The following is a 72,089-nucleotide window of genomic DNA, read 5'->3' as shown; positions in this document are numbered from 1 at the left end:
ATATACAGGGAAATAATGCAAATCAACCAAAAAAAGGCAGGGGAGATAGGAAAATGGATGAATTATATGAAAAGACAAGTCACCGAAACAGAATTGTAACTGGCCAAACAAGAACAAGAAGAGATGCACAACCTCTCTGGTAATCAGAAAAATGCAAAGTAAAATAGCGATACACCTTGTCGTCATTTTATTGTCATAAAATATCAAGTGTTTGTGAAGACATGAGGACTCATGGACTACCAGCAGGGATTTAGATGGGTGCAGCTATTGTGGACAAAAATTGTGGTGTTCTAAGTGAAATTACACATATTCCCTACGAAATGGAACTCCCATTCCTTTGTATAGAATGTAGATGTACTCTTGCGCAGATCCATGATGGTAACTGAATAAGCTTGCTCACTGGAGCTTTGTTTGGGAAAACAAGGAGTTGGAGCAACCTAGCTGTTCATCAGTGGTGAAATGGATAAATAAAATGCATGCTATTCTGGAATTAAAAGCAATTGCACTGTGGAAAGATCTTAAAAACACATTCTCAAGTAAGAAAAAGAAATAGATGAGATCTAGGGACTTCCCTGGTGGTCCAGTGGCTAAGACTCTGCACTCCCAATGCAGGGGGCCCAGGTTCGGTCCCTGGTCAGGGAACTAGATCCCACATGCCGCAACTAAGAGTTCGCATGCTGCAATTAAAGATCCTGCATGACGCAACTAATAGATCCCGCGTGCCGCAACGAAGATCCTGCATGCAGCAACTAAGACCCAGAGCAGCCAAATAAACAAATATTAAAAGAAAAAGAAATAGATGAGATCTGTAAGACAATACCATTGTATAAATTTAAAGATACATGGTTTTTAGTTTGCAAAGATGCATATACATCAAAGGAGAGAGAACAAATACACTCAGGTGGGTTTCTGAGAGGAGATGGGGCCACGGGACTAGTGATTGGTAATGAAGAAAAATAAAACAAGAAAGTGACCATGTACCATCCCATGGTGATAGTATTCTGTGGTCTAGGAAATGAAAGAACTCAGATTTCTGTATCTGGAATTAAAAGAAAAGTGATTGTATTTTGTCTGTTTTTGTTATCACCCTTCATTCCCATTGAACCCTTTTATTAGTACTTTTAATTACACATTGTTTTGTCTTAACATTTTAAGCGAACATTCATGTTAATTGAGGTTAACTTTCATTTTGTCACCTCTTTTCATATATAACTTACTTTTCCTGTCTTACTAAATTGCCTTACACTTGCATGATGTTTTATTTTAAAACATTTACATCCTGAGGGAATAAAAATTCCATGCCAAAGAACTCTCTTTTGTGCTCACGGTAAATTCCATTATCACAGGCTCCACAGGGGATGACAGAGTTTTAATTTATAACCTACTATAAGCACGTTAAAACAATGACACACAGTTCATGCTGTTTGTGTGTATTAAATGAGTCTCTGGATCCTCACTAATAGAGTTGCAGAATATTTGAGATTGAAGATATTGTTTGACTGACCTACCTTATCCATTCATTTCACAGAGAAGGAAGCTGAGGTCCAGAGAGGGTAAGAGACCTGCCTGACACACAGCTGTAGTTGTAGAGCTAAGACCAGACCCATGCAATCCTCTTTACATTTATCCTCCTTGATCAGGCAGAAGTACCTTTACCATGAAGCCAGTGAAGCTTAAGCTTCAGGGCCCTAACTTGCAGAAGCTTCTTCCACATCGCTAGTAGTGCCTGAGAAATGTGTTGACAGGGTCATAGGTAAAATTTGCAAAAGCAAGATGTTTGAAATAGAATTAGTTAAGACCACTGTCTCTTTCCATTCTGACTTCCTCTCTGTCACACCTCCCCCTCACGTTAGGGAAGACTGAAGTGGCCAAGAACATTGGATATTTGTAAGTCCGTATTATTTTTCTTAAAGAGTACTCCCACAATACCTGGATCCACCCCAACCTTCATTTATAATGCCAATAATACCTGTTACTGAGTGTTTGTGACCGTCCACGGACATTCTACCCAACCCAGGAATTTGAAAATCACCAACAACTTACTTCTACCCTGTGTTCTGCCCCTATCCCATCCTGCCTCTCTCTCAGAGGGAGTCACTGTATTAATTTTGTGTCTATTGTTCCCTTGTCATTTTGTTTTGTTTTGTTTCATCACATATAGTTATATGCTTTACAATATACAATTGTTTTGACTTGCAATGAACTTTGTGACAGGATCTTGTATTTTACTTAGTCTTCACCCAATGTATTGTTGCAAGCAGCTATGGTTCAATTATTTTCACTTCTGTTTAATGTTCCATTGTACAAATGTATCAAAATTAGTTTACCCATTCTCTTGTCAATGGCATTTGGGTTGTTTCACATTTTTTGCTATTTTGAACAGTGCTGCTATTAAACATTTTTGTACATATTTGTGGATAACCACTTGTAAGTTTCCTTGGGGTATACATCTAGGGGTAGAATTTCTAGTTCATAGAATTTAAGAATATTTAACTTTACAATATAATGTTTTATCATTTTCCAAAGTATTTGGACCAATATATAATGTATGAGAGATGTGTTATACAAGAGATCCATCATTCCACCTCCTTCTCAACACTTGGTATAGCCAGGCTTCCTATTTTTCACAATCATATGTATATAAAATGGAATCTCCTTGCAGTCTTGTCTTCCCATTTCTTGATTACTAGTTAAGTTGTGCATCTCTTCATGTCATTTTCAAATCTTACAACAACTTGTAAGTTAGGGATTATCATCACGATGTCATAGATAGAGAAAATGTGACACAGAGAAGTTAAGTAACGCATCCAAGGTCATCCAGCTACTAAGTGATGGTTCAAGGATTCAAACCCAGGTCTGCCTAATCAAAACCCTCACACTTATCAATCCTGTTATATTAACCACCCTATTTCTTTCCTACAGATTGTGAGGAATAAGAATCTTGGAGAAGTTGCTGTTCTAGGTCTTGTAAGATTGAGAACCCAATCACTGAGAAGGCTTTCTTTCTCAAAGTCTGAATTAGTAGCCATTGACCCAAGAAAGCTAATGTCTGTGCACTTTGGGTATTTGCATTTAACAGAACAAGTCTTTGCAGGCGTGGAATGACCTGCTCTATCTAGCCCTCTGGGTTTGTGAAGCAGGTATATTATTCTGTTTGCTTGGTGATGAACTTTTAGACTAATACTTAATCATTTCATAAACACAGAGTGAGGCTTAGGAACCAGGAAACGCAGAGCTGCGAAAAAGTTGGCTTTTAATTTTTGCTCTCTGAACCATTACTCTGGCAGGAAAGAGGGGATATCATATTTTATAGAGTTGCCAATTACAAAGATGTCTGGAATATGCAATTAATCTACCATAGTTTTTTTGTTTTTGTTTTTTTAATCAGAGCCTCTTTTGCCCTGGGCTCCAGTAACCTCACACAGAATGTCAATGGTGCTAAGACTGAGAAACCTTGCTCACAGATTAAATCTAATTTGTTGCGATCAAAACGGAGGAAATATTCAAATTATATTACTATAAGCACCATGCATATTTTAAGCGCCTTGATTTTGTTTCATGGAGGAAAGGCCCTCAGAGACATGAGCTAGAAGTACATTTTTAAAGTTAACAGGTAATGAACTTGAAATTCAGGATATATCACTGACATCAACATAAGAGATTAGCATAAGATAAATAGCATTAATGGAAATCGGCCTTTGATAGGAAGTAATTAGTTATTTCACACAGAGATTAATCATGGAGAGGTAGCATTTCCTTAAGGGCTGAAAGGAATTAGAAAATTGATCAGATACTTTTTCTCTGCAAAGTGGTAAATACTTAGAATAGCTTTAATAAAGAAATTTTGTTTTAGGTTTCATAGACTTTGTAAAGATATTTAGGATTTTATATTTTTTGTCTAATAGGTGGCTCTCATCTTCTAGAATCCATTGGTATATATGCTCCATGAGGGCAAAGATCGTTTTGTTTTGTATTGCATTGGGTGTTTTGTTTTCTAGTGTTTTCTCATGATCTAGAATAGGAGTCAGCAAACCTTTTCTATAAAGGGTCAGATAAGAGATATTTTCACCTTTGCAGCATATACAGTTCACATCACAACTGCTCAAGTAGGGTCTTCAGTATAACTTGTAACTGGTTATTGTTTATTTGTATGAAAGCTATTGTTTTCTGTATTTGATTTTATCACCAGAAATGTACTAAAATTCCTTATCATTTGTAACAGTTTTTTAGTTTATTCTGTTGGGTTTTCTAGCAATAATATATATATTATTATATATACTATATAATAATATATAAAATTATACATATAATTTTATCCATGAGTAATGTTAAGTTTACCTCCTCCTTCCCAATTTTTATGCCTCTTGATTTATCCTCTAGTCTAATTGTTTTGGTTAAAAATTTTAAAATAATATTAAGAATGGTAATAAAAACTATCCTTGTCTTGTCCTAGTTTTAACGGGAAAAGCTTCTACCATTTTCCCATAAATCGTAATACTGAGTTTTTGGTTAAATTCTATCATGATAAGAAAGTAAATTAATCAATTCCTATTTTATTAATAGTTCATTTAAAATCATGAATAGAGGGAGACGCAAGAGGGAGGAGATATGAGGATATATGTATATGTATAGCTGATTCACTTTGTTATAAAGCAGAAACTAACACACCATTGTAAAGCAATTATACCCCAATAAAGATGTTAAAAAAATAAAATAAAATCATGAATATATGCTGAATTTATCAAATGCCTTCTCTGAGTCTATAAAAAGTATTATGTGTCATTTTCTTTTGATTTGTTAACCTTCCAATCTCCAGCTTACTTAGTCTTTCAAACATGTTTTTACACTCCCACATTTATACGGTAGAGTCAAACGTCATAGTGTCTAAGGAAATAGCTTCCAGCTCCCACTGATGCCTAGTTCCAATCTCAGTTCTAGCTGCCAGCTTAAACAAGATGCCCATGGCCTCTTCCACAGTTCACATCCTCTTGGATAGAGAGTTCCCTGAGAAAGACTCCCAGTGTCATTTTGTCTTTATTTGTCATCCTCTGGGATTATATTCTCTAACATCCACATTCCCAAGGCTACTGCCAGCCTCTCATACTGTCATCCACTAATTTTATGGTGGGAAATGCTTAGCCACAAGTATTTGCTCCTCCTTTGGAAAGCAGGGTATTTGTGGTGTCTTTGTATTGTGCTTCCCATGATTTCTTTCCCTGTACGCTTCCAGGTTGAGGTTGGCCACAGCAGAAAGTTGCATGAGATTGAGAAGTTCAGAAGTTAAGCAGCAGCTATGCTTTAGCAGCTATATTTACAACCCTGCTGTAGAGTACCAGGAGAGTCGCCACCGATCTGCCGGCTCGTCTTGTCAGCCGGGGGCAGCACCTGGACACACAGCTCATCTAGCTCCTGACAGCTTCCCGCCTTAGCTCCTCTGGGACAAGCGCATGTGCAGTGCCATGGCAAAGCCAGCTTGCCCTGAAGCTTACCCACGGCACTGAGGCTGGAGGTTGAGAAAGACAGATGCAGCTTCCGGTTTGTCTTGGCTCTCATGTATGCCCAGCTCACCTCCAATTGCTGGTCTGGCTGAACTTCTGGCTCAACACTAGATGCAGAGAAAATAGCCTTCCATGAACTGCTCCACCATCCCCACAATAAACCCTATAATAAACCCGTTACTCTATGTCACGCATCATGTTTTGGCTTCTCTGTTGAACTGTGATTGATTCAGATTTTCTCCTAGAAATTATTTCACCCCTTCTCATTAATGACTTCAGCAAGTCTGCTGATACAATATTATTTGGTACAGAATCACTGAAATTTTATATACTTTATGTCCTAAGTTACACATCAATATTAAAATGTAATTGAATCAGCTTGAAGAAAATCTCTTTGTTTCTCAAGTGCTAGAGAATTATTTTTTTCTGAGGGAAAATGGTCTCCTGAATGGAAGCCACTGAAATTGCTGGTGATGTATACTGACTCAGCAACTCTAATAATCAGATTTCAGTCAAATTACTACATGGCTGTCCTGGGAGACCCTTGATCAAATTACCTTGTGTGGAAGTTTCAATGGTCCTGGATTGCCCTGACTTAACACTCAATATCTCAATATACAATTAGTGATTTTTTCCACTCTTATGGGAAACAGATAGGACTGGAAATTGGGATTTTTTCTTTTGTACTTAACTAAGTAACACTGTGTGCATGTCCCTAAAGACCGTTTCATGCACTGCAATGAAAGAAACATGTACTGCTTAAATATTTCTGTGAAAGGTTTCTCTCAGCCCAGAGGTGGTGCTAGCCTGCTATAATGTCATATTTTTACATTAGAGAGGGACCTAACAATCAGATGTTCCTCTCATGAGGCAATAGAATTGCATTTGGCTGATGATGTAGCCCATATTTTCTGCCACCTGCACTCTTTAAGGAATTCATCCTCTCACGGGCAAAACTCTCTGGGTTCATCAATTCCCAGCATGTCTCAAGCTCAGCACTACACACATTTGGAGCCAGATAATTCTTGGGGGGGCTGTTTATAACATCCTGGCCTCTACCCACTAGACTCCAGTAGCACCCACCACCCCCGAGTTGTGAAAACCAAAACTGTCTTCAGACTTTGTGCCGTGTGCTCTGGGGGGAAAAATCACTCTGTCTGAGAACCACTGAGCATTTCGATTCAGACACACTCGGACATGGGTGAGGGAGAGAAGAAATCTCATAAGTGGAAGCCTTAAGGCATGGCAGGCACAATATGAATACATTCATCCCTCTGTGTCCTAGGGGGATTGGTTCCAGGACCCCCCGAAGATACCAAAATCCATGGATGCTCAATCCCTCATATGAAATAGCGTAGTATTTGCATATGACCTACACACATCCTCCCATATACTTTAAATCATCTCTAGACTACTCATAATACCTGAAACTACGTAAATACTATGTAAATAGTTGCTGGTGTATGGCTAATTCAAGTTTTACTTTTCTGGAATTGTTTTTTTTTTTCGTTTGTTTGTTTTTAATATTTTCGATCTGCAGTTAGTTGAATCTGCAAATGCAGGACCCAGGGATCCAAAGGGCTGACTGTACCGCTTAACATTGTTTGGGGAAGAGAATAAAGAGGCAGTAGGGATTCTATTGGACCCCTATGCCAAGTCAATGCTGTGATCTTCGTTACTGCCAAATGATGGGGCAGGATGGAGCGCGATACTATCCGTCTTAAGTAGCAGAATATACGTGATTCTCTCTGTGCCTCTGTCTCAGCTTCCCTGGGGAAATACATAAGTTTGAGCCTGAGGGTTGCTAATTATATTCACTGACTTCATGATAGGTGTCACAGTAGAAAAGTAACCAGTTATAAAGTAATCATGCAAAAAATATTGCATCTGGACTTCAGTTTCCAGTAATAGAGTAGGCAAAGATTTCAGATTGACCCTCTTGCTGAAAACAATTTAGAATACTGGATTAATAAAATTATTAAAATAGCTGATGGCAGGCAAGAAAGAAAGGAAAACGTAGGTAATAAACTGATTAAAGATGGAAACCTGGAGAGGTAAGTACTGCACCAAAGCAGTCTTTGACATTGAGAGTGGTGGCCAAACTGATGTGAACTTGAACTTCAGTGTCACACTCCTGTGTGGAACGGATATAGAAGAAACCAAGGGCCTGCCTAAAAGGAAGAGTCTAACAGAAGGCCCAGTCATAACACTGGGAACCCAAAGGGCTATTGTCTCAAGGGACTGCAATGAAAATTGCTCTCTAAATCTTTGCACTGAGAAGAGAGGGAAGAGATGCCCTCAGGAAAATGCAATCATAAGCTGCCCCTTTAGAGCCTAGGCAGCCCAAATTCATATTTCTTATAACACATATGGGTGTTCAACAAAACCTGAAACCAATCAAGTGGTTTAAGACAGGCTTGATAAGTGCCCACAACTGGCAGATGAAAGTAAAAGCCAAGCTGAATCACTTCGCTGTACAGCAAAAGCTAACACAACATTGTGAAGCAATTATACTCCAATAGAAAAAAAAGCAAAAGCCAATTCTCCCTATACTAGGAAGTGTATTCCAAATCTCCAAGGATTCCAGCAAATACAATTTTTAAGGAATACAAGCAAGAGACAAAAGAAATCATAAAAAAAGTCAAGAAAGTATGGTACCACGAGTGAGAAATAGCAGAAAAAAATAACAACAAGGAGTAACAGACTTACAAAGATTTCACACATTAGTCACAGAATATGAAAAAGCTAATGGTTACTATACTTAAATAAATAATGAGTAATTTAAAAAATACATTCAGGGGACAAGAGATTGTGAAAAATGGCCATGCAGATTTGAAATGGAACTTCTAGAAGTTATAAATAAACAACTCAAAAGAGGACCTTAACAGAAATCAGACCCAGTTGCAGAAAAAAACTAATAAACTGGAAGATTTATCTGAAGAAATTAACCAGAATGCATAAGAGAAAGACAAACACGAGGAAAATGTGGAAGAGAGGTTAAAAGATATGGAGAACAGCATAAGAAAACTAATATACAGCTAATCAGGATTATAGATGGCAAAGAGAAAGCAAATAGGCACTGGTAATATTTGAACAAACAGTATAATAAAGTGGAGTCACAGCACATAATTCATTCAACATGAATTCATAATTCACTTTCACAGGACGTGTTCATTCCAGAACATAAATACAAAATATTAAATAAGAAATGTTGAGTTTAATCCAGAAACACAAGACTGTTTTAGTACTCAGAAATCAATCATTAACAAGAAAACGTGAAAATATATGTTAACTCAGTAGATGCAGAAAAAGCATTTGAAAAAACCCAGCACCATTTATAATATCAACATAAAAAATTATCCCAAACCTTTAGAAAACATCAGAATAGGAGGGAACTACTTTAACCTGGTAAGAGCAACTATTATGTTAAAATATATGAAATCACTGTTTTTGTAAATCAAAAATGGTCAAATGTCACTGATTTTTATATTTTTCAATCTAATACAAAAAGCTATAGCAAATATCATAGTCAATGAGGACATTCTAAAAGCCTTCCCACTGACGTTCAGATACAAGGTGAGGGGTTCACTCATCATTTCCATTAAACATTGTGCTGATGTCCTAGTCAGTGCAGTAGGGCATGAAAAACAAACATAAGGTAAATTGGAAAGGAAGAAACAAAATATCATTATTTACAGGGGATGTGATTTATGTTTATAAAAAAGTCTAAACTATGCACATATAAATGAAAATCAATTAAGAGACTTTAATAAGATTACTTAACTATGTATGATATATACATACATATATATCTCTCACATTTCTTTTTATCAATTAAAAAAAATTGGGAGGGAATGAGATTCCCATGTATAATATTGATACCATCAAAAATATATGTGCCTCTAAATCAAACAATGTGGAGTAAATTATAAAGCCTCAATGAAAATTATGAAAGACAAATCATTAGAGAAATATAGCACATTCACGGATTAGAAGACTCAGTATTGTCAGGGTACAAAGTCTCAAACTGATCTATAGTTAAATTCATAGCAATCAAAACTCCAACAATCGGGCTTCCCTGGTGGCACAGTGGTTGAGAGTCCGCCTGCCGATGCAGGGGACGCGGGTTCGTGCCCCGGTCCGGGAAGATCCCACATGCCGCGGAGCGGCTGGGCCCGTGAGCCATGGCCGCTGAGCCTGCGCGTCCGGAGCCTGTGCTCCGCAACGGGAGAGGCCACGGCAGTGAGAGGCCCGCGTACCGCAAAAAAAACCCCCAAAAAACTCCAACAATCTTGGATATTGGCAAGCTGATTCTAAAATTTACGTGGAAGGTCCTGCTTAAAGTGATTCAAAACACCAACAGGATGGGACGCCGGCTTGTAAATCAAGACGCCAGTATCTTGATACCAATGCCCCTGTGTTGTACTACAATCTCTTGGACCACTTTTGGCCTCCGTTTCCTGTTAAAAGAAACAAAAGCAGTGGAACATAGAACATTCAAGAAAATCTTATTAAGGAGATTCCAGTCCAAGACAGTGACATACACACCGCACCTACAGCTACATATGCAACAACTTTCTCTCGAAAACAACCTGAAAACGGGCAGAGCAGCGCCTACGCCTCAGGTGAAGGAGAGAAGGAGACAGGGAGGGGGTAGGAGAGGCTGGACACAGATCGCCATAAACGCCACCCCTGAGCAGCAACTCGCAGTCAGGAGGGAACTCAAACCCCGAGCTTCTCCCTGTGAAGGCTCTGAACTCCCCATGGGGCACCCCCAGCTTTTAAGGCCTGCACCTGAGACATGAGCCCCCCCAAATATCTAACTTTGAAAACCAACAGGGCTCACTTCAGGAGACCCACACTACAGCCATCCGAGAAGCTAACAGTTCTGTAAGGATTGCGCTCAGACTCACCGGCCCAGGGCCCAGTGCCGAAGCTGCCTCCGGACGGTGTGGGAGAGGCTCTGTTTGCTGGTCCTGAAGCATCGGCCTGAGGGGCAGGCGTCTGATTGGACACATTCGGGAGCCTGCTGGGGTTCTCTACGAAGGAGACAGGCGGGCGGCATCTCTGTGCCTTCCTTCCAGGGCCAGGCGCTCCCAGGAGGGAGTTTTCACACATGTCAGATACCCGGTTTTACGTCAGGAGCCCGGTTTTACCTCTGGTGCCCCAGTATACGTCAGGTCCACGGTTTGACATAGGTGCTCGGTTTTATGTCTGGTCCCCCAGCTTTACATCTGGTGCCCCGTTATTACACCAGGTGCCCCTGCTTTACATCAGGTGCCCTGGACTTACGTCAAGTGCCCCAGTTTTAGACTGCTGCCGAGTTTTATGCCACGTACCCGGCTTTACTTCAGGCGCCCGATTTTACGTCAGGTGCCGGCATTACGTCAGGCGCCAGGTTTACGGCAGTCGCCCGGTTTTGCGTCAGGCGCCGGGATTACGTCCGGAGTTGGTTGTGCGTCGATTGCGTGGCTTTACGTCACGTGCCAGCTTTACGTCTGGCGCCCTGTTTTACGTCAGTGCCCGCTTTACGTCAGGTTTCCGGTTTTATGTCAGGCGCCCAGTTTTACGTCAGGTGCTGACTTTACGTCAGGCGCCAGGTTTACGGCAGTCGCCCGGTTTCACGTCAGGCGCCGGGGTTACGTCCGGAGTCGGTTTTGCGTCGATCGCGTGGCTTTACGTCACGTGCCAGCTTTACGTCTGGCGTCCGGTTTTACGTCAGTGCCAGCTTTACGTCAGGCTTCCGTTTTTACGTCAGTCGCCCAGTTTTATGTCAGGTGCCCCTGATTTCGGTCAGGTACCCAGTTTTTGGTTAGGTGCCGGGTTTTACGTCAGGTTCCCCAGGACTTACATCAAGTGCCCCAGTTTTATGTCAGGTCTCAGGTTTACGTCAGGTGTCACGGTTTTACATCCGATACCCGGTTTTAGGTCAGGTGCCAAGTCAGGCGCCGGCTTTACGTCAGTCGTCTGGCTTTACGGCAGGTGCCGGGTTTACGGCAGTCTCCCAGGTTTATGGCAGTCGCTCGGTTTCACGTCAGGCACCGGGGTTACGTCAGGAGTCGGTTTTGCGTCGATCGCGTGGCTTTACATCACGTGCCAGTTTTACGTCTGGCGCCCGGTTTTACGTCAGGTGCCCCAGCTTTACGTCAGGCTTCCGGTTTTAGGTCAGGTGCCCCAGGTTTACGTCAGGTACCCGATTTTAGGTCAGCTGCTGGGTTTTCCGTTAGGTGCCCCGGGGTTTACATCAAATGCCCCAGTTTTATGTCAGGTCCTAGGTTTACGTCAGGTACCCGGTAATACATCAGGCGTCACGGTTTACATCCGGTACCCGGTTTTAGGTCAGGTGCAAAGTTAGGCGCCGGCTTTACGTCAGTCTCCCGACTTTACGGCAGGTGCCGGCTTTACGTCAGTCGCCCAGTTTTACGTCAGGCGCCGGCTTTACGTCAGTCGCCTGTCTTTACGGCAGGTGCCGGGTTTACGGCGGTCTCCCAGGTTTACGGCAGTCGCCCGGTTCACGTCAGGCGCCGGGGTTACGTCAGGAGTCGGTTTTGCGTCGATCGCGTGGCTTTACGTCACGTGCCAGCTTTACGTCTGGCGCCCGGTTTTACGTCAGTGCCAGCTTTACGTCAGGCTTCCGATTTTACGTCAGGCACTTGCTTTACGTCAAGGTCTCTGGTTTTAGGTCAGGTGCCCCAGCTTTACGTCAGGTACCCGATTTTAGGTCAGGTGCTGGGTTTTCGTTAAGTGCCCTGGGGTTTACATCAAGTGCCCCAGTTTTATGTCAGGTCCCAGGTTTACGTCAGGTACCCAGTAATACATCAGATGTCATGGTTTTACATTGGTGCCCAGTTTTACGTCAGGAACCTGGCTTTATGTCAGGTGCCGGGTGTACGTCAGGCGCCGGTTTTACGTCAGTAGTCTGGCTTTACGTCAGTCTCTGGCTTTACGTCAGGCCCTGGGTCTACGGCAGTTGCCCGGTTTTACGTCTGGTGCCCCAGCTTTACACCAGGTACCCGGTTTTCGGTCAGGTGCCCCAGGGTTTACATCAAGTGCCCCAGTTTTATGTCAGGTCCCACATAATACGTCAGATGTTACGGTTTTACATCCGGTACCCGGTTTTAGGTCAGGTGCCAGGTCAGGTTCCGGCTTTATGTCAGTCGCCCGGCTTTACGGCAGGCACTGGGTTTACGGCAGTCACCCAGTTTTACTTCAGGCGCCTGGCTTTACGTCAGGCACCGGGGTTACGTCAGGCGCCGGTTTTACGTCAGTCACCTGGTTTTACGTCAGGTGCCCCAGATTTAGGTCAGGTACCCGGTTTCAGGTTAGGTGCCGGGTTTTACGTCACGTTCCCCAGAGTTTACATCAAGTGCTCCAGTTTTATGTCAGGTCCCAGGTTTACGTCAGGTACCCGGTAATACGTCAGGTGTCACGGTTTTACATCCGGTACCCAGTTTTAGGTCAGGTGCCAGCTTTATGTCAGGCGCCGGCTTTACGTCAGTCGCCTGGCTTTACCTCAGGTGCTGGGTTTCTGTCAGGCGCAGGGTTTACGGCAGTCGCCTGGTTTTACATCAGGCACCCGGTTTTACGTCAGGCACCGGGGTTACGTCAGGTGCCAGTTTTATGTCAGTCGCCCGGTTTTACGTCAGGTGCCCCAGCTTTAATGTCTGGTGCCCCGTTTTTTTGCTTTTTGTTTGTTTTGTTTTTAAGGAAAGTAAAACTTTTATTATTTGCAGTTTATGAGAATATTTAGATTAAAAAAATAGTCAAAAGAATCTACATACAAACCGATAGAACTAGTAAATTATTTTAGTTAGGTAGGTCTCTGGATAGATCAATCAACAAAAATCGTATTTTCATATACCAACAACGAAAAATTTGCAATTCCATTATAGAGTATGAAAAAATATTAAATACCTAAGGAAATAAGTAGATCCCCCTTACCTGTGGGGGATATGTTCTAAGACCTCCAGTGGATGCCTGAAATTGAGGATAGAGCTAAACTCTATGTATAAAGTTTTTCATATACATACGTACCTGTGATAAAGTTTAACTTATAAATTAGCCACGGTAAGAGATTAACAGCAATAACAATAAAACAGAACAGTTATAACAGAATACTGTAATAAAAGTTATATAAATGTGGTCTCTCTCTCTCTCTAAATATTGTGCAAATTTAATGCCTTTTCCATCTCTTAACTAAGCACTTATCACACACTGTGGCCGTATCTTTTGCAGTTTGAGGTGTGACGGCAAAACTAGCACAAATTTCCTTTTTCCTTCTTCACAACTGCATACACAGAACATTTGTTCTTACTATATCTTAGCAACCTCAGCATATGTTTGTATTTTTTTTCCTTTATTAAGTCAAGAGCTTTCACCTTTTCACTTAAAGGAAGAACTTTATTGCTTCTCTTTGGCAACTCCGAATTGCCAGCATCACTACTCTTGCACTTTCGGGCCATTATTAAGTAAAATAAGGGTTTCTTGAACACAAGCACTTCGATGCTCTTGTAACCAAGCAGGACCTATGGGGCCTTCCCAGGCCAGACCCCTCCCCCCAAGTCCTCTGCTGTGGCTCCTCTCGGAAGTACCTAGATAACAGTATGTGATGCAGATTTCCTGAGTTGTTTTACAGATGCTGAAGCCACCACCAAATGGAAGAGGTTAACTACTTGATGACCATAAACACGTACCCCCCAGACTTACTGGAGCCTCGGGATTGATAAAGTTAACCCCTGTGACACCGCCCTCTTACCTCACCATCAGCCTATCACAGAATTGTGCACGAGCTGATCACATACCCTGGGACTCCCCTCCCTCACCTTGCCTTTAAAAATGCCTCCCTGAAACCCATTGGGGAGCTCAGGTGTTTTTGAACATTAGCTGTCCTGGACTCATTGTCTGGTGCCTTACAATAAATGCAGCACTTTCCTTCACCAAAAATATAAATTAAGTAAAAATAAAATTTATGTGGAAGAGTATAAAGGGCCAAGAAGAAAAAAGAAACTTTTGAAGAAGAAGAGTGATATCAAAACCGATATGGGTCATTTCGGGGGACCCCGAGGAGCCCAGTTCTTTATGTCTCAGTGCAAAAGAATTCAGTGAGAGGCAAAGTGATAGCTAAGAAGTGATTTCTTAGAATAGGACGCTCGTGAGGCTTACAAGCAGGCAGGCGGGTGAGAGGGTGCCGTGCCGCCAGAACTTAGGGGGCTACAGTTTTATAATCCAAGGAAAAGTGGGGGTGGGGGTGTGAAAGACCACTTTCTTCTTCACTCTTGAGTAGACGTCATGCTTCCATCATCAGCTCCTCCTCCACGTTGGGCAGGGGAGTTTTTTTGTCCCTACATGGTCAAGCCAGGTCTGTAAAAATTATTTCAGGTCTCTGTACAATGAGCACCTTTCCATAAATTACCGTTTTTTATGTGTACAGAGAGCATGTCCTAGGGATCATTAACTTAGCTCACTGGGCAGGATATAGGTCTCATGCCACCATTGTTTTATTGTTTGGGGGCATGTTTCGTGCTTCTGTCACATGGTTTTGTTGCTAAGCAAGCCTGCTCGGTTTTGTGGTTAAGTAAACCTGTTTTCTTGAGTGATCATTAACTTACAGGGGTCTCCCATACTTTTTTCTTTACTTACAGTACCCTCGTGGGATTAACTATTTAATTACCTAATTTGTCTCTTTACTCTGTCGCTATCAAGATGGAGGGATTTACCCTCCCAGATAGCAAGGCTTACTATAAAGCTATAATGATTAAAACAATGTAGTGTTGGCTCAGGGATAAACAAATAAACCAATTAAAAAACACAGAGCCCTCAAATACACTAATGTGTGGACTCTTAGTGCATGACGGGAGGCACATATCATTGGGGAGAGGATGAATTTTTCAGTAATTGATATTGAATATGGATAAAATAGAAATGTAATACACTTCTCACAACTTTTCCAAAGATTCATGCCAGTTGAATTAAAGAAATAATATGAAAGGCAAAATAACAAAGCTTCAGAAGAATATATGAAAGAATATTTTATCATCTTAAAGTAGGGCAGGATTCCGTAAACAAGAAATAAAAACCACAAAATTGGGCTTCCCTGGTGGCGCAGTGGTTGAGAATCTGCCTGCTAATGCAGGGGACACGGGTTCGAGCCCTGGTCTGGGGGGATCCCACATGCCGCGCAGAAACTAGGCCCGTGAGCCACAACTACTGAGCCTGCGCGTCTGGAGCCTGTGCTCCGCAACAAGAGAGGCCGCGATAGTGAGAGGCCAGCGCACCACGATGAAGAGTGGCTCCCGCTTGCCACAACTAGAGAAAGCCCTCGCACAGAAACGAAGACGCAACACAGCAAAAATAAATTAATTAATTAAAAAAAAAACCCACAAAATTTTAAGGAAGGCATTGATAAATTTGAGAGAAATTCTTAAAATTAAAGACTTCTTTAAAACTCACCATAAAAATTATGAAAAAAACGAAAGTCATGTAGTATGAGATGATATTTACAAAACATATTAACTGTGTGAGGATTATATCCAGAATATGTAAAGAACTCATATAAAAGTCAATAAGGAAATCACCCACCTGAAAAATGAGTACAGAATTTAAACAGATGTTTCACAAGAGAATATCCAAATGGGCAATGAACATCTGGAAAGGCCACCAACCTCATTAGTAAACAGAAATGCAAACTAAAACCCCAATGAGACATCACTACACATCAAATGAACAAAAATTAAAAAGTGGAAAGATACCAAACATTGGTGAAAAATATAGATCAACACATTCTCTCCTACTGTGGTGAAAATGAGTACCACCACTTTGGAAAGAGTTAGGCATCACCTACTGAAGTTAAACTTATGCATGCCCTACGGCCCAGTACTCCACTACTAAATAGGAAACTTAGAAAAACTCTTGTGCAGGTGAACCAGAGGATATCTACAAAAATATTCACAGCAGCATTAAACAACTCAAATATTAACCAAAGTAAAGTGGATAAATACATTATGGTATATTTAGACACGGGAACATGCAGTGTAAGCCCTGACAGTTGGCTTTTGTTTTTGTAATGCAAGGACCTGACTGAAGCTTTGACAGCCCACTTCAAAGAGGGCTATCTTGAATAAACACATCACCAGCCAGAAGACTAGATAAAGAGCCCAGCTGACCACCGACCCCGCCCCCCTCAAGTTTCCTTTGTTTTAGAGATCTTGGTTGATTTCAATAACTGACCATTTGGGCTGCTTTTTGTTTTCTCTTCCTGTGCTTTAAATCCCCCCACTTATGTTTTAAATTCACCAATAAAGAGTGAGCCCTCAAAACCCTAGTGCCCCGACCCCAACAAAAGCAGAACCCCAGTCCTGTGTTCTCTCTCTCTCACCCTCTCTCTCTCTCTCTCCCTCTCTCTCCCTCTCTCTCTCCCCCTCCCTCTACCTATGACCTCGTTGTGTGGCCCCAGGTGTGCTGTGTAATTTCCAGGTCCTGTAAGTAATAAACCTTTATTTTTTCAGTTTCCTGATGGTTATTGCTGAAGGGCATCTTGTCATCATAATAAAAACTAGAAGGGCGAGTCCAACCACAACATTGGTTATTGCTAGGCTGAGACTGGCACAAAACAGAATGCTATACAGCAATGAGGATGAACAAACTAGAAGCACATGCTTCAACACAGGTGACTATCACAAACATAATAGAGAGGAAAGAAAGCGAGTCACAGATGATTACCTACAATGTAGTTCCACTCAAAGTTCAAAAGCAGGTAAAACTGGACAAAGGATTAAATTGTTCAGGAACACATTCAAAGTTGGGAAAAAGAAAAGTAAGAAAACAAGTAACACAAGATTCAAAATAGTGGTTACCTCTGGGGTAGTGTCTTAGCTCCGGCTGCTATAACAAATTACCATAGACTGGGGCGCTTAAACAACAAACATCTATCTCACAATTCTGGAGGCTGCGAGGTCCAAGATCAAGGTGCAAGCAGATTTGGTTCTTCGCTAGGACTCTCTTTCTGGCTTGTTGATGGCTGTCTTCTTGTCATGTCCTCACAAGGTGGAGAGAGGGCTAGCTCTCTTCCTCTTCTTTTAAGGCTACTAATCCCATCATGAGGACTCCACCCTCAAGACCTAATTACTTCCCCAAAGGCTCCACCTCCAAATACCATGACATTCGGGCTTCAACATACGAATTTTGGGGGGCATAATCATTCAATCCATACCAGGTAGGAAGGGATATGCCATTGGGAAAGGACCACTGGGGGTTGCTGAGGTATTGGCAATGTTTTATTTCTTAATGTACAAGTGGGTACATAGGTGTTCACGTAATTATTCTTTAAACTCTACATGCATATTTTATATGCTTTTCTATATGCACTATAGATTTCAGAGTTAAAAAAAAAAAGAGTGATATCAAATCCCTCAATGCACCGATGTCTTGAAATTTCTGACTTTGTTTATTAATCTTAACCCAGAAAAGAAAAGGCGCTCCTGTTTTTCCCTGCTAGTGTTGTGATTAAGGGTTCTCAATCCTTGGAGAGCCTAAAGGCCAAAGAATACTAAGATATTTTATCTACCCTCCACTTTCCTGAGTCTGTGTCCAGCAGACCACGGTCCCCCACCTTTCGGATTCCCCAAGGAGAAAGGGTGAACCACATCCATTCAAGGCTGTGCAGGGCCTCTGAGGGCCCACAGCAGGGGCAGGTCTGTTTGGGACCCCACTGATACGTATCGGGACTCCTCCCTCTGCAGCCTCCAACCAAGGTCCTCACTGCAATGAGTCCTTAGGACATTGGCCGTGGCACATCTGGTTACCCCTGCCTCAGGTCTCCTAAGACCAAGAACAGGGCTGGGACTCTGACAGGCCCCCTGTTTTGGGGAGAAGTCCTTTAGTACTCAGGGCCGTAACTGGGGTACCAATTGGGGCTAAAGCTCCTCCCTCTGCAAAACTGGGGCCCCCCCCCTTATCCCAAGGCCCTCCAATCCCTGTGACTCTCCAGGCAAAAATGAAGGGCTCCTGAGCTGAGCGCTCTGCCGTGGGCGGTCCAGGGATAAGAACAACTGGGACTCTGTGTGAACCTCTCTGCTCGTTGGGGGGGATCCCCTCACAGTGCTCAGACCGCTAACCTTTATTCTTGTTGAACCGCTATAGAACTGCAGCCACCCCACTAAACCAAAGCCCTCCTCTCCCTGTGACCCTCCAGGCCCAAATGAGGATTCTTCCCTGGGCTTCCCCCGGTGCTCAGCTGAGGCGGGAGGGGAGAGACTCGCGGGGCCTCCTATGTCCTGGGGGGTGGCTCCCTCACTCCTCATTCACCATCCTCACCTTGCCCCCGAGCGCTGTGGTGTCAGGCCCGCTCTTGGGATGCCACCCTCAGCTGACCTGGGGCTGCTCGCTTCGGATCAAGACCCTCACCTTTCTGGAACCTCTGAGCTGGCAGTCAGGGTGACCCAGATCCAGCCACGGCTGTTCCAGACCTCCATGGGCGACAGCCAGGGCAGGGCTCTACGGGACCCCGCTGCTCTGAGTCCTTTCCTCATTCTTCATTCCGGGTCCTCACCTCGATGTCTGTCAGAGGCTCACACTCCGCTCTCTGCTGACCTGAGGGCGCCCTCCTTAGCCCGAGGCCCTCCCGGTCCTGCGGGTCCTAAGGGCAAGTGAGGGGATGCTCAGCCTCTCAGGCCTGCCTGGGCCCTGTAGGTCTCGGAGCAGCCGTAGGCTGGGCTCTGTGGGTTGTCTATGTTCTGCGGGGTTGGTCTTTCCAGTTCTCCTACATGGGGGTCCTCATTTTGGCTCCTGTCTCTTTGATTAAAGGCTTCCTGGGAAATGCCACATCCCTGCAAACTTTTAAGCAGTTTCCCTTTCTGTAAATCTGACAGATAATGGTTCCTTGTCCTGGAGTGATGAGCGATGAGGCAGCTGGCCCTCAAGGCAAGAGGCCCAGGGCAGGTGGCACGCTGTGGGAGAAACAGCAAGCTGACCCCTCCCCTCCTTCACCAGCCAGGCTTAGCCTCTTAGGTTACTTCAGTTCGAATATATGAACTTCCACAGTGAAGGGGTAGCACCTCAAGATGTTATGAGCCTCTGTCCTTTCAAGGTGATCTGACATTGCATATATAGATGATCATGTGGTCACTAAATATTATCTTTTTTCTTTACTCATATTTTTCATTTTCTTTGGTATTCTTATTGCTCCGTCTGTGTATTCCAGTCCAGTAGTTTGTACACAGTCTTTCTTCTTACTGCCTGAGATACATTTTGAAGTAGAGAGAAGAAAGGGGAATTAAGAGATACAAGGCTGGGATGACTGGGATAGTGTGAGAGTGGTTTTATTTCAAATAAGCCACTCTCTGGGAGTGTGCGTGAGAAAGTTTACTTTTGTCTTTGCACCTCTTTCACCAGCATATTTCCTAATGGAAATGAACCCCTATGTCTTTGTCCTCACACCCCGCTGCCACCCAAATTCATATGTTGAAATCCTAGCCTCCAAGGTGATGATATTACGAACGGTGGCCTTTGGGACAGGACTAGGTCATGAGAGTAGAGTCCTCGTGAACAGGATTAGTGCCCTTACAGAAAGCAACCTGAGGAAGCTCTCTTACCCCTTCCACTGTGTGAGGACACAGCTAGAAAGCCCCATCTCTGAACCAGGAAGTGGGCTCTTACCAGACACCAAATCCCCAGCACCTTGATTTTGGACTTTCCAGCCGCCAGAGCTGTAAGAAATGAATTTCTGTTGTTTATAAGCTACGCAGTCAATGGTATTTTTGTTACAGTAGCCCGAATGGATTAAGACACCTTATAACAACTTTGACAGAAGCCTCACCTGTCTGTGGTTACAGGCCAGGGAGCCCTGGTTCCTTTCACTCATGTCTGGAGCAGGCATAGTTTTTTTAATAAGGGTGGATTAGGTCAATGTCAGTTGGTTCTGCTAATCAGAGTGCTTTCCTCCAGTCTGGGTTTGTAAACTGGACAGCTGCCTCTTACAGACACTGACTTCTATTCAGATGCCTGCACCTTACTAACCTTCTCAAGGTGCTCTCCAGCCTACAGCACCGTAGAAGGGAGTCCACGTACTGCTGGAAATTAGTCCTGGCATAGGAAATGCATTCTCACTGTCGGTGAGTGATTCTGTGCACTGCAGTTGGAATCATTTGACAGTTCTATAGGGAGTAAGTTAGGTAAATATTAATATTTGCCTAAAAGGCAGAATTGATGAACGCTGACTCTTCCTACTTCACTTTGCCTGCTCGTGCTGGAGGCTGTGGTTGTGAGAGACTGGCCACATAGAGCTCCGCAAAGGGGTTTTTTGGATTTTTTTGAGGAGGAGGGGGAGAGGGGAGGGAGAGGGAAGGAAGGGAGGGAGGGAGGGAGGGAGGAGAAAAGATTGCTGCCCCTAAAGTACTATGTTAGTCTCATGCAGGGGTCAGCAATGACAGCTCTCAGGCCAAAATCTAGCCCACCACCTGTTTTTGCAAATACAGATTACTTAAAACACAGCCACATTCATCCATTACGTATTATCTTTGGCTACTTTTTTTTTTTTTTTTTTTTTTGCAGTACGCGGGCCTCTCACTGCTGTGGCCTCTCCTGTTGCGGAGCACAGGCTCCGGACGTGCAGGCTCAGCGGCCATGGCTCACGGGCCCAGCTGCTCCGCGGCATGTGGGATCTTCCCGGACCGGGGAACGAACCCGTGTCCCCTGCATCGGCAAGCGGACTCTCAACCACTGCGCCACCAGGGAAGCCCTCTGTGGCTACTTTTATGCTACAAGGGCACAGTTGAGTAGTCTTGACAGAGACTGTACGTCCCACAGTGCCTAAAATATTTACTCTCTGGCCCTTTATAGAAAATGACTGTCAGTCCCTGATCTACCAGGAGAGACCAGCATTCACACAAGTAAATATAATTCAAGGCAGGGTATGATAAAAGCTGGGATCCACAGAGGAAGTGCTGTGTGAGCAGAGGAGAGCAGGAGGGCTTCTCGGAGGGAGAACACAGGAGCTGAGCTTTGAGGGATGGGGTGGATTCAGGCCGGCTGAGATCCAAGAGGGCATTGCAGGTGAGGTGGTCCTCAACCTTGCCTGCTCATTGCGATCACTTGAGGAGCTTGGAATAGGGATGCCTGGTTCTTCCCCCAACCCAGAGATTCTGACTCAGTTGTTCTGGGGCAGGGCCTGGGCATCAGGCTTTGTTAAAGCTCCCCAGATGATTCTAAGGGTGGCCCAGGTTGAGAAGCAGTGGGCTATAGAGGTGTCGGGGACCACTCAGGAGCAAAGTGTGGATGGAAGAACTCTCTAGGTGCAGGGGGAAGGGTAGCGCATGGGACACAAGCTTGGGGAGTAGGGAGTTGACATCCAGGCCAGAAACATTGGATTTTGTCTCAGGAAAAGGGACAGTAACAGAATGTGGGCATGAGAGCAACATGATTAGAGGTATACATAAGGAAGCATAATCTAGAAGAAACGTGAAGAATAGATAGAAAATAAGAGCCAGTTAGGGACTATTTGCAAGGGTTTAAGCAAGGAGCATATCTTATCTAGGGCAGTGACATGTGGCTGGGCAGATTCAGGGGTGAGGGTCAAAATTATAACAAGTTGGGCGTGACATGGGTGCCAAGCCATCAGAATGGCCTCCACTATCCAGCCTCAGAGACCCCTGCTCTGGGGACTTACTCCCTTAGCTTGTGGATCATGGAGAAGTGTGGGGCCCTGGAGCAGAAGAAGTATTTTTGAACTGGAAGAACATAGCCTTTGGGAAACGGCTGCTACCCGAGACGTTTTGGATGGTCATTTGCAGGCGTTGGGGGCTAGTTGGATGTGGGTGGTGGTGAATGGATGGAGCCAGAGACGATGGTGAGGTTTTGAACTTAAGTGATTGGGGGAGTTTTGACGGCCCTTAGAAGGCAAAGGGGCCACAAAAAGAGGTGAAGGATCTTGAGAGACAGTGATTTTGGTCGTGAATATAAATAACCAGTTGGCATCAAAGGAGGACTGGCTTTCATTATTAGGCACCTGCACAATTTGGAGTGATCCCTTTTCTCTTAAAATGTGCAACAAGGCAGAAACTTCAAGAGACCTAGAGACCAGTAAGGGGGTGATGCCCCTTCATCCTTGCCACGACATTCAGATAGGACCCAACTGGTTTTAGCCCTTGGCTCGTGAGATGTTTTTCTTTTTCATTTGTTCAAGCAGAACTGCACCCCCTGCTTTAAAGGAACAGCAAAGAAGCTTTTGCCTGCAGTCAGGATTCCACTTCTGAAAAGGCAGGTACACTGGACTTAGAACAACCTCTTTTGACCTAGGTAAAATTGGAAAAGCAACATCTAATCAGGAAAGCAGTACCTTCTTTGAGGTGGGTTTAATGGGCAGATAGCTCTCAGTTCTTTAAAAGAAACATTAAGCAACAAGCAGATACAACTTTTTGTTGTTGCTGTTGTGGTTTTACAAAGGTTTCTCATGGGAACGTGGGAAGCATGACATGTCCCATTAGTTGCTATCAGGTAAAATTAGTCATTCTGAGTAAGGCATGACTTGAGTACAACAGACAACGGCCACTGTTGGTTGACCTCATTTGTGTACCACCCAGAAAGGAAAAACAATTGTGTGGTGAGTTCTAAGATGACTCTAGGTCGATAAGGGCGAGCAGTCCTGCAAGGCTGATGTCCTCAACTCGTATACTCCCAGCTCTCAGAGAGCAGGGATGGGACGCTGGGGGACCTTGCCACTCTGTATGGACAGAGTTTAGGTCCAAATGACTAAGGTGTTGAATTGAACTCAGGCCACATAGGGAAAGGGATTCCAAGGCTCTCCGCCCAGGTGCTTTGGGGAAATGTATAGACGTCACCAGATGGCACAGAAAAAAATATCAAGCCCAGTGTGGACTTCTTCACAGTAGATGATGTCCTCTGCCAGTGACCACAAATTGAATATGCATGGGATTCACTTGGGCATCTGTTAGAATTCTGATGCAATAGGTGTGGGGCCGGGCACAGAGTCTGCATTTTCAACTAGCTACCAGGTGATGGCGACACGGCTGGTCCACTGACCATACTTTTGCAATATCCTGGGAAACTCCTCAAGAGTGGACACACCAACATAGAGTGTTCTAGCAAACAGCACCCTAGCGAGTCAGAGCTAGTCTAGTCCCTCTGAGAGGCACTGAGGTGGGAGGGACACACTGGGTAACACACTGGGTAGGTGTCAAAGTTGACAAGTGATAGGAAGCAAAATGCTTGACCTCCTTAATCTCAGCTCTGGGAAGGGGGCTGTGCTTTTATAAATTCGTTTCTGTAATACTGAGCACAGTTCAGTCCATATTTAAGGGGAAGGACTCCTGCTTTTGTGTCGTTCTCTTGACAACATATTATCCCATTTCTCTTGTTTCTCAATATTGACCCCAGTGAACAGGAAGGTTCTCTGCCTGGTGTGTGATAGGACAGTCCTGCATGATTCACCTTCCCTCTAGCAGAAGGGCCTGGTGACCTCTCCTCATCTAAGTCATCTCCAAGCCAATTAGTTTTCATTTTCCCAAAGCCTGATGACGTGTGGAAACACAAATCATGACACTTTCCTTTAACTTCCTCATTTGTGAGATGTAGGGTTGGGTCTGGGCATTCTCTGGGGTGTCTTTCAAGTTCAATAATCCATGACTCTAAGAGAACATTAAATTCTCAAACTACAATCTGTGCATTAATAAAGCTTTCTTTTCTGACATAGTAGGCAGCATGCTTCAGAGTTTCTAATAGGAAAAATCACCTGTGCTTTGGGTGGAGCTCTGAGCAATTAACATGGATCAATCTTAAATGTCAATTTGGGTTTTTATGCCCTGGGTGCCTCAAAGATTTTAGTCTTCCCATGTAATCCAGAAGAACTAGAGATAGAGTCTACTTCAGGCACAAATATGAATCATCACTTTTAGCTATTTAAAGCGTTGACACTTTCAGAGAGCATTTACAATTTAACCAGGGGGTGTACGTGCTATACTTCACAAGGGTGGGGTGTGTGGCAGGGGAGGTGGTGATATACCTGAGAATAGAGAGCCTTCTCCCAAGATGACCCCATGGTGGTGGTTATACACACCTCCACACGCTGGAGCCCCTGGGCCTGGCTGGCAGTGTGCCCCTCCCGGAATTGGCTGACCGCATCTGATGGGCATGCCTGGTTACCCCTTCTCACCTAGGGCGCAGGGAGCATGGACAGCCCCCATTTGCGGCCAGCTGTTGTGTCGTTTCTTTGCGGCTTTCCTGCTCTCTGATGATTAGGATTATCCCGGAAAGCAGAGGCTCTCAAACTTTGGTATTCAAGCCCTAAAGAGAAAAATTTGGAATAACTGTCAAAAATATTAAGATACATGGTCTTTGGTTCCACAGTTCCCCATTTAGGATTTCTTTTTCCAACACTTGCTCATGCATGAAATTATATATGTGATTCACTGCAACAGTGTTCGTAATAGCAAAATATTGGAAACAACCTAAATGTTCATCAATGGCAGACTGGATAAATAAATTAGGAGATACTCTGTAGGTGTAAGAAAGAATGAGGGGACTTCCCTGGTGGCGCAGTGGTTAGGACTCTGCGCTCCCAACGCAGGGGGCCTGGGTTTGATCCCTGGTCAGGGAACTAGATCCCACACGCGTGCCACAACTAAGAGTTTGCACGCCACAGTTAAGGAGCCCGCGTGCCGCAACTAAGACCCGGTACAACCAAATAAATAAATAAATTTTTTTTTAAAAAAAAGGAAAGAAAGAATGAGGAAGAACTTTATATAATGATATGGAAAGATCGCCAAGATACAGTGTGTAGTGAAGCAAGCAAGAGGCAAAACAATGCATATAATATGCTACCATTTCTGTAAAAGGTAAAACGGTGGTGGGATACAGGAAAACACATATTTGCATTTATTTGCATATGCACAAATAATGTTCAGGGGTATACACATGTAAGGAACTAATAACAATGGCCACCCTTTGGAGGAACGTGGTGACGGATGCCGAGAACTGTGAGGACAGGGGACTGCAGTAGCCTAGTGTCTTTTCACTGAATACCTTTCTGTGTTTTCAATTTTGAATCACGAGAATGGCTTACTTATTCAAAAGTTAAATACGTATTTTAAAAGTTTAATGAAACAAAACTCTCACGTTCTAAGGAACCCCCTAGGGTGCTTTAAAATGCAGATTTTTAGGCCACGCTCTCAGATGTTCCAGAGTCAACAGGGATCGAACTGGGGAATCTGCCTTTTGCAACAAGCAGCCTGGGTGCTTCTGGTGTATTGATAGATGGTTCTGGAACCAAGGAACTATGGGGCATATAGCCACAGACTACATTCATGCAACAGCTATATTTTTATTGAACATTGCATACATGCATCTGTCCATTTCATAAATTATGCTTTATTATATTAAGAAATAAAACACATGTCTTATCTTCTGTGACTTGAATATTCAGCTTACTACGCTGGATTTGACTTAATGTCATACAGACCAGGTACAATGGGATAGCACTGGGAACATTTCTTGAAAAATAAGAGTACAATCAATGAGCACGATTCACAGACAAAATTTTACATGGTCACACAGTTAAGTTTGTACATTTAAAAGGATCTGAATCATCCACATTATTATTGTGAATTTCTTATAAATAATTCATTACTCTAAGGAGTCTGGGCAAATCCAAGCCATGACATTATTTATACTAAGTACCACACCTGGAACTTGTTCCGAGTTATTTAATACAGAGCACATTTTTAATGTAATAAATATTTACAGTTAATAGTAACAAGTACAATTATAATTTACAAAATATGAGTATAATATTTAAAACAAAATGGAAAATGACATTAAAGAAGTTTGTATTTTTACAACTCACTAAATTGACCATTTCAACAAACTTTATTACCCAAACCCCTGCTGACTCGGATGCAAAAAGGTCACGTTTGAATCAGTTAAGCCCAAATTAAAGGAAAAAACATTTTTAAAGAAAATCAGTTTAACTTTCTTAGTGTTGTACATGGTCAATATTGATATATCAACATCAGTAGCTAAAATTGAAGCAAAGTGATGAAAAATTTAGATTCACAACAGGCCCAAATTATATAATGTACTTTGAACACTGAACTCCTGGATTATACCAAAATTTTCAAGCTTGTCTGGGAATTAATGAGGTGTTCAGTGTGTGAGGTTTTACTATCCATTAAAATGATCCTTTTAAAAGACCATAAAATTACGTGAGTCCTTCCATGGCATTATATAGCTCTGGGAATGAAATTTAAATTTGGGTAAAAAAAGGAAAATAATCTTATTTTCTAGAACGTGAGCTCAGAGAGAGCAGAGAGACAGTGATGTCTGGGATTGTAACAGGGCACTTAGGGCTGGGCACTCAGATAGCTATAGGTCCATACCTGAGCCCATGACTTGGCCCCTTAGTCCAGGAGATCGTTTTCTATTCAAGGCTATTCACGTAGCCTGCGTCTCCAGACTCCAGGAAACCATCCACTGTCATATCTTACTCTTTTGAGGGGAAGTGGGTGGTTCCACCTCTTCCTGACACCTCTTCGCCAGCTAATCCTGATTTGAAGGAGGGCGCCTGGACTGATTCCTCTCGCTGGGCTCCTCTCTCTGAACACGGCACTTCACCAAGGCTTTTTTCTCCTCAGTTACTCACATAACCAGGTGGGAAATTCTTCCCAGGGCCTTCGATTGCAACTGAATTGTGTCTCTGGGGCTAACTGAACTAAGGGACCTCCTTGCCCACCTACTTTGTGCTGCATTTCAGCCTCTGCCTGCAGTGAGTCCTTAACTTATATGCTTAGAAACATCTTCGATGCCCTTTGTGCATATTCTTTGACTTTATCACTAGTTCAGGCCTTTGGACAAGATCTAGAGCAGGGAACAGGAGGGTCCATTATGTTCCATGGACTGAGTTTCTCACGTGGGCTGGATTTGGGAAGCAACGCTGAGCGGTGGACTGGACGAGGACGTAAGAGAGATGCAGGCCCAGGTTAATGCTCTGTCATTCAGCTGAGCCATGTGGCCTTGGCATCGTGGAGCGATCTCCGTGAGCCTTGGCTTCATCTTCTGAATGCTCTCCAAGGTGCTGGTTAGGATGAACAGCAACGTGCTCAGCACTGCATGTGGCACGTCCTCGGGGCTTGGGGAAGTTGAGCCCCTTCCTTCCAGCACTTCTAGAGCCACAGGACTCCATTCAGACGCGGAATGCCATTCCCAATAGTATGCCTCTCCTGAGGCAACCATCCACAACTCCATTCACTCCCTCGTGCCAAGTTAAACAGAGTCACTTGCAGGGGCAACAGACTATCCTGTAAACTGGGGTGGTGGCGATCAGCACTGTTCTTCAATAGCACAGAATGGACCATGAGAATGAATGAGATCAGGTTACGCTGAACCATATGAAATCATCTTTTTTAACGTCAATCTGGTCCCATACCCACACTTTCATGCTTCGGCCTCATAGTTCCCTGGGCCTTTTAATCTAATAGTGAATGGTCACTAGTCAATGTCATTTACAAATTTCCACAGTAAAGGATGTAAAGCAGCTCTCTGGTCAGCAGCGAAGGCTTGGATTAGATGAGGCAAGGTAGACCATGAACACTAGGTCAATGCAAAGTATATTTTGAATTAATTGTGACTATGTAATATTTTAACCGAGGGGCTCTTCAACTTTTTAAAAATTTAGATAAATTCCACCAAATGCATTTCTAATGTGAACTTTCACGTGAGAAAAACTTGTTCTCAGTGTGCGGTTTTTTGATTGCTCCTAAAAAAGTGTGTCTTTGAAGGCCAAATATCATGATAAGAGATTGCTTGATATTACAGTGTTTGTGTTTGTGTTGGGCGTGTATGTGTGTCGGGGGCGGGGGGCGGAGTTGTCGAGGTTGGGGCTGAGAGAAGTGACCATCCCGATACAGAATGAAGTAGAGCTTGTTAGGGGTCGGTTTCATTGACTAGCTCACACAAAGCCTGGTCCCAGGAGAGTGACTAATTCCTTTGTTTTCAGCTGTTAATCCATTTTATGAAAATTCAGCCAAATATTAGACAAATGTGCTCCATTCCTCTCAGCAACCCAGGGTTAATTCTAAGCTACTCTTTAATGGGAGCTCCTTCCTGGTGTGGGTGTGAAGGGCACAAATGGCAAGAAAGTTTGCACCTCCCCATCTCATCACAACACCGTATGTACAATTATTCCACTCTCATACAGTCAGGTTCCCGGGGCCATCGTTTCTATCTGGCTCCTGGGAAAAGTGACTTAGCCACCTTGCAGTCCACAGATTGAGGGTGTCATTCAACTTGTAGTCCCCAAACAAAGCTAATCACTATTACCAGAAGCTACTTGGCACGTGAGTAGACTCCGAAACCAGTAACCAACGGCTACTTGGGCACAAGTGAAGACTTTATAACTGAAGTGTGCCCATGTCTTGTGGACAAGTTTATTTATTTCTATTTAACGTATATTTTCATAACAAGCTGAACTTGGTCTGTGTGAAGTAGCCTCTAAACTGTTTATTTATCTAAGGGCACTCCATCCTTCAAGATGAACCCAAGTTGTTTGTGGGGCAAAGCAGGGAAATCCAGGGCTTATTAATGAGGCGGAAGGCCAGGTTCAGTGGGGGAGTGAGGGCAGCCAGAAGAACAGGGTTCAGCCATCTGCACTTATGGGGAATCATCACGTCAACAACATGGCGGGGCCAGGATCTCTTGCTGTGGAAAATCCCTCCGAGCAGCAGCCGTTGGTGGGAAGACTGCTTTGTTTATTGCTTAATCTGTCACTGTTGAGCTGCCTGCCTCAGGGAGGCTCAATTTAAGATAGATTGAAAGGTAGTGTCTGAATAAACTGAATAAACACAGATGGTTTTCCACAGCCAAAATTGATTTTTTTTTTCCCTCACCAAAGACATTAGCTCTAAACATGATTATCTTTGGAGGCGAGGAGTGAAATGTCTTAGCTCCAGCCGCTGCCACACTCAGCCCTAACAGAGAGGTGATACCACGTGGGGGCTTGGGTCTCCCTCACCGTGATTTTAGGTTCCGGAGGTGAAATAAAAATTTGACTTCCCTAGAGCAGGGCCCGGCTGAGTTCACCCCAGTGAGAAAGTTGGAGTCAATCTATCAGTTGATTCACAAAATAATTTGATCAGTCCTCTAGGTCACTGGCTGGCAAAGGCCTCCTCCAACCTTTTCACTGAAGAGGCTCAAAGAGATGATAAGATTTGCCTAAGGACACACAGCTAGACCCAGACATCGATCTCCTGTTTATCTAGAAGCTAGAAAGGAGGCCAGACACAGTCTATGCCATGATGTTAAATGAAGGAGGCATTAAGATAAGTCCTACTCCCAAAATGTCTTCGGAAGCAGGGAGATCAGAGATGCTCGAACAAGTCATGCTAGGAACCCAGAATGCTATGCACTTTAGCAACTAGCTAGGTATGGAGTCACTTATACTCAAGAGTTTTGAAGAAAGCCAAGGGTAAAACTGTGGTGCAGCAGTTCAAGATAACAGGTGCGTGGAGGTTGAAGAAGTGTGAATAGGAAAGGTACTCTTTGTACAAGGAGGAGATTGAGCAAGGTGTTTTCTTCTATCTCTTTCAGCTCTAATTACAAAACATAACAAGCTAACGGGATGTCATTCATACAAATTATTTGAAGCAATGGAATTGTCTGTCTCCTTCCATTCCACTATTGGGAACATGAGTGTAGAATGGTGGTTGAAGGATTTCTCAAGAGGAGTTGCTGCAAAGGTGGCAGAAGTGGGACAACTGTGAGCAGGTGGCTACATAAATGCTTAAGAGACAGAAATCGAAACAATGATGGGGCTCAGAGGATCTCAGCAATAGAAGGGACTGTCCTCTCATTCTAGAGAGTTAAAAAAATGCTAGCCATATATATATATATATATATATATATATATATATATATATATATATATACACACACACACATATATGACAGAGTTGGGATGTCAAGCTAAAAATCTTGGTTCTTTCAGCTATACTACCTGTCTGCTTTTCAAACTGTCCCATGTAATTATGGAGCACCAGGAAAGCAGGTGTGTACAGTATGTAACTGCATGTAGCAAACAGAAGTGCAGAGGTTCACTCCAGCTAATACAATTATAAATACAGATCTTTACAACAGTCTTGGTCCCAACTGCTAAAGCTCTGTAGACAGTGAGCACTTCCTTGTATCAAGACACAAAAATCTTATAAAAATCTCATGTGGAAAAGAGAGCTGACTGTTCTATCTCACCCGGATAGAGAAAACCGGAACTAAAACTGTCTTAGTGTGTGAGGGCTACACATGAGGGCACATTTGCAGAATTTGGATTTATCTGAAAGTGGGGTAACACATTTGCAATCTGTCAGAATTGGCCTGTCCTTGAGTCAAGAAAAACTTGATTCAGGGTATCTAAAGAAAGAGAGTCAAATCCTTTTACTCACTTAGAAAACAAAAAAGATTTAAGTCCAGTATTTTTCTGCACATGGGCTGTTTCATAAATACTCTTCATAAGTAGAAACTTAATGTATCTGTAGCTGTCTTTCAATCAGTTCTTAAAGCTGAGACCTCCCCCTGCAACTTTCTTACACATACTGAGACAGAAACACATATTACTGACATTGAATTCATTTCCTGCCACAGACTTTAGGTAAAGCAGATATTAAATGTAAACATGTTTCTATTTCCACTCAAATATGATCCCTTTCTTCTCATGTGAAACTACTTCTTCACTGTAGCAGACAAGGACAGCCAAATAGAAGTAAATACATTTGTCTGAAAACCTATATGCCTAAAATAAATACTATACTTTATGCACTTCTATACATGTTTGATGAATGGATAGTATGATCAATTTTCCCCGCGAAGGATTTCTCTGATATGGTGGAACCACACCATGGATGATTGCAATTGGGTAACAGCAAAAAGGACCTGCATTGAGTTAGAATTCGGAGTGTGAGCTATCACTCCCCAGCTACACCTGGACCTCAATATATGTGTCAGTGTGTTTGGTTGTGTTTTTGCCTTCAAATGATGTGGTGAGTGTTTCTCCTATGTCCTCAGCAATGTCTTTTAAAAACAATCGACACTCAGGGATTTGTTTTAAATTGGCTTCCAGTGTTATCAGTTTGGGGACTGTCCCTTATACATGGGACTCGCCTAGGGTTGACTTTTCATATTACAAGTGTAAAAAAAAGTTCCTTGGTTTGTGATTATAAGTATTCCTGAAAAATGACTCAAATCGTATTCTTAAAGCACTGACTGGTGCTTAAAGAAATGACAAGGTGAAGTCTCTCACAAAGTGGACACTCAGTGTACAATTTCTCTGCTATATAAATCTGGTTGTTCGTATAGTTTCTATGACTTAGTTGAGCACATCTGTATGTCAGGGTTTAATGCTTAAAATAATGATTTCCTATTTGTTCCCTTTTCTAAAAAAGGGAAAGTTTGCTCTGCGTCAGAAGCAGCATTCACAAGTTGAAATGGAAAACACACGCCTTGATGGGCCTTTCCAACATAATGGTGACCCATTTGGGCCTCCCCCCAACCCGCCCACATCGCTCATGAGCCTGCCAAAGGGTCTTTGGAGGGTACAGAGACAACAACAGAGGCGAGGGTTCCTTACCAGCCATAAGGCAAAGCCAGGAGTCCCTAGGGGGCAGGGTCAAGGGTCAGTCTAGACGTACCCCTCGTGACAGATGTTTCCGTTGATGAGGCTGAAGGCGGCCGCGGAGGGTGTGGTGCTCTTGAAGGAGGTCATGCAGGTGGTGCTTCTGCCGGAGCTGTGAGACCGGGTCATCAGGCTGGGCCGGCAACAGAGGAGCTGGGTGTTGAACTGTTTCCTGAAACTCTTGCTCAGCAGGTAGAGGGCAAAGGGGTTCACGCAGGAGTTGGTGAAGGCCAGGAGGCGGGCGCAGATGCTGGTGACGAAGTGGAGCACGGAGGTGTCCACCTCGGAGTAGTGGTAGGAGCGGTACAGGTAGATGACATGGTTGGGGAGCCAGCAGAAGGCAAAGAGACCCACAAACACCAGCACTGTCTTGGCCAGGCGCTTCCGGGATTCGATCTGAGGACAGAGTGACACAGAGGCAAAGATGTGGGCAGAGCAAAAGATGGGGAAAATGAATTAGGGAAATGGACGGGCTCACAAGGCCACAGAAAACAAGTTCAATAGTTCCAATGTGCCTCTGAGCTCTTTAAACAAAGTTGATTACATGCTTGAGTGGACTGCACGATGAAATTCTAGTAAGTGCCCCTCTGTCCTCAGGAGGGCATTGGTGCAGTTATCAGCCATATGACTTCATGTCTTTCTCGGCTCCACAGTTAATAATTTCTTCTTCCCTCTGAGGCCTGAAAAAGCAGCCAGCTTTGTTCTTCCTCATTCGCCAAACCAAGATAACTGCCTATGATTATTTTTTTTACTCTCAAGTTTTTTCTGGCCTATATAACACAGGAAGGGTCTCAGAGAAAAGCGGGCTGAGCATCTCCTTTTTTTCCCAACTCCCTCTGCTACGGCAAGGGGAAACATTGTTCTCTTTAAAGAATCTGGGGTACAATGGATGTTCACCATTGAGAGGTCTTTCAAGCAGGGAGACAGTTTCACTGAGAACTGCCATTTTCCCCCCATAATTGATGAGGGAAAAAAAGAATTTTAGAGGGTGAAGCCTCCAACTGAGTCAGCTACACGTTTGAAATGGAGGGAGTCTTTCTGCTTTTCCATCATAAATACTACACGATCTACATTTGGACTAGAAGACAAAAACTGATGAAGACGACAAAGCCAGAGCCCCTGGTTTCTACCATTTATACCACAGGATGAAATTACGGGGGTGACAGGGGGATTGGAGAAGGGAGCCTAACACATAAGGAGGGCATCCTGCACTCTGGGCCATCTGGGGGTACATGTGTCTCTCTTGTGATCCTCCAACAGCCTTACAATATATGGGTTATTACCCTCATCATGGATAAAAAACTGACTCTCAGAAAGGGTAAGTAAGTTAGGAAGCCTGGATTTGAACTCAAATCAATGTGAACCCATCTTAATCAAACTACTGCTTTTTCTTCAACCAGCCTCGTTTTCCTGCCCTTTCTGCTTTATCACATGTGGTAACTGTCTTCCCACCCAAACAATGTGATTGGAGCTTAAAGAACTCACATCCCTAGGAGCCTCAACATTTTATTTTTTAAAAAACAACAACAGATTTTTCTCAAAAAGAAACCCATACTCCAAAGCTTTCAGGTTCTCCACACCTCGCTTGCCTAGGTTTCTTTAATGAGAGAACCAGATTCTTAAAGAACACCTGCATGCCAAGTCTTCTGAAGCTAGGAGTTCCTGTTTACCATCTGGCCACAGATCACTCACCACTTCTACTGCAGAATCAGGCAACGTGACCACCCAGATACTGAACTTGTCAGTGGAGTCCTAAAGAAACGCAAGGAATCAAATCCCCAAGGAGGAAATGAATCACTTCTAAGCACCTACCTGCTTCTTGACGTGTATATTCCCTTCCACGGGTAGATTGTAAGCACTCTGGATCAAATTTTTGGCGATGAAGTAGTAGTAAACAGAGATGATCGACAGCGGGATGATGTAGAAGACCAGGAAGGAAGCCATGGAGTGGATTCTGGGGTGCAGCTCATTAGAGTGTGGGTACGGGGCACAGCTAATGAAGGTCTGGTTGGTGCTTTCCTCGTGGAAGGGATGTAGGTCAGAAAATACAGCCTCTGGGATGGCCAGAAACATGGAGATGATCCAGATCAGTGCGGCTTTGAGGCAGATCTTCATCAGGGCGTGAGAGGCCTGGATATCCATTGGCCGGACGATGGCTTTGTACCTGGGGCAGGGAAGAGGGAAGTTATCTATTACTATTATGGGTGCCTGGGCCGGGACTAGGGTGAGGCCAGTGAGGCCCCTGAGGTGCAATACTTAAGGAGGCGTTGACTGTCAGGTTCATGCAAGCGCTGACTCTGAACTGACAGCGAGCACCTCCTTAAATGCTGCACCCCAAGTACCTGGCTCACTTCATCCTAGTCCTGGCCCTGAAGGGTGCTGCTCCCTTCCCCCTGCAGTAATATTCTGCCCACATTCTTTCTTGATTTTAAGAATACTTCTCAGAAAAGCTGAAGCTCCATTTATTTTTCTTCTTAAATCACAGAAATGAATAACAACGCGTGTTTAACAAAGGATGCTGGAACAAGAAGGTTGGCTTTTTTTTTTTTTTTTTTTGGCAAAGCCTTCATTTTGAGTATTCAAATGCAGTTTAGGAAACCTTTTGTCACTGAGTATTTACATAAGCCTCTTTTCTTTTTCAAAGGTCGCAGAACAAATAGTCCGCTGAAAAAGTCACACACAGAAGCATTCCTGTAATTAACAAATGAATCTCCCCGCCCCCCCCCCCCCACTCTCTTTCAGCCTCATCTTCTCTTGCAATATTTAGGTCCTTCCTGGTTTCTGTGCTACCTGTGCCCCTGTCGTGGGTCGAGTGCTCTGGGAATGAGACATTGAGATGTAGTCAGGAGGACACAGAGTTTATTGTTGATGAACACCTGTGGGGAAAGGGAAGGAGGCAGGACTGCGCAGAGGGAGCTGTCAGACCCTGATGCAGATCTGACAAGGTCTACACCAGCCAAGGTGACCAACCATCCTAGTTTGCCTGGACATTTCCCAGTTTTAGCACTGAAAGTCCTATGCCCTGGGAAACTTCTCAGTCCCAGTGACGGTGACAGCTGGTCGCCCTACACCAGCCCAATGGGAAGCTCAGGAGCAAAGATTGCCCAACGAAGGGGTCCTGTCTTGGTAGAAATGGCCAAGCCCTTGTATCACCACCTGGCTTGGTCACTGGCTGGGGCCACCCAAAAAGAAGGTGACCTCAGTTGCTACCTGGTTCTGTCACTAGGCAGGAGCTGCCCAAGAAGAGCATGACCATAGCTTGAAACGTGAAGTGGACCCAGAAGGAGCTGAGAGCTGAACAGCAAGTCTTTCCTTCAAGGGAGGTCTGAGCAGAGCATCTCCATGCCTGCTACAACTCCCCACACAACGACTAGCACAGTGGGCCACACACTTATTTTGGGTCCACCTGTTGAGAACCCACTAGAGGATGAGCCTTTGGGGGGCAAAGACTGGGTCTTTTTCTATCTTGGTATCTGCCAGCACTGCGATTTGCACACACGGCACAAACATTTGTTCTACTGCACATGAGCTGCTATAGTGTAGAAGGTGATATGCGTTGGGACCACCTAAATGTGAGGGTGTTCATTGTTGAAAACGCTGCGCTGACACTGGGTTCTGCCTGTGATGCTCTTTTATATAGTGGACTTCAGTGAGAAAGGAACAGTTATTTCCACTTATTTCCATGTTGATCAAACCTCCATTGAGTTACCACTCTTGGCTGCACTCTGACTTCTCGCTCACTTTCTGCGACCCTCCAGGGAAGGGGGAGTGAGTTTTGAGTGGTGAGTTTGGGAAAAAGAACCCAGCATGTGCACTGGGCTTAGAGAGGCCTGTGCTTATCTAAGTGTCCCTGACAAGGGGAGTGGCATATGTAATTTAGAAGATCAGAGTGTCTGCAAGTTCATTATTGCTGGGCACCTAGGTCACATTCTCCAAACAGCTTTATGAGATATAGAAGTAATTATTTTTATTGTCATCTGTCTTATTTCTATATCTAGTTCTCTGTTCCCACTTCAGGTAGGGGAAAAAAGGTGAGTATTTATCAGATATCCCCAACACTCCAGAACAACACTGTAGTCCTGCTTCTGTGTACCCGGGTTTGCTTTTCCGTCCATAATTTGTATTAGTGCATTTAAAACAATTACAGGGACTTCCCTGGCGGTCCAGTGATTAAGACTCCGCGCTTCCAATGCAGGGGAGGGGGGCGGGTTCAATCCCTGGTCTGGGAACTAAGATCCCACATGCCACACGGCATGGCGAAAAAAACAAAACAAAAAAAACACTTATTAAAAAAAAAAATTTCAAAGGAGGTTCTACTGTCCTGTGGTGCTTTCTCTAGTCACTAGTCATTTCAAACATTTTAATTCCTAGTTTAGAATGTAGTCAAGGAATGGATTTTTTTTTTTTTTTTTTGCGGTACGCGGGCCTCTCACTGTTGCGGCCTCTCCCGTTGCGGAGCACAGGCTCCGGACGCACAGGCTCAGCAGCCATGGCTCACGGGCCCAGCCGCTCCGCGGCATGTGGGATCTTCCCGGACCCGGGCACGATCCCGTGTACCCTGCATCGGCAGGTGGACTCTCAACCACTGCGCCACCAGGGAAGCCCGGAATTGATATTTTTAATGAAAGATATGTGAATATCCTCAGCCAGAGATGTATATGACTAAAGATATCTCTGATAAATCCATTAGAGATAAACTGGTAGTTATGACTTCCATGTACATTTTCTGGCAGATAGCAGTCACAAGTACCATTAACTCTCCAAGGGAAGGTGATTCCCTCAGGCATGAAGCAGAAACCAGAGCGAATGGCTTACCTCCTTCTCTCTTGGGAGTCTTGTATTCCTAAGTGCAAAATGCCGTGGGAACTATTGAGCTACTATTTCAAATTCACAACTTTTAAAACATAAAAGATAGTATAAAATATTTCTTTTATAGTTTTGCCAGAGAAATAATTTGAATCTAAATCTAAATAAGCCTCTAGATCTATGTACCAGTTTTCAAGGAATGTGGGGATAGAAGAACCTGCTAGATGATGCAGTCAGTCAAATCCTGAACTGGAAAATTCTACAGGAATAATGACCCCATTTTTTCAACAAATATATGGCATAGAAGAGCAGAGAAAATGGTTTATAGACTGACTGATACCAGTGCAATATGTAGACTCCTTTTGGATTTTAATCCAAACCAAACAACCATAAAAAGATATTTTTGAGACTATTGAAGAAAATCAAATGTAGATTTAGTACTGGTGATATCAAGGAATTATCTTTAATGTATTAGGTATAATAGTGGTATTGTGGTTCTGTGCTTTTTAAAAATCTTTATTTATTAAAAACACACCCTAGGAGTTCCCTGGTGGCGCAGTGGTTAAGAATCCGCCTGCCAACGCAGGGGACACGGGTTTGAGCTCTGGTCCGGGAAGATCCCACATGCTGCGGAGCAACTAAGCCCATGTGCCACAACTACTGAGCCTGCGCTCTAGAGCCCGTGCTCCACAACAAGAGAAGCTACTGCGATGAGAAGCCCGCGCACCGCAACAAAGACCCAACGCAGCCCAAGAAAACCCCCCAAAACAAAAACACACCCTAAAATATTTATCAGTGAAATAATATAATGTGTAGGGTTTGCTTTAAAATATTCATATATCATTTTTACAATTAAAAAATAAGTAAAAATGCATTGCCAACAGTTTTCTATTATGAAATATTCACAAAATATCAAAGAAATTACAGAAATCCCATTTACTAAGCTCTTGCCTTGTGCCAAGCAGAGAATAGCATTGAAATGATCTCATTTATGTTCCAGACAACTCCAACAGGTAGGTGCTATTATCCCCACTCTACAGGCAACAAATTGAAGCTCAGATGGTTTCAGAGGTGGTGAAGTCAATATTCAATTTGGGACCAGCTCTTTTCAGGATAGTACAGCTCTTTAAGAAGAAAGCTCTGGGAAAATCCTTCCTAGAGATAGAAAAATAGACCAGCCATTTCCCAAATGTGTACAGAACATACCAACTGTTCCCTGAAAGTCTAATGGTTCTGTAGAGCTTGGAACATAGCAGTCTATATCTTCTGGTTTGGGCTGCTCTGCCTGGAGCTCCCAATGAAGGGAGACCCCACTGGGCGGTTCTCATTTAAGAGTGATGACTGGTTGGACTAGGATGGATACCAGCCAATAATAATCGAAACCAGCCAATAAACTGCCTGGCCAACTACCAAAGAGTCTCTCTTTCTCTCAAGCATTTAAACTGAAAAATTGAGAGGATGTAGTTAGTCAATCGTAGATGATGGCAATAAAATATTATGATGCTGAGGAAGGGATCAGTGCAAGATGAATAAGCAAAGTAGGTAGAGTGAGACAAAGAGAATGAGGCAGATATAAAAGCAGAAGAAGCTGAGATGATGTGGCTCTAAGTCGTACAGAGGGTCCTTGGTTCCTGGCCCACAAACTACTTTTGAATGTCCAAGAGGTGTTCTGTTATAATCTTACAATTCTCCCGTTCCCTTTTCACTTGAGTTAGTTTAAGTGGCAACCATTCTTTGTCAACAAAAGAGCCTTATTTAGAACAATTAGACATGGTGGTCATTTAAAGCCATCATCAGATTTTATTTCCAGGATCATTTCGCATAGATTATCCCCCACTTCCGGTCCTTTGAAAGAAAGAGCTGTCAACTTTCGAGAGACTAGTCTATGTTCTATTCTTAAATTCGCCATCACTTTCTTGCCTCCGCCCTTTCGTCATGCCTGATTCCAGAGTCTCCATTCATCTGAAGCCTGTCCTTCCAAATTCCAGCTTATAAGTATCATCTTGAAGCTTTTGCTGATCAATCTAGGCCTCGATAATTCCGTTGCTTCTCCCAACCTGTCTAATTTTACTCTTCTCGTGTTACGCTTACTCTGCACTACCTTGAATTGCTTGCTAGCTTTCCATGGGCATGTCTTTTCTACCTGACTTTCTCGTAAGTTCCTGAGGTCAGAAGCTTATATCTGCTCCTCTTCTCTTCTTTCTGTATCACTGAAAATGCTCCAGGTCCCCTGTTCCTCTTACCACTTATTTCAAAGTAGAGGCTCAGCAAATACTTGCTAATCAATTAAGATTAATAATATGTGACTTGCAGATGTGTCTTTTATTTTCAACTTCTCATAAATAAGCGACAGCAGATTCACTTTCGCACACCTAGTAAGAGTCATTCTTCCACAGAATGACCAATTCACTCCTCTGACAACATGGGGCCAAAGACAATTGCTTCCCACTTCTGAAAACATCGGTGCTTCATTTTTCTTATGCAAACACCGGAAAGGTCCAAAACATTCTCTCTGCAAGATTAACGTGTCAAAGGGATTCTTGGCAAGTAGAAGTAGCTGGCTTCCACACCCAGGGTTGGCAACCTTTGCCCACAGAAAGGTATGTCTTTTATTCAAACACGGGCAGTTTGTTTAGTTTTAAGGATCCAGCATTTCAGCCCCTATTTGTTCACAATTACCTACCGAAGTCTGCAGGAATTGTTGAACAACAATATTTTAAAACCTCGATTACAATCCTGATGCACGCTACCTGGAGAGGCCTGAGGTGAAGAGAAAACGAAATGAACTAAATGTTCTCTAGGGTAATTGACACATTGTCAGCATTTAAATTAGAATCCTAATACCTAATAAGATTTGACAAGACTATTAAACATTGGCTTTATCTCCTCCTGAGAATAATGCCAAGAACTTTTCTGAAGAGATGTGAGGCAATTATTAGCTGGTTTGTAAAATGACTGCGGTCCAGAGCAATGGAGTCTTACCTCCTTTGAGCTATTACACTGCAAATGGAGAGTTTGCTGGTCCTTGGTACCCATCAACTGTTATCTTTAGTCATGTAACAGATTATAGTCATCCTTTTCTGTTCTTCTCTCTGGGCCAAATAACTCCAATGCTCTTTTTCACTCCTTCTTAATATACTCCAGTTTCCTTGGGGCTCTAATGTGAATTTGGGAGCAGAGACACCTAGTTCCTAATGCTGATTCTACCCACTAGCTTTATGATCTTGGACAAATCACAGACTCCTTGCACCTCAGTATTCTCATCCCTGAACAGGACATAATTCCTGCAACCTTCAATGTAATAACTGATTCAAGCAAAAATAGTAAAACCACTGAGGGAGAGGTTTTCGGGGAACAAGATATACACATAGTCTCAAAGAGTTTCCCCACAGATTACTATTTAATTACAAAAGGAAAATGCACCTTTATGTTGTGGAGGTCCAGAGGTCACCTCTCTAATCAAGGGGTCAAACCCAGGGCGAACTTCTCCATTAGGCAGGCACGGGTCTGGGGCCCATGATAACTTTAGAGGCTCGGGAAAATGTTTTAATTTCTTTTAAAATCAGGAAAAAAATAAACATAATCCACCTTGGATTATATTTATCTTTGTGCCAATACAACTATAAAATATACTTTTTTATATGTTTTATGGCGAAAGGATCCCATGAAGGTAAAAGTGCAAAGGGCCCAGGAAATTCATAAGGTGGCCCTGATCAAACTTAGCATCACCGATAGCAGGACAATCTGCGATCCTGTGCCTCCTGTGCAATGCAATGGGAAGGACATAACATTGCCTATGCAGTGTTCTTGTCTCCAATTTTTAACCTGAATCTACTTTGAAGAAACAATCAGACAAATCCACTTCTGGCACATTCTACAAGATAACTGGCTTGGATTCATCAAAACAGTCAACATCATCGTTTTAGACGAATGTAGGGGAGCTACTATTCTACCTTAAAGGAGATTAAAGAGATATAACAAGTAATCTTTTTCACAATATGTCCTATGTCAAATTATTATGTTATACACCTTAAACTTATACAATGTTATGTGTCAATTATGTCATAATAAAGCCAGAAAAAAAGAGATATAATAACCAAATGCAATGCATATGCCTTGATTTGGTCCTGGATTTAGGGGGCAAAAAAAGCTATAAAAGACATTTTGGGGACAATGGAGGAAATTTGATCATGGATTACACATTACTTGGTATTAAGGAATTATTGTTAATTTCATTAGGTATGATAGCAGCATTGGGGTTATGTAGAAGAGTGTCCTTGTTCTTAGGAAATACACAAACGTACTTAGAAGTGAAAGGTCAGGATGTTTGTACCTTACTTTCCAGAGTTCAGTAAAATAAAACAAAACAAACAGACAAATATATATACTAGAGAGACATGTAATTATTATATACTTTACATATATATGTGCTACAAAGAGAGTAAGAACAAAATCTAGGAAATGTTCATTGTGGAATGTGGGTGGGTATTACACAAGAGTTCATAAACAGGTTGGGGAGAAAACTTACTCTAAAATATAGAATTTTTAAAAGACGAGCAAGTAGTAAAATAATAATCTTAAAATAATGTGGTATATATTTTATTACAGTAAATGCTGTTGTCATGGGAAAAACTTTATTATAATTATAATTTCAATGGGATTGAATGTGTCATATCTGATTAGCGACTCTACCAGGAATGAGGGAAGTGTCTTCTCTGCTATGTTCATATTGTTCTCTTGGAGTTGCAATTTTAGTATCATCTACAATCTGTGGGGTTTTGTTTTGCTCTGTTTTGTTTTGGCAGGAATATTTTTAAGCTAATGTTCATTTAGGGAGGTTAATTAAAACTAGATTATGCACAAGCAGATGTCAGTCTGTAATGCCTCTCCATTAGCTGAAAGTGCAGGGAAGAGTAAGGTCATTGTTGAGACTTGTACATGGCGGGAACCCCACTCCTGCTGCCTGAGCTGCACGTGACAAGGGACCCTCTGACGTGGACTCAGTGACAGGTTGAGCCTCAATTTGGATACTACACAGTATTAACTTTTAATTCATCCTTATTTTTAAATAAAAATCAAAATAAGTAGAAGTGAACTCCACTTTGGGGTCCATTGTCCCAGAACACACTTTCCAGAAAATTTAGCTAAGGTTTCAGGGGGCTTTCTAAGGGTCTGCAGTGAAGACCTTCTTGTCTCCGGAAGAGGGGAGCTTAAAACTCAGACCAAGACAGAGGATCAAGACCCACATTACAAAGTGTACTCATATTTTTTCTTATTTTCTTCAGAGAGATCCAGATACAGATCGTGGATCCACGCAGGACCACCTCTGAGTAAAATCCTGAAGTTACACCTTTGTGAATCAAAATTTCCCCTCCATTGTGTTCTCCCCCTGGAGGAGCCCACTGTCTCCCTGCTTTGAGGAAGGGAGTGTGTATCAGTCATTTGCTCTTTAGTATGGATTCATGTCAATGAGATGACCTTCCTGTATGTAGAGTTCTACCTCTGATTATGTAAGGAAGGCTCTGTTTCCCAATCAAAGTATTTTTGTTTATTCCTCCATCCAGCAGATGGAAGAGACATTTGGGGTACAATGGATGCAGGCAGTTAGACTTCTAAATATTTACTTTCTTCAAAGGCTTACTCTGTAAGTGTCATGTGGGGATTCTTTCTTGTAACAGATTGTGGAGGAAAAGGACAATTTTGTACCTGGGTTTCAATTAGATTGATTCTGTTAAAAACAACAACAATGATAATGGCTAAAACTTACTGGAGACTTCCTGTGGATCAGGTAACTAAGCTATGAATTTTGTTTAAAATGTTGCTTTTTATCCTCACAACAGTTCTAGTAGTAATAATATGTGGCAGGTACTAGTATTATTGCTCTTTTACAGATGAGGGAAATGATGCAAAGTACACTTTCCACGGCCATCAGTGCTAAGCAGTGGAAACAAGATTTGAGCCCATGCAGGCTCTTCCCTAAGCCTCTACCACCAGGCCCTACTGCTTCCTATAATGATGGTCCTGTGGTTGACCAGGCAACCTGGGCTTTCTAGTGTAGGGGAAGAAAAATCATTTTCCCTCTACCCTTCTAGGTTCTTGACTAAGACCCCATACAATAAAAGGCAGCTTAACAGAAGAAAAACAAACAGAAGTTTAATAACATGTATACCTCCTTGACAACATGGGAGAGACCCAGGAAAACTGAGTAACTTCCTGAAAAGACCCGAGCCATCACCTTAAATACCATCTTCAGCTAAAGACCAAAGAAGTGGGTGAGGGCTTCCCTGGTGGCGCAGTGGTTGAGAGTCCGCCTGCCGATGCGGGGAACACGGGTTCGTGCCCTGGTCCGGGAGGATCCCGTATGCCGCGGAGCGGCTGGGCCCGTGAGCCATGGCCGCTGAGCCTGCGCGTCCGGAGCCTGTGCTCCGCAACAGGAGAGGCCGCAGCAGTGAGAGGCCCGCGTACCGCAAAAAAAAAAAAAAAAAAAAAAGAAGTGGGTGGGGGAGCCAGTCCTAGGAGGTTACCAGGCAAAGAACAGTAAAGTACAAGCTCATTCTACAGATTTCAGTCCACGCCTTCTACATTGATAAGTTTCTAGAGATTTAGAGTCATCCTCTTTTTCCTGGTACCAAAAGGGAGACACCCTTACAAATGGAGATTTCCCTTATAAATGTAAATGTTTCCTATAACAGGGTAACTTCTACTCAGTTTTTAGAGCTTCTCCTATATGTGCTATTTTCTTTTTAAAAATTTATTTATTTATTTATTTTTGGCTGTGTTGGGTCTTCATTGCTGCACGCAGGCTTTCTCTAGTTGAGGCAAGCAGGGGCTACTCTTTGTTGCGGTGCGTGGGCTTCTCATTGCAGTGGCTTCTCTTGTAGCGGAGCATGGGCTCTAGGCGCATGGGCTTCAGTAGCTGTGGCACGTGGGCTCAGTAGTTGTGGCTCGCGGGCTCTAGAGCGCAGGCTCAGTAGTTGTGGCACCCAGGCTTAGTTGCTCCGTGGCATGTGGGATCTTCCCGGACCAGGGCTCGAACCCGTGTCCCCTGCATTGGCAGGCGGATTCTCAACCATTGCGCCACCAGGGAAGTCCCTGTGCTATTTTCTTAAAGAATAAAAAAAAAAAGTCGAAAATTATCCTTATGCCAATGAGGCACATTTTGGGGCAAATTCTGCTCCGCTTTACTGGTATTGGAACTAAGGAAGAAAACCAAAGAAAGGATCAGAGTGTCTCTTCCCTGCCTGCTGCAACCATGGGGAAAGTAGTGTCTTTCTAGACAGACACAAAATTTTTATTCTTCCTCCTTGAGTCTGTTATACCTAATCTCCTGCATTTTCACCCCCATATATACACCCTGAAGTTCTCTGTGGCCTGAGGCCAAGAGTGAGGTCTGGACTCTTTCATATATTCAGAACTCTCAGGGCTTAAAGAGGCCATCTCAGTGAGACACTGGAGCAGAGGTAAAAAGGCATCAGGGAAGGACTAAAAACCAAAGGCTGTAAGGAGGCTAGAGAAAGAGCCAATGACATGGGGAAGGCTTCAGAAGTGTAGGGCTCTGAGGGATGTAGAAGCTGAGGTATAAAATGGGAAGACAAACACAGGCAACTGCTGGACATCTGATGGTGCTTTGGCACAAAGAGTTGAGCAACTATTGACCCTTGGGCCCAAACTGGGTTTCAACAGGATGATCTAATTCCAAAGCTCACTGCTAATCCCGTAAGGAGCCCATCAGAAGGGGTATAAACAGGATGAAATATTACAGTTGCCAGAGGGTATGTTTAAAACGACAAAGGAAAGCAGTAACCCAGTTAAATTTCAGTAGGTGTGCAAACATCCTGGCACAAGTTGTTCGAAGGCCATTCCTCAAAAATGTTACGGAGAGAGGAACATATATTTATAACTTGTTAGAATTTTTCAGCAATTTATTTATTTATTTATTTTTTCTTTTCCTGCGGTACGCGGGCCTCCCACTGCCGCGGCCTCTCCGGTCGCGGAGCACAGGCTCCGGACGCACAGACTCAGCGGCCATGGCTCACGGGCCCAGCCGCTCCGCGGCATGTGGGATCTTCCCGAATCGGGGCACGAACCCGCGTCCCCCGCACCGGCAGGCGGACTCCCAACCACTGCACCACCAGGGAAGCCCTCAGCAATTTATGAGCCAAAAAATTTGAAGAACGTTTATAAATCCCATCTCAAATTATAGTTACGCAGCCTGCATTTACTCTACTGCGTGGCATAGAAGATACACAGAGAATCGGGAAAAAAATCACAAAGACAGAAAAAAAAAATCACCAATGCTCTAGCGTAGAGGGTATAGTAGACTCTGGGTAATTAATTGTCTATATAAATTGTCATTCACCCCCAAACAGACCCTGAGACAAGGATTTAGGTGCATGTAGTTTATTTGGGAGGGGCTCTCCGGAAGCACAGGGAGGGAGTGGGGAAGTGGCACAGGGAGGGGATGAAAGGCAATATAGGGTACCACACAGGGCAACTGGAGCACAGGCCAGCTGGGGACCCCCTGAGAGACTGTGGTGAGCACATTCCAGAACTTGTCACCAAGGGCCGAGGAGGCTGGTGTGTCTACCCACCGACTCCCATCCCTCTTTGGTCGAGAATTGTCCTGCAGTATTAATTCAGGGCACTCCGGCCTGCCGCACACCTTCCCTTGGCCAGGATCACCCTCGGTCAGAGAAACACAGGAAGCCCAGGTCTGTAAGTGACCTCTGGGGTCCACCAACCGCATCCAGTATGTCAGTTCTTCCCCTGGTCCAGTTAAGTTATCAAACATATACAGAAAATGAGACAATTTCAGTTTTTAAATATACTTCAAATTATTGAGGATAAAAATAGAATTTCTGGGCTTCCCTGGTGGCGCACTGGTTGAGAGTCCGCCTGCCGATGCAGGGGACGCGGGTTCGTGCCCCGGTCCGGGAAGATCCCACATGCCGTGGAGCGGCTGGGCCCGTGAGCCATGGCCGCTGAGTCTGCGCGTCCGGAGCCTGTGCTCCGCAATGGGAGAGGCCACAACGGTGAGAGGCCCGCGTACGGCAAAAAAAAAAAAAAAAAAGAATTTCTAAGTTTCTAAATTATCTCAGTAAAATACATTATCTTTTTTTTAATTTCAAAATAAGAATCATTAAAGCTCAAAAATACCATCATGGCATATGAGTCATTGTGGCTAATTATAAAAATTTAAGAGCACTATATCTAAATAACCTTTTGTGAGAGGTTTTATACGTGGAGATATGGTGACCCAACTTTGTAGCTTATTAGGTCTCCTGGCCCAGAAGGCTGATCCTGCCAGCATCACGGAGGTAAACGCTAGTGGTGAAGGAGCCCAAGACAGGGAGAGAGAGGGACTGGAGGGAGACTGGGAGCCCCGTGTTCTAATCCCACTTCCATAATAAGCTATTTCTGTATAAGCAGGCTGTCTCAGTTTCGTTTTCTTTTTCAATTTTTATTTAACCAAAACTTATTAGCACTTATTGTGTGCCTGGTACAGCTCCCAACACTTTTCAAGTGACTGTCCACTAGAACATCAATCAGGTGAGATTTCAACCACACTCTCTTAGCTCCCTTATGAACAGAAACAACAATCATGCTAATGGTACACTCACTTTTTTGACTGGGAATTCTAACATTTCATAAAGAAGTCAACACATTATTTCATTTCACCATGACAAAAATTACAACAGTCCTGTGAAATATGAAAAGTAAATACCCTTATCCCTTTTTACAGATCAGAAAACTGAGGCTTATAATTTGCCCAAAGTCACACAGTTGACAATTAGAAGAATCAGAGCTCAAACTCAGACATCTCTTCAACAAAATTCAATGCTTTTGAATTTATCCTTACTATGAATAGTGCTCTATTAAATGTGAACCTCCAAAACATAATAGAAGGAAGGAAGGAAGGAAGAGGGAGGGAAGGAAGAAAGGAAAGAAGGAAGAGGGAGGGAGGGAGGGAAAAAGAGTTTGTAAGTCTGTCACCATGAAATTTGGGGGGTATCTTAAGAACCAGTTGGAAAAGTTTGCTTTGATTCAGCAAAGACAATGTCAAGGAAGGTGGTCTAGAGGAAGTTAGTTCATTTGAACAACTTTTTTCAGTTAAAAAATTTAATATAAAAGTGTTAACAGTTCATTGTAGAAATTTAGACAGAGAATTCTTAAAAAAAAAAAAAGAAGAAAATCATCCATAAGTCTTACATGTGATGTTTTGATATATTTCTTTCCAACTTTCCTTTGTCTTTTGGGCAGAATCCAGAGCATACAATTTGAGATCTTTTTTAGAGTCTATAGCCTAAGCATTTCTGCCTCAAGATGCCCATGACTCCTCTAGCCAGCAGGCGGCGCTCTGCAGATACCAGCTGGCCTCTCTGGGCACCATGTCCATTTAGCTCTGAGGAGCCCTGGTGGTCACTAGAGGACAACGCCCCTGCCTTCACAGATCCCTCCTAGGATTAGCTCCAGCGCAACACGTCCCGTCTAAATGAAGCGAAGCATCCCCACTCCTCAAAAACTAGCACTTTTAATAATCAAAAGCATATCTTCAGCACCTACTTTTGCACGGTCCTGTACTAGGTACAGAAGAGGTCAAGAGAAGCATAAGCCCTGGACACTCCGTGACATTTTCTCTTATTCCATCCTGGAAATTAAAAAGGCTCATGCACCCTGGGTCACAGGACTCTGAGTTTCTTAAGTGTTGGGTCTATGTCTTGTTCATTTTATGCCTATTTTGCTTATTGAACAAATATATAATTAAAATTAAAAATCTAGAACTGTGCACCCAATTTGTCTGGCCTGTATTGTCTTACTTGCAGGTAAGGAAATGGGTTCACAATGCTCAAAATAACCCACTCCTCTGCTGCCACGCTCCTAGCCAAATCCTCCTCTCAAGTCCACTTACCCCAGATCAGTCTGAAGGACACCATCTTATTAGGCTTTTCCCAAGAGATCTCCTGTGACCCAAACACATCCTATTTCTCTAACCATTTCAAGTCCAGAAGAATCCCTGGGGGTACTGAAGAAATGATTCTCCCTGAGCACAATTTCCCTTTTTAGCAATTTTAAGGTGACTTGCTTACATGAGCGCATGATGGAAAGATGCTCCCTCCTATGGGAGCTGGAACCCAGCTAAGTCTGGGTTTAAAACTCTCATTTTCTTCATTTAAACAACTGTTAGTGTCACAGAGGACCCAGGCATGCTGGAAAAGACACGTGGCTTAAAAACGTTGGCTTGACTCTCAATTTTTTGATGATCCAAAAGCTAATGTGCCTGATATGATGGTGCCTCATACCGTAAAGCATCACACAGCTGTATGATCTGTCTTTATGATCTTCCCTAGGAAGTCTGTCCTGGCTAAGTGGACAGGGGTCATGGATCCCCTTAGGTCCCACTCCATCTAAATAGGAAACTCTCTCTGCTAAATGACCACCTCAGCAAGTGTGTACACGCCTGTATATCAGGGACACCAACCTAAGGCCAGCTGGCCAAACCTGGCCTTCTGCCTGTTTTCATATGGCCCACAAGCTGAGTGGTTTTGACATTTTTTATGGTTGGGGGAAAAAATCAAAAGAAGAAGAATACTTCACAACATGTGAAAATTACACGAAATTCCCATTTCAGTGTCCATAAATAAGGTTTTACTGAAATTCAGCCATGACCGTTTGCTGACATCATGTCTATGGCTGCTTTTGCGCTATAACGGCAGAGTTGAGTGGTTGCAACAGGGACCTCATGGCCCACAAAACCAAAAATATCCACTATACGGCCCTTTACGGAAAAGGTTCCCCGGTCCCTGGTCTATGTGCACTGAATGTGTGGCCAGGGCTCACGTTTCTGTTGCTCTCTGCCTGTCCACACTGGAGCTGGTGGTTCCTTCTTTAGACAGAGGAAAGCCCGTCTTGCATTTCACACTGAACCGCCCATTAGGCTTATTAATTCGTGATAGTGAAGACTACAGGCCACTAACCTCTGGCACTGGTCTTCCAGTATTAAACACTCATGGCTCAGGATACTTAGTCAATCTGTCAGCACATTTAAATACTAATTTAGTATCTCAGGCTCTCCTTGGCACTATGGATATAAAAGTCCCTGGCCACTAAGGATTTAAAATCTGGTCGAGGGACTGAGATACATCCAGGTAAAGTCCTTAAAGAACAAGAGAATGACACTCACACATGTATATTCTCCTTCGTGGAAGACTCAGAACAGATGATGCTAGGTCGGTATATGCCCTGCTGTCATCATGGTACAGACATATGAGAATATGTTTGATTATAAACCTGCTTTATATATAACTATGGAATATAAAACTTAGGCATCCTCAAGTCCCATTTCCTTAACTTAAAGAAGAGGAAACTGGTGCCCACAGAGTTCCCACAGCCGGTTAGCTGAAAACCAAGAGTAGAACCTCCGTCTCTGGATCCCCACGTCACTTATATTTGTCTACAGCACTTCGGATTTGCAGGCTTTTTAAAGCACAAGTGAAGAATGCTTAAAACTAAATACTGACCACATTTATCTTCATCTCGTAGTATATATATGTATTCCTGAACCCATCATTTTAACCTTCAATTTCACCTCTGTTGACAATCTAGGAAAGAAAAGATGCCAAATTCTGATTTTTCTGCTCTTCTGTGATGTTTCCAATCATTTAAAGTGGAGAGGGAAAAGATAATGAAATTCTTAACAAGCTGTTTTGTCCGCCATTTATGTTAAAATAAATAAGCATTTCCCATATGTTCTCACGGATAAACTACTGTAATTTTGTTTTTACATAATTTTATATTGTTTTAAAATTATGTTTAAAGTATTTCTCATAACAGAGGCCTGACCCTGGTATTAAATTGCCTGACAATAAAAACAAGCACCACCAAAGAGAATAAAGAAACCCTGAAAAGCTTAAAGTTGACCTGTAGTTATTCTATTTATATGTAGACAGCATAGAAATAAGTGAGTCACATGGACCTATTATCTATTGTCAAAGTAAATTCTTCTCACACTGGAAATAGATTTCTTTATGTGCCGCATTTCACGTTTTCCCCCTATTTCTTTCCTATGTAACCTTTAGCTATCACCACTGGCCAATTAGTCTGGGTACAATACAAAAAAAGAAAAAGTAATAAAGAACTGAAGTTTAAAGAAGCGTATCTTAGCAACATTTTGGCGCTGTCCTTCCCACAAAATTGCAGCTTTTATCAATCACTGCATAACTAAATGTCAGCTCTCGCTCCTGCTTATTGGGGCTAAGAGACCTGGCCTAGTTGAAAGATCCCAGAGGCTTTGATGTACCTATAATACTTGGCAGTGTCCACTGCCGCAGGCCTCAGCTGAGATTCCTGACTTACTCACTTTGAGGTTAGCCAGAGCTCATTTCTCTGCATCTAAACTGCTGATTTAATTTGAGCAATTAAATGCTGATGCTGATCTCTCTGATCTCTCTGAATGCTGATCTCAAAGGTCTGACTAGGTAGTTCTGGACTCCTCTTTAGAGGAACTGGGATGTGGATAGCTTGGTGGGCAGCAGATCAGGTCTTTAAGAGAGGTGGTACAGGATTTTCCACTTCTGATAATGGCAACCTAGCTTGTTGCTGACCAACTCTCCAGAAATGAAAAGCTAGAAAATCCCTTTGAAAACATCAGAGAAATAACAAGGCAGTAAGGATTTGAGGGGCCAAAATCCTGGAGAGAAAGGAAGTGCAAAGAGACGAAGCTATTATTCAGCATCATTTTCCCCTTAAGGCATTTACCAAATTTCAAGCAGCACCAAGAGAAACTGAGAGCTGAGAAGAGCTTCTAGCAGTTTCAGGATGAAGGGGAATAATAAATGGAGTTCAGGGCCCACAAAGGAGAGAAGCCAGGGTAAACACCCCAGGCTTACAGTTGAGATGCCCAAAGAGGTACATCCTAGTAGTAGCACTGAACCAGAAATAGACCAGTTCTCACAAAGACCAAGCCCAGCCTCTAATCTATTCAATCCCTGACAAGGTCAGACACACCGCCACCTCCTACCTGCCCACAAGAAGCAAAGGCTAATCTTTTCTGGAAGATAATACTATCCAGAGCCCCAAATTATCTACACTTCTTCATATACAAAATCAAGTTGTCAAACAAAAATTGCCTCATATACTGGGAGAGAAAACAAAATGGTCGAAAAACAAGAGAAGAAATATATAATAGAAACAGATTTATAGAGGTTCCACAAGTTAGAGTTACCAAAGAGGGATTTTACAATATATTGGGACTAATTCAAGAAATTAGGCAACAAGATGGAATCAAATGGAAATTCTAGAATTGCAATATACAGTAACTGAAATTAAGAATTAAATGGAAGCTTCAGAAGCAGACTAGACACAACTGGAGAGAATTTTTGAGCTGAAAATGGCCAGAGTGAAGTACAGTGAGACAGAAGGATGGAAAACACAGAAAAAGTAATAGAAATGTATGGGCAAAATGGTGAACTGAAATTGTGTTTAAAATAGTTCCCAGTCACAGAGGCCTGACTGAAGTATGAAATTGCCTGCATCAATAAAAGCAAAAACAACCAAAAGGGGAAAAAAACTTGAAAAGTTTTAAGTTAACCTGCAGTTATTCTATTTACATGTAGACAGCATAAAGAAGGAGAGCAAAAAGAGAATGGGTCAGAAACAATCTTTGAAGTTGTTATGGTTGAGAACTTTCCAAATGTGGCTAAAATCATCAAGCCACAGGTTGAAAAAAAAAGCTATGAATCTCAAGTAGGAAAAATACAAAGAAAACCACACCTAAGTGCAACATAGTAATGCTGTTGAAAACCAAAGATAAAGAGAAACATCTTAAAATGAGTCAAAGAGAAAAAAATCAATAATTTTAAAGGAGCTACAATGAAACTGACATCTGACTTCATAGCAGAAGTCAGAGGACAATGAATAGCAACTTCAAAGTGGGGAAGACAAGAACAGCCAGCCTAGAATTCTATCCTCTCCAAATGACATTAAATAAAGACAATTTCAGACAAATGAAACCATAAAATGTATCCCCATTAGACTTACACTAAGTGAACTACTTAAGGACGTTCTTTGGGCAGAAGTGAAATAATCTCAGATGATGTCACAGAGATGCAGGAAGGAGTGGAGAGCGAGAAAAGGTGAATACAGGAATAAATCTAAAGGTAAATATGTGAGTAAATGTAAGTATGTAAAAGCAATTAACATAATGTCTTGTGGGGTTTAAATGGATAGAGTTGAAATATAGAACAACAATAACCAAAAAAAAAAGGCAGGAGGAAATTAGAATGAAGTTAAAGTGTCCTATTACCCTTGTCTGGGAAGTAGGAAAGTTCTAATTTATAGTAAATTTTAATAAGTCAAGGATACATGTTGTAAAGACTAGAGTAGCCCCTAAAAGAATATTGAGTTTGTATAATTAACAAATTCATGTCAGGAGGTGGGGGGAGGATAGAATAATTTAAATGTTTAATTAATTGAAAAGAAAGCAAGAAGGGAGGGAAAAAGGATTATGAAACAGGTGAGACCAACAAAAACCAAATAATAAAATGGTAGATTTAAACCCAAATATAGGGACTTCCCTGGTGGCACAGTGGTTAAGTATCTGCCTGCCAATGCAGGAGACATGGGTTCCATCCCTGGTCCGAGAAGATCGCACTTGCCATGGAGCAACTAAGCCCATGTGCCACAACTACTGAGCCTGCGCTCTAGAGCCTGTGAGCCACAACTACTGAGCCCGCGTGCCACAACTACTGAAGCCCATGCACCTAGAGCCCATGCTCTGCAACAAGAGAAGCCACCACAGTGAGAAGCCCGTGCACCACAACGAAGAGTAGCCCCCGCTCGCCGCAACTGGAGAAAGCCCACGCGCAGCAACGAAGACCCAATGAAGCAAAAAAAAATTAATTAATTAATTAATTAAAAAAAAAACCCAAATATATCAGCAAAATTGAGGTTATCAGAGTGTCTGTGTTTATAGGGCAGAAACCTATAGCCAAGTTACAAATAGCAAATACATTTGTGTGAAGTCACTCATGTCATGCATACCCACAAAATACCAACATTGATGAAGGTAACTTAAAATTCATAATGCAAAGACATCCATGGCAAATTGGTTAATGGGCGTCATCAATTAAATGAGTATTTAAGATTACTCAAGGCACAAGAAAACGTGAAATGCTGTGAAATTTTACAGCCCGTATAGGAAAGAAACTTGATAGTGTCTTTCTCAGATGATCTTAAACATTTGATAATAACCTTAAACACTTATATGACATTACCAATAATGAGTTATGAAGCTGAAAGAAACTTTTCTAACCTCTCATTAATAATAAGTCAATTTGAATCAACCATGCGAGAAGACTGAGGTATCTTTCTAATTTCTCTATAGAAAAACATATCACCCAACAGGCACATGAAAAGGTGCTCAACATCCTTAAGCATTAGGGAAATGCAAATCAAAACCATAATGAGATATCACCTCACATCTGTCAGAAGGACTGTCATCAAAAAGAACACAAATAACAAATACTGGCGAGGGTGTGGAGGAAAGGGAACCCTCCTGCACTGTTGGTGGGAATGTAAATTGGTGCAGCCACTGTGGAGAACAGTATGGAGGTTTCTCAAAAAACTAAAAATAGAACTACCATATGACCTATTAATTCCACTCCTGAGCATATATCCAAAAAAACCAAAAAACTAATTTGAAAAGAAACATGCACCCCAATTTTCACAGCAGCATTATTTATAATTGCTAAGATATGAAAGCAACCTAAGTGTCCATCAATGGATGGATAAAGAAGATGTGGTATATATATACATACACACACACACACACACACACACACACACACACACACACACACACACACACACTGGAATACTACTCAGCCATAAAAAAGTAAGATTTTGCCATTTGCAGCAACACGGATAGTAGAACCTACCAGAATTCATTCATTCTTTTATTCCTTCCTTCATGTATCCATCTATTCATGTGTTCAATACACACTTATCAAGCACCTACTACAGGTTAGGGACTGTCCTAGTGTCAGTGAATATGCTAATGAATGCCATAGCCTCTCTTTTTTTTTTTTTTTTTTTGAGCTTATATTCTAGTGGTAGGAGACAGAGAGTAAGCAAGTAAACAAACAAATGAACAAAATAATTCTCAAAAAGATTATAGTGGATGATATTTATCCAAGAGAAATGGAGACATACATCCATACAAAAACTGTATGTGAATGTTTATGACAGCTTGATTCATCATCATCCAAAACTGAAAACAACCCCAATAGCCATTAACTGAAGAATGCATAAACAAACTGTGGCCTAGCCATGCAATGGACTCAGCAATAGAAAGGAAGGGACTACTGATACATGCAACAACATGAGTTGAAAGAAGCCAGACTCAAACAACTACACACTGTATGATGTCATTCATATATTTTGGAAAAGATCAGTGGCTGCCAGGAGATTTTTTCTTTCTTTCTTTCTTTCTTTTCTTTTACTTTTTCTAGGAGCTTTATTTTCTGTAAGAACAACTTAGTGTGTAATGAAGGTTATAAACTAAAGAAAGTTTGGATGTGGAAAAAAAAATTCCCTCCTGGGTGGAGGAAGAGGATAGACTAAAGAGGGACATGAGAGAATTGGGGGGGCTGATGGGATGTTCTATATCTTGATTGTGCTGGTGGTGGTTACATGACTGTGGAAGATTGTCAAAATTCATAGAAATGCACGACTAAAAGTTTACTGTGTAAGTTACACCTCAATCAACCTGAAAGAAGAAACTGGATGATAGAAGAGCGTTGGTCATTACTTTAGTCTCAGTGGCCAACAAAGACCTCCTACAGAAGGTGACATTTAATGTGTAAAATGAACCTGCAGCCTCTTAGGGGCTCCTAGGGAAATCAAATCATTTCATGTAGCAGCAAATATCAGATACTAATCCAATACTTAATAACCAGAATTTCAAAGATGACTGTAATAAAAAAGATCCCTTGATCTATTACAGGGAAGTAGAAAAAGGAATGAAGAAAAAATTTTTTCTTTTATTCTGTAAAACATGTGTTTTAATTAAGAGAGAATTTATGCAAACCCCACACACTAGGAGGACTTACAAGTGCAAAAATGCAAATTTAGTCTATTTTCAAAGGATGGTATTGAGAAGCACAGTTCAAAAACACCTCACCAGGGAGCCCTTTCAGTCTATGCTCTATGTTTCATGATTAAGCATGTGACCTGTCTCGCCTCCATGCATTTTAAGTCGCCAAAAATGATAATTAATCACATAAAAGTCTACCACTTTAAAAGACAATGTGTGAGAGACAAGGTCAGACTTCTTTGCTGCCCTTATCTCCATAGCACTCCAACTCAAAGAGTCTTGCTGGGAACCCCCCCTCCCATTGCGCCCGCCCTCTGAGCACTCCCAGAGCCGGCCAGCAGCTGTGACAGGTCCCTCCCCATGGGGACACAGGAGTTGAGCTTTCTTCTGGAGAGGCAGCGTATGCTTCAGAAAAATCATACCCTAGAGAAGTCATGGACTGGTGATTCATGTAAACTCCTTCAACAGATAGACTTCCTGGGAAAGTTGCTTTACGAGACATTAAATTGTCCTCCCTTGTGAGAAATGGCCAGTCTCCTTGGGATCAGTGAAGCTGGACTCTAGAACAGTAGAGGAGCTTTGGAATGACTGGGGTGATCCCCTCAGAAGAGGGCTAACTTGGAATCACTCAGGGTATCTTTCCACAGAACAGTAGAGTTCAGGATCAGTAGCTCCCACTGCCCAGAGAAGGGAAATGGAATCAGACTTTGTTTTGATGGTTTCTGAAGAAAAGTTTTCAGTTTCCCTGAAGGAATTGGGACTTGGAATGAGGAAACCAGGGTTCTAATGTGACTCTACTCTGAATTTGTTGTGACGAGGCCAAATTCCATCACCTCTTTTGGTCTCTGTGTCAAACAAGGTGAGATATTGTGATTTATAAGAAATATATATTTGGTCATTCAGATGACCAAATACATATTTCTCATATACATTTGGTCTTGTCCAGTCCCTGGCTCACACTCTTAAAACCCTTGGAATTTCCTAAGTGTGTTGAGAGTGATAAAGGTGTCTTTTGTTATGTTCATGACTTCGGGAAAGCAGTTAAGGATGGGGGCTGGTCACCAAGTGATTCAACTCGTGATTCAACAGACCTCTGAGGAGGGGGATGTGGCTGGAGGTTGAATCAGTTGTCAGTGGCCAGTGGTTTAATCAATCATGACTTCGTAAGGAAGCCTCCATAAAAACCCAAAAGGACAAGGTTCAGAGAGCTTCTGGGTTGGTGAACACATGGAGATGCAGGGAGAGTGGCACCTGGAGAGGGCCAGGAAGCTCCCTTTCCTTGTATCTTGCCCTATGCATCTCTTCCACCTGGCTGTTCCTGAGGATAAAAGTATTGTACCCTTTTACAATAAACCAGTGATTTAATAAGCAACATGCTTTCCTGAGTTCTGTGAGTCACTCTAGCAAATTAATGGAACCTGAGGACAGGGGGTCATGGGGACCTCTGATTTTTAGCCAGATGGTCAGAAGCACAGGTTTGTGACTGGCATCTGAAGTGGGAGTGGCGGGTGGTGCAAGTCTCGTAGGACTGAGCCCTCAACCTGTGAAATGCGACGCTACCTCTGGGTTAATAGTGTCAGAATTGAGTTGAATTCTCAGACACCTAGCTGGTGTTCTGAGAATTGCTTGTTGGATGTGTGGGGAACTCCTTCCCCCAATGTTGGAAATTGAGTCTCAGAACACCATGTATAAGGGTATGAACTTGAGAATGACTTCTACTTGTAGCTGCTACACTTTATCATCTTGTCGCTGCTTAAACATCAACCATGCTGTAGTTATTGTCCTCTTACTAGATGTAAGGTGGGCCTGGGCGTTGTAGCAGGCACAGACCCCATGGAGCGTCTCATATAATGAAGGAAGTAGAAAACACATCTATAAAAAGGACCTAGTAATACAAGGTAGGATAAATTTGATATTTAAAGAACAGTACAGGCAAAAGCATCTTAGGAAAGGGGAAAATATCAATGAAAGCCAAAGGGTCGGGGAATCTTCATGGAAGAGAAGGGCTTGAACTGTGCCCTGAAAGATTGGTAGCATTTGGATAGATGGAGGGAACAGCTCAGTCATCAGGGAGGGGGAAGTGAAGTAAAAGAGGGGAGAAGTCAGGCAGCATGTATGGGAGGCGATAAGAGTTTACCTAGAGCAGTGTTTGCTCTGGTGAATTTTGAGATAAGAAGGTAAAAAGATAGACTGGCAGATGGAAGAGGGCCTGGCAAAAGAGAATGGAAGGATCAGACAGAAGTTCATAGCGCAGACTGGAAAGTGAACCCCATAGGTATTCTTCAGAAAGTCTCAAAACTTCATCAGTGGGATGCCTAAATTCCCCAAGCCTGTGACTGGTGATTGCGTTGGTTGCCTGTATTCTTCTCTCTTCATCTTTGAGCATCTTCCAATAGAAGATATTTTACAGACAGGAAGAGCCCATGCAGCTGGGAGGCATTCGTTATTTGCCTGAGGGATTCCTGATACCCTCAATGAACGAAAGCAGCTAACATGGATCCTGGGAAAGAGATTTGGACGCCAAGGCACAGAACAAACTTTCTTCTGCGTTGTCCAACAGAACTTTCTGCAATTATGGAAATGTTCTGTATCTGTGCTGTCCAGTAGAATCACATGTGGCACTGAGCACTTGACATGTGGCTGGTTTGACTAAGGAACTGAATTTTTAGTTTTATTTAAATTAAATCTTGGGAGTTCCCTGGTGGCCTAGTGGTTAGGATTCCGGGCTTTCACTGCTGTGGCCCAGGTTCAATCCCTGGTCAGGGAACTGAGATCCCACAAGCCGTGTGGCGTAGCCAAAATAATAATAATAATAATAAATTAAATCTAAATTTAAATAACCACATGTAGTTAGTGGCTCCCATGTTGGACCATGCAGCTCTAGATGTCAGGAAAGGCTGAAAACTACATTATCTCATAAATTCCTTGCAGTGAATTCAAAGAATCTGTACTTCAGGAAGGTCGCATTAATGTAATACTTTCCTGTTTCTTTACACATTCCAAATCACAAGGGAGGGGAAAACTTAGGAAAAGTCTTTTCTATGGAATCAAAGACGGATCACTTTACAGTGGAGCACATCTGGCCACAGGATTTATTCTGTCAGCCCCATTCTAGCAGAAATAAAACTGAGTAATAATACTGCAGCAGACACAAGATAACTTGGGCATGTAATATAAATGCTATTAACATTAAATCCACCTTTATTCTTTGCTTTTATACTGGAAAAGAAAACGCAAACTCTCCTTACTCTTTTCCTGTTAGGTCTTAAATTCCACTTATATAATACTGAGGCACCTAGTATAGAGATGGGCATCTAGTAGCAAAGACCAGTATGTAAAAAAAATATCCATCCATCCCAAACATTCACTATCTCTCCATCCATCTGCCCATCCACTCATCCAACCACCCATCCTCCTACCCATCCACCTCTTTCCATCTATCCATCCATCAACCCATCTCATCCCCCAAATCTATTTACTGACTCACAAAGAATAGATTTTCTCTCATTTGCCCAAATAATGAGAGCTTAATAGAGAGGAACAGAGAAGAAGCAGGTGACTGTGTGATATATTTTTTAAGAGTATGCTTTCAGATGATTAACCATACTTTTAATTAGTCAATATTTATTTATTTATTTTTAACTTTATTTTAAAAATTTTTTAAATTTTATTTTTGGCTGCGTTGGGTCTTCATTGCTACGCACAGGCTTTCTCCAGTTGCGGCCAGCGGGGGCTACTCTTCGTTGTGGTGTGTGGGCTTCTCATTGCGGTGGCTTCTCTTGATGTGGAGCACAGGCTCTACAGCACAGGCTTCAGTAGTTGCAGCACGCAGGCTCAGTAGTTGTGGCACATGGGCTTAGTTGCTCCACGGCATGTGGGATCTTCCCAGACCAGGGATCGAACTCGTGTCCCCTGCATTGGCAGGAGGATTCTTAACCACTGCGCCACCAGGGAAGCCCCTAATCAATATATATATATATATATATATATATATATTTTTTTTTTTTTAAATAAATTTATTTATTTTATTTATTTAGTTTTGGCTACTTTGGGTCCTCGTTGCTGCGCGCGGGCTCTCTCTAGTTGTAGCTCGCAGGCTCTAGAGCACAGGCTCAGTAGTTGTGGTGCACAGTCTTAGTTGCTCCACAGCATGTGGGATCTTCCCGGACCAGGGCTCAAACCCATGTCCCCTGCATTAGCAGGCAGATTCTTAACCACTGCACCCCCACGGAAGCCCTAATCAATATTTTTTGATCACCCATTAGGTACAAGAAACCATCTGAGGCACTGTAAGATATAATATATAAGCAATCTCTGCCTTCTACATTCTTAATAATCTACCTGAAAAGTCAAAGCAATGAATATACGAGAGACTAAAATAAGACGAATGAAATACTTCAAAACAGCAAGATGAAAGATGTCACGAGATAATTCATGTATTAGATAATAAGCCTCATGTTTAGAAGAGGGCCAGAAAATCTGGACTAGAATGGTCCAACTTAAGGCTTTAAGGAGGAGGCTTGAGCCAGAATCTGAGTGATGGGCAAGATGACAGATAAAAATCATGAGTTTAAAATTCGGAAGGACCTTAGAAATAATCTAGCTCAAGTCTATTATTTTACAGATGACTTAACTAAGGTCAGAGAGGTAAGAGACTTGGTCTGACTCCCTTATATGGGTAGTAATGGCAGAATAAAAGAAGCCTAAAATGCAGGGCTGTTGATATCCATTCCACTTCCATACATCACATGGGTTGGGGAGAAGAGTCTTCTATTTAGGAAAGAAGAAAGGATTCTGGAGAGTGGATGTGACTCAGCATGAGCAAGGAAGCAGAGCCAGGAACTTGTTGGTGTAACAACTGTGTATGAGGATCTCAATGTGTGTAAGGAGGGGAAGATAGCATGGGATGAGGGGGAGGCTGGGACCAATAGTGAAGGGGTTTGAATGCAAATCTGCAATTGGTCAGTTTCGTGAAACACAGAATTCTGGTTTCTGGGACTGCCTTGAAGTCTCCCTTTAGTGCCCCAGTATAAACTTTTCTAGAAAAATGTTATTCTTTTCATATTAACAAAGACTCAAGTCCACCTGGGGGAGAGAAAGCTGCAGAAGGGAGGCTGGGATGAGTACTCGCATTGCTGGTCAATCTATAGGGGTCAGGGATGGATGGGAGCTAAGAATTTGCATATTTTTAAGCTCCCCAATGATTGCGATGATCATCCAGTTTTGAGGGTCTTCTGGTTCACCCTTTGACCAATCCATCAGATAAAGACTACCACTTTGGAAAACTCTTTGACAATATTTACTAAATACCTGCCCCTATGATCCAGCAATTCCTCTCCCAGGCATATACCCAAGAGAAACACTTTTGTTCCCCCAACAGGCATGATCATGGGGGTTATGATCAACCCCAAACTGGAAAAAATCCAATGTCCATCAGTATTAAAATGCATAAATAAACTGAGGTATATTCATACAATGGAACACTACACAACAATTAAAAAGGATAAGCCATTGCTATGTGCACCAACGTGGATGACTCTCCCAGACATAAGGATAGGCATAAGAAGTATGATTCCATGTATATGAGATTAAAGAACTGGCAAAAATAATACATGGTAATTGAACTCAGAATAGTGATTGCCTCTCTATGGGGTTGGGTATTAACTGGAAAGGGACATAAAGGAAAATCCTGGAGTGCTGGAACTGTTCTTTATCTCTATCTGGGTGGTGGTTATGTTGTTATACAGAATATGTGAAAATATATTGAGCTGTACACTTGTTCAGTTTACTGTATATAATTATACCTTGTTGAGAAGAAAAAAATACAGATATTGTGTGTGTGTGTGTATGTGTGTGCGTGCGCGTGTGTATTTGCCCTGCCAACCTCATGAGGTTGTTATAAAACTCCAATAGCTTTTAAAGATGAGACGTACAGTCTTATATATTTTAACTAGCTCAATACCTATTCTTGTTGAAATTGGTTAGAGGTCAGCTTTTTTAAGCCTTAGCAAAACACAGAAAGTTAGTTATATGGAAGCTTACAGTAATTTCTGAACTTGGGAAAGATGTGCGGTAACTGTAAACTTCCTGAGAACACACCAGAGCTGCCAAATGGTGCAGCCTGGCTTTTGAGAGAGCCTTTCTGCTGATGGGGAATTTCGTCTGCTTTGAAACCCCGAGAAGAGTTCCCTGCAGCTGTATCTTTCCATTGCACTCCCTCACTTTCCTCTCCCTCACTCCCCCCTCCCCCACTCCCCACCCCATCCCAGGAAGAGAGGAAAGGCCATCTGTACCACTGCACTCACCAACCCGGAAACCAAAATCTCATCATCCCATCAAGAAAATGACTGTCATCCTGAGGTGCCCTTGGCCACTGGTAACCAGCCACAAACTTGCTGCCAGCTCCACAGTTTGCCTGCCCTGGCTCAACAGTGAGACTGCCTGTGGTCATCAGGCCTTGGTGGGCATATGTTCAGGGTTAGAGTGAGCTGAGAGTGAGTGGCAGGAACCGAGAAACCCTGCCTAGTGGGCGCCATGTGCAAACCTCGTTCCTGGGCTATTATTTTTCAGTCTGAAAAAGTTGTGTGTGCTGAGCAGTGTACTTCAGGCAGCTAAGTATAAACACATGTCTACAAATACTGATAACACTCTCTTTGTTTGTCCATTACTCCACAAACCCAGATCACCTGGGGACTGTTTGTTCCTCTACAAAGTGAGAATCCAGCACCTTATGTATTAAAATGTGGGACATTTTCTTCAGAGTATAAATTTTCAAGAGCTGCTTCTATGCCTTCCTCAGTACACTCTCAAATCCCTTTGTATCTTTAACACCAAAACATACAGTTGATTTTAAAACAAAAATTGATAGTCTCTGTTTCCTTGCACCAGTTTTTCTTAATTTGACCATATGGTCGACAATGTGTCTGAAGCCTATTCATTACTGTGTCCAGTTCTAGAGCCCAGAAGTACATAAGACATGCTCAGCAATTTATGTGAACAATCTGCAGGTATTTCCTGACTGGTTATTTCAAGCAAGTGTTTTTTACGTGATAGACACCTGATAAATGCTCAAAGAATGAATATGAATGTTTAAGAATGAATAAATGTGAATTTTTAAGCAATATGTTCACACAAGAAATGCAGTTCACAAATATGTATATTTCCCAGAATAAAACACTGTACTGGACTCCCTCCCCCCGCCCAAAAAACAAAAACCCTAAAAGTGTTGTATATGGAAGTACATCAATAAAGATACTAAAATTTGAAATCAACCTTGAATGGAGCTTTCTCAAGGAAAGAAAAAAATCCAAATAATGCTTGGTTTCACCTAAGAGATACTTAGAAAAACCAGCACACAAACTGTTCAGTTCCAGAGAACCAAATACAACATCAGCTGTGAGAAAAGTGAAACTGTCTGAAGAGAATGGATTTCAAGGAAATGCTGCTTATTTTCTCCTCTTGGTTATTTCTGAAAGAACATTTGAAGAAGAAATGCAGTGGGACTTTTCTGTTCTCTGAAGACTTTGAATTGCTTCCAAGAGACATTTACCTGGGGTTTAAACTCTATTAGGTGTGAATTTTTTTTTTTCCTCACCAGTCAATTAATTTTGCAGGGAGTGAGAAGTTAGGAAGAAGCAAGGCTAAATCAGCTGTCTCCAGAAAATGCACCTCAATCTTATATTCAGAGATTACCCCCACCGCTATCCACTGACTTTTCTTTCTGAAACCAATATGTCAAACTCAAGAAGTAGTCCCTAGAACAGAAACATGCCTGGAAGGGAATGGGAGTTTGAGTGAAACTTCCCTGCACACAAACAACCCTGTTTGTCCCGATGTGGTAGCTCATTTACCGAAGCATCTACCACCCTCAGAGAGAAGGTCGCTGTCCTCCAGGACTTACCTGTCTGCTGAGAGAGCTGTGAGTGTGAAGACAGACACCCCTACCGAGGTAAGCTGGATAAAAGGGATCAGTTTGCAGCCAATCCTGCCAAACAGCCATCTGTCGGCCAGGTACCTGCTGGCATCTACAGGCGCACAGGTTACCAGGAGCAGCAGGTCTCCCACAGCCAGGCTGGAGATGAATAGGTTCGGTACATTTCGCATGGACTTCACGGTACAGAAGATCTTGATCAGGGTGATGTTGCCAACGAGGCCTATCAGAATGATGACCCCATAAATTGCAGGGATGACATACAGGACCCCCGGGTGGAACCAGTCGTCGTTCGTGGGGAGATCCACACTGTGATTAGAGATGTTGCAGTGTACGAAATGGTCCACGTCCAAGTTTAGAAGCAAACAGTCATTCAGAGCCATCCTCTAGGTTCTTTCCCACCTAAAAAGTGCCCTTAGATGCTGTTGCTTAACTTTTGACTTTGCAGTTTGGTGAAGATGATGATAAAATCTATGCTGGGCTCTTTATCTTCTTTAATAAAAATACTCTGAGTACATAGAGACTATGGCATTCAAAATTGTCACTATTCTGACGCTGGCGCTGCTCTGGTCTTTACGTGACCAATGTAATACATCTCTAAATTCAGTAAGTTAACAACAAAACACCCACAAAAACTCAGCTCCCAAAGGGCTTAGAATCAAACCCACTCTGTACCAACTCCTTCTACCTCCATTCTAGTCTGAGTCTCCCTGGCTGCAGTTTACTAAGAACTTTTGGCCTGCTATTTTCACACGGCATTTCCCGTCTTTCCTGATATTTAGAACCTGAAGGTTTAAAGAGGGTAGAAAAACACTGTACCGAGAAAGCCTGAAATGCTATAGGCAGGAACGCTTTGCACGTCACCGGCTTCACCGGTTTCACCAGCAAACGGCAGCTCTGCTGAGCTGAGGCTCTGAAGAGGAACCGGGCTACTTATAGGCAGAGAGTGCCAGCCCCCTGCTGGACACTTCAGTCACTGCCCGGCCGCCTGCTCTGCCCAGATGAGACTCGCCCAACAATCTGCAGGTCCTAGCAGATAATTTGGGCTTCTCTTTTTCAGATGCAGCACTCCGCAAAGCACTGGAAATCTTTCTGATACTAGGCTCCAAATCCAGACTCACATCCCATTTTCTCATCTTTTCCAATACATTAGGATGACACGTTAAGGTTGCTATAAAATGAGGTCTGTCCCTGAATTAAATTGCACACAGATGAGCAAGGCGTCCACATGTGAGTGGTCCCACTCGGCCTTCCCACTGCCTATTTGAACAGGGACTGCTACTGAGGGCAAATAGGCACACGACTCCTGCCTTAAACCTTCAGCACCTGACATCTGGGAAGAGCAGAAAGCAGAACGCACACACGCTCTGTCCTGTAGATCTGCCAGGCCATTCTTTTTCCCTTTACCAGAGAGAAATAAAATCAGAAGCCAGCTGTGTTCTAACTCTCACAGATAAGTAGTCTTTTCCAGGAGAATTTTCTCATTGGATCTAAAAGGTACATGAATTGGCATTCTGGTGCAGCTATTTGCAATTTTAAGTTAATGTTTGCTGCGTTTTATAGCAAATTTCCTCGTAAGCTCTGAGTGAGAAATGAACTGTAAAGGAGTTACAGATAGAATACTGAGGAATTGGGGAGTGGAAAGAATAACAGAGTTGACAGGTGCCAGGAAAGGCTTTACTGAGGAGGTACTATTAGATTTAAGCTTAGACCTTTAGCAAAAATGCATAATTACATTACAAGCGTGAATCTTCAAGACTTATGTGAAGCTCTTCAAGCTCTTCCAGATACATCACAGGAAGCCAGTTACTAGCAGGCGCTGCCACTGAAAGTTTGGTTTTTCAGGATTCATAAGGAATAAAGAAGCTTGCACTCATCACCATGCCAGGGCCCACCAAGTGTGCTGTCATGGAAATTTCCAACGGCAGCTTACAACACTGAGGCGGCTGCCATGCTTCTTCCGTAAACCCAAGGGCTTGTGCTCCTCTCAGCCAGCAGTAGAGTCTAATGTTACACGCCCAGAGGGCGAAGAGCTTCTCAGTGGTGATCAGTAGCACCATTAATGAGTCAGTAACCACAAGCCTAGTGGTGTTGATGAGTTACTGGCAGTAGAGCTTAATAATGCTGTACATGGACTCCCTGCTTAAGTCCTGGCTCCCTCATTCATTACCTTGGCAAGTTACTTGATGTCTTAAGCCTCAAGCTCCTCATCTGTAAAGCGGGGATAATTCGTGAAGTTAAATGAAATTACCCGTGTTAAGACTTCATAGTATTTGGCACATAGTAAGTGCTCAAGTAATAATCAGCTGTTATTATTAAACCTATTATTATTGTTGTGATTGAAAGAGACTATTTTTGTGATTTTATTTTGGAAAAGCCCAGTAAAGTCAGAAGAGAGACTGACCTCAGATCAATAGGCTAAAAGTTCTATCATAGCAGCCAGTCCTCCATTTACTTGAAAGTCATTTATCAAACACCTGCCAGTTTCCAGGCACTGTGTAAGAGCCTGAGAAAAATAACATGAAGATACATGTTATGATAAGACCCGTCATGATCCCAACTACTCAAGCGTAAAGTCAGAGGACCTGGTTTCAAAGAATAATGCCAAGAAGGGTTTTCAAGAAGATTCTGCAAATGCTTCTGTTCGTTCTCTACCGTATTCATAATTCTGCTTCTTGAAATTGCTGTGGTGGCTTTCTTCTCTGATCATTTACCTTTGTTCCTCTCAATGACAATCATTGCTTCTGGCGTTGTTTTTGTTGTCATTACCAGAGGGACAGCCTTGTACGAATTATGCCAAAACTCAGAGAAATTCACCATTCTTGGACTAGAAGAATTAGTGAGGCATTGAACTGCCCAGGGTAGTCCTGAGCATTTCGAAACAGAGGTAGCAAAAGCCAGAACCTGGTTATATTATTATATGAAACCCGGGCATCTTTGGGCCTTTTAACCTTCTGAAAGTTCCTTGAGTATTGTTTAAATAGAAATAAACTCTGGCTTCTTTTAAAAAAAAAAGTCGCAGCATTTACACCCCATCCCCTCCCTTTTCTCCAGAGAAGGTGACATTTGATCTTTTTTTCAAGATTTATTTATTTATTTAATTTATTTTTGGCTGCATCAGGTCTTAGTTGCTGCATGCGGGATCTTCGTTGAGGCGCGCGAGCTTCTCTCTAGTTGTGGTGAGTGGGTTTTCTCTTCTCTAGTTGTGGCGTGCAGGCTCCAGAGCACGTGGGCTCTGTAGTCTGTGGCACGTGGGCTCTGTAGTCTGTGGCGCACGGGCTCTAGTTGAGGCGTGCGAACTCAGCAGCCGCAGCACACAGGCCCAGTTGCCCTGCGGCATGTGGGATCCCAGTTCCCTGACCAGGGACCGAACTCACGTTCCCTGAATTGCAAGGTGGACTCTTCACCACTGGACCACCAGGGAAGTCCCGACATTTGACCTTAAAGGCTATTTGGCAGAACCCTTTGAACAGAGAAAATAGTATGCACCTAGGATGGAGGCTTAAAGGAAAGAGCATGGCATTGAGCAGCAGACAGCTTCAAGCCCGGAAAGGGCATCCAGACTGGAAGAGAGGGGGCAGGGAAAGAGCAGTGTGAAATGAAGCCTGAGGCAGGTTTGGGTGAAATTGTGATGGATCTTGTATTCTTGTTAAGAAGTTTGGTCTGAAGGGCATGTTTTTGGTTCACAAAGAGGACTCCCAGATGTTGTTTCCCTTTATTTCTTTAGACACACCCGTGTGCTGAGTCAACCACACCTCTTAAATCCAACTGGGCTGTTAGTGTTTCTTCCCGTGTAAGTTACACTGATGCTGAGAGTTAGCAGTGATTCCTCATGGCTGTTGTTGGTGTTAGGTGTCCCCCAACACTATAGACTGTTCTGATGGTATTTTAGGAGTGAGGATATATTGAGGTTCAACACTTAATATCTTCTGGGAGCAAGGATGTTTTAGAAAGCTAATTAGAGAATTTTGATGTCATTTCAACTAATTAGCTATAATGACTCTTTCCATCCCTACCACTTTGTGTCGCCTTCGAGCAGATCACCAAACATACTTAGACATTTGCTTAGCTTTTTATTTAATGGTGAGCATGAGATGCCTTTGACTTATGAAAATGACATAGAACAAACATAATACAAAGTCCCCGTCCTCAGGGACTCCAGTTTCTGAATAGAATTGGAGTGTGACTCAGCATCCTTTCTTACGTGTTGGGGCAGGAGCGTCATTTCTATTTCAGTCAAGAGAGTCACATTTTCCACTCTTCCAGACAATTGCATTTTGTTTTTTAATATGGGGGTGGGACACAGTCATTTGGTAGAATTTGGGAGGATGGGTGGACTCAACAGGACCAAAGAGAGTAAAGACAAAGTCTCTGCCCACCAGCTATATGCATGGCACTGTGTCTTCCAGCAGCTGGCATTCTTGGTAGACTGACAATGAACATACACAGAAAAGACAAATGAATTATAGAGTGGGTAGAATTTGTAGGTGGAACCAGAGTAAAGAGAAGGGGATGCTTTGGGTCTGTCTGTGAGATAGTCTTGAACAAAGCTGTAGAGGGGAGTAATAAATGAGAAAAAGGAGACTGGATCTGCTGGGGAAGACTTTACATTTAAGGTTTCTGGTTGGACTTCAGTCTATAGAACACTGGTTCTTCAAAAAAACTCAAGATTGCCTGGAGTGCTTCTTAAAAATACAGATTCTGAGGCCATACCCCAGACCTATTGAATGAGATCTCCAGGGATGGAACCCAAGAATCACTATTTTTCATGAGGTCCTGAAGGGATTCCAGCCCTCTGCTATGCTGGGGACCAATGATGCAGGCAGTGTGTGACCCCGAGATCACGGCAACATTACAGTCCTTGTGCCTGCCCTCTGTGGAGGGAGAGGGTGAGCAAGGAAGCACATTTAGGAGATAGTTGCTATGGGCCCTTGATACCCAAAGTGTGGTCCTTGAGCCAGCAGCTTGGGTATCACCGTAGAGCTTGTGAGAAATGCAGAAACTCAGGCACCACCCCAGATCTCCTTAATCATAATTTGCATTTTAACAAGCTCCCCAGGGATTCAGGTGCATGTTAAAGTTTGAAAAGTACTGCTCTAGGCATTAGGGAGCTCTGGCAGAAAAGGTTAAGAAACCAGGGCAGGAACTGGGAACAGATAGGAAACTGGAATCTCAAGCTCAGAATGAAACCAGCAACTGGACCAACTGGAAGCTGACTGAAGAATCCCTCATTTGGGGTTTTTGATATCCCTCTGATAATGGCTGGGAGTTGTCCCGGACTGCATGGCAGGCAAGCTGTTTTTGCCACAAGACAGGGGCCAGAATCCCATTACAAATGTAGGGAATCTAGGCAATGGAAAAGCCCAAGATGGTGAAATTTTTTAGGCTTGTGACTCAGTATAAACAGCAAGAACAAGAGAGAAGCCACTCTGGAGAGAAATGCTGAATCTGGTTTTAGGCATATCGAGTTCACTATATGAACAAGGGAAAGGAAGGAAGTCAACGAAAATGACAGCTGAAGTCTGGAGGCAGAGAGGTAAATAATTAAGAGGACTGGCTGGGAACCAGGATGATGAATGACAGTAGTTTAACTGTACAGAGAAATCACCAAGAATCAAGTGAAGTTAGGCTCTGAGGAAAAGGTCATGTGCTGAAAATCAGTGGGTACCAAACATGATTGCAATATTACATATGTGGCAGCACCATGGAGAAGCTGCTGAAAAGATTGCAGCAACTCTTGCTTGAGAAGAATCAGAGATGTCAAATTTTAGTGCTGCAGCAGGAACAAAAGAGATGGATGACTGTATCCAGATCCTGTAATGCCGGGATCACTTCAAGTTCCCTTCTTTTCTCTTAACATTCTGTGGCTTTTCATGGTGCTTGGAAACTCAGGAGAGATGGGGGGAGTCTTCTGAAAGAAAGAGTCAGGTTTTATTTTGTGCCACACAAAGCTGCAGAAGGGCAGGTCGATGCCCAGAGAAGGCCTGGAGTGGAACACCGGACTCTCAGTCAGACCCAAGGCTGACAGAACACCTCGCATGGCGGTTTGAACATATTCCACCAGTTCTTGGTACTCTTTCCTTCAAGAGGTGGAGATAAATTTTCCTCCCCTTGGATATGAGCTGCACTCAGTGACTGGCTTCCAACAAACAGAATGCAGCATCAGTGATAGTGTGTAACTTCCAAGATTAGATGACAAAGGACATTGCAGCTCCCTCCGTGCACTGTCTCTTAGATTACTTGCTCTGAAGGAAGTCAGCCCCCATATTGTGAGGACACTCAAGTGACCCTATGGACAGATCCCCAGGCTGAGGAACTGAGGCCTCCCGTCCACAGCTCTGTGAGTAAGTGATCTTGGAAATGGATCCTCCAGCCCCAGTCAAGCCTTCAGATGACTGCAGCCCCAGCCAACATCTTGACCATGACCTCAAGAGATACTCTAAGCCAGAACCATCCAGTCAAAACACTCTCGAATTTCTCACCCACAGAGACTGTGAGTTAATAAATGTTTTTGGTTTTAATCCACTGCTTTATGGTAATTTGTTATGCAGTGATAGATGTGGAACACCTGGTAAGTAGAATGGATGAAGGGCGGGGGGAACCACCAAAAAGACAAAATAAAACAGAAAAGAAATACCAGAAAAGGCAAGTGCTATAAACCAGGTTGAACCTTGAGTGGTTAGAGTGTGAAGGAAAGTATGGTCAAATCTAGAAGAGTTATGGAGACTGAAATCCATTTGTTATTCAGTACCACCAGAATTTTTATCTGGATAAAATATGTGTATTTTTAAAAAATTATAATGAGGTGAACTTTCTTGCCTGGCCACCATGTACCTGAAAATTAGACTATTTATATCCCATTTCCCCATCTGCTCAGTGAGCTTGGGCAAGTCAGTTCAGTGAACATTATTTGCCACTGAACTGTTCTGTGCCATGGATTCCCCATCCATAAAATACAGAGCATTTTCCCTTGGCCTATGCTTCAGGACAACTTGAGGCATTAGTATCACCCAGTGGCACCTAAGGCAACATAAAGTGGCACCTTCCCCTCTGCCCTCAGCCATCTCTCTTTCCAGCTCTTCTTCTCTCCTGGAAGAATCTGATCAGTGAGACCCCGGGCCCCTCTGAAACGCATCCCTTGTATTATGTCTATACCTCTACTAATAGATGTCTGACAAGACAACATGTTGCTGGGATGAATTCCTTTTTAAACATTTTATTTTAAAATAACTTTAGGTTTATAGAAAAGTTGCCACGATAGTACAAAGAGTTCCCATATACCCTTCTCCCAGCTTCCTCTATTGTTAGCATCTATAAAACTAAGAAATTAGCACGGGCACAAGACTATCATCTAAACTATGGACTTTATTCAGATTTCACCAGGTTTTCTACCAGTCATTTTCTGTTCCACTATCCAATCCAAGATACCACACTGCATTTACGCATCATGATTCCTTAGTCTCCTCTTATCTGTGACAGTTTCTCAGACATTCCTGTTTTTCGTGACCTTGACACTTTTGAACAGTACTGGTCGGGAATTTTGTAGAATATCCCTCCATTTGGGTTTGTCTGATATTTTTCATTGTGAGACTGGAGATGTGAATTTGGGGTAGAAAAACCATAGAGGTGAGGTGCTCTTCTCATCACATCATATCAGGGAGTATGTATTAGTTGCTACTATAATAAATTACTATGAATTTAGTGGCTTAAAACAGAAATTTATTCTTTTACAATCTGAAGGATGAAAGTCTGAAATAAGTTTTACAGGCTAAAATCAAGCTGCTGGCAGGCCTGGTTCCTTCTGAAGGCTCTAGAGGCCTCCATCATTCCTTGGCTGGTGGCCACATCACTCCAGTCTCTGCTTATGTCATCACATTGCCTTCTCTTCCTCCATAGGTAAATCTTCCTTTGCCTCCCTCTTATAAGGACTCTTGTGATTACACTGAGCCCACCCAGATAGCCTAGAATAATCTCCCCATCTTGACTGCATCTGCAAAGTGCACTTTGCCACATAAGGTTTTTTGTTTGTTTGTTTTTAAAAGTAATTTTATTATTTTAAAATAAATTTATTTATTTTTGGCTGCCTTGGGTCTTTGTTGCTGCATGAAGGCTTTCTCTAGTTGCAGAGAGCGGGGGCTACCCTTTGTTGTGGTACGCGGGCTTCTAACTGCGGTGGCTTCTCTTGTTGCGGAGCATGGGCTTTAGGTGCGCGGGCTTCAGTAGTTGGCACATGGGCTCAGTAGTTGTGGCTCGTGGGCTTAGTTGCTCCGCAGTACTTGGGATCTTCCCAGACCAGGGATTGAACCCGTATCCCCTGCATTGGCAAGCAGATTCTTAACCACTGCGCCACCAGGGAAGTCCCACCACATAAGGTTTGCCATATAAAATAGTCACAGGTTCCAGGGAACAGGACCTGGATATCACTGGGGGCTATTGCTCAGCCAACACAGAGTACATGATACCCATATGATTTATCAGTGGCCATGTTAATCTTCAACACTTTGTTAAGGCTGTGTAGGCCAGGATTCTCCACTGTAAAGTTATTGTTTAGGGGGCACAGATTCCTTTTAATTACCAGAAATATGACTGTATTCATACCCAAAGTAATGATGTTGACATTATGTAACCATTCAAAATTACTTATATTAAGTGTCATTCCCTACCAGACCCAGTTCTAGACCCTGGAAATACAAAAATTAACAAGCAATGGTCCATACCCTCAAGGAAATAATTGCCTAACTAGGACAACATTTGCAATTTGTTTAAAGAAAGCAAGTTTAGGCTCAAAGTTTGCGGCCGCCCTTGCGCCCGCCCGATGTATGGGTGATATACTGCAGCGGGTGTCAGGGTGAGGGACGGCCATATTTGCCGGTGCAGCCCGAGCCGTTAACAACAAAAAGTGTGCAGGAGCTTGGCGCGCGCATGGACGCACGCACAGACGCGCGGGCCGCCTCGCTGTCGCCCGGCCTCGCCGCCTTCGCCGCCACCCTCCCGGGCTGGGCCCCGCTGCGCCCCGGTGCGCCCCACCGCTCGGGGGAATGTCTTACAAAACGAACTTTACCGCGCACATGCCCGCCACCTCCCTCAACGCCGCTGGGAGTG

General features: G+C 43.0%; 1 protein-coding gene and 1 pseudogene across 2 annotated transcripts in view; one reads left to right on the top strand and one right to left on the bottom strand.

The window, feature by feature from the left end:
- Positions 1-32,166: 32,166 nt before the first annotated feature.
- Positions 32,167-63,370, bottom strand: GRPR (gastrin releasing peptide receptor; the record flags this gene model as incomplete). The annotated part of the gene is made up of 3 exons (XM_082681861.1): positions 32,167-32,556; positions 33,973-34,324; positions 62,958-63,370. 3 exons carry the CDS (start codon positions 63,368-63,370, stop codon positions 32,167-32,169), a joined length of 1,155 nt encoding a protein of 384 aa, XP_082537987.1.
- An 8,655-nt stretch (positions 63,371-72,025) lies between these two features.
- LOC309839216 (cyclin-dependent kinase 2-associated protein 1-like) overlaps positions 72,026-72,089 on the top strand; it is a 688-nt pseudogene continuing 624 nt past the window's right edge. Inside the window, exon 1 of the transcript in view lies at positions 72,026-72,089. This exon is cut by the window's right edge and continues 624 nt beyond it. The product of the transcript in view is annotated as a cyclin-dependent kinase 2-associated protein 1-like (transcript).

The sequence above is a fragment of the Grampus griseus genome, assembly GCF_964374135.1.
Source record: "Grampus griseus genome assembly, chromosome: X".
In the NCBI taxonomy this organism is placed as follows: Eukaryota; Metazoa; Chordata; class Mammalia; order Artiodactyla; family Delphinidae; genus Grampus; species Grampus griseus.
Note: the sequence above shows the minus strand (reverse complement) of the source record. Positions and strands in the feature narration are given on the sequence as shown.